Source organism: Erythrolamprus reginae, unplaced genomic scaffold (assembly GCF_031021105.1).
Source record: "Erythrolamprus reginae isolate rEryReg1 unplaced genomic scaffold, rEryReg1.hap1 H_31, whole genome shotgun sequence".
Classification (NCBI taxonomy): domain Eukaryota; kingdom Metazoa; phylum Chordata; class Lepidosauria; order Squamata; family Dipsadidae; genus Erythrolamprus; species Erythrolamprus reginae.
Window position 1 is genome coordinate 365,871 of NW_027248486.1, and position 72,089 is coordinate 437,959.

Consider the following 72,089-nt stretch of genomic DNA (forward strand, 5'->3'; position numbering starts at 1 on the left):
CATATTTCTTCTCTACTATATCCTCTATAACCTTCATTGTGTATTATTGTGTATTGGACAAAGTAAATAAATAAATAAAATAAAATGTCCTTTGTTATGATCATAAAATGAATTTGTCACTCATTCCACATTGGATTTTCCGTATTGAGGTTGGGGAAAATAATGTGATGACTAAACAGACTGTCCCAAATTATTAAACTTCTTTTTAAAAAGGAAACACAAGTTCCCAGCATTAAAAATTCCAGAGGTCATCACGCAAGTTATTCTTTGATTTCAGGAAATGACCACTCAGGACCATCACAAACAGAAGAGTATTTCAAATAAATACTATTTTGGGGCAGATATACAAGTACGCAACACAGTTAGTCTTTGATTTGCGACCACAATTGATCCTAAAATTTCCATTGTTAAGTGAGTTGCACCCCATTTTACACCTTTTTTTGGCCATACTTATTAAGTGAACCATGGGGTTGTTAAGCCAATTGGGCTCTCCCCATTGACTTTGCTAGTTAGATGCCCGCTGGGAAGTTTACTGATAGATTTAGTGTTGTGATTAGTTCTGGCCCAGCTCCTGCCCCATGGGGGAGACATCCACATGCTGCAGGCCTGTTTTGCTCCCGGTGGAATCTGATGATGAAGGCTCCTCTGACCAAGAAGACATGAGTGACAGGGAGGAGGAGAGTGTGGCAGACAGCTCAGAAGGAGATCAATTATCTAGCTCCTCCTTGGATTCAGAACAAGAGTTAATGATACAGCCACGCATGCGGAGAGCGATGCATAGGCAGCAACAACTGAGAGATTATTATCAAAGAAAATGAGGCCACCTGTGGTTGGGTGGGGCTGTGGTAATTAGTGAGGCTGCTATAAATAGCAGCCTGTGGGTTTGGCCATTGAGGAGGATTATCTGATCGTTGTGTTTCGTGACTGCTTTACTGACTTTGACCTTTTGTGTGCTGATTTTTCCCCGCTTTGAAACTAAACCAGAGCAAAGTGTGTTTCACTTTGTGAAAGAAGAAGGACTGTGAATGGCCTCACAGCTGCAAGCTAAGTATCACAGAACTGATAAGGGACTTGTACAAATTACCAGTTTGTTTGGAGACCAGTGCTCTTTGCTATACCAAAAGAGGGCTTGGTTTAAGTGAATTTTCATTATGTGTGTCTGAAATTTGTACCTGTGAATTTTTGGGAGGATTTATTTATTTATCATTAGATTTGTATGCCGCCCCTCTCCGTAGACTTCTACCAGAGAGCCCGACAGAACATTTAGGGAAACATATATCCAGAAAACAATTCAAAAAACAGTGTTAGGTGTGATAGTAATAGTAATGGACTGTTTGGACACAGAAACCAGTGCCAAATATATATTATATACAGCAACAAGGTAATCTATTTACATTTTTAATCACAATCTCAATATCCAATACAAACCAGTTAACTTCTGCATACAGCTCTAGACATAAAATACTGTAACTATCAGTATAAAACTCCCCCCAAACAGGAACTCTCTCTTATTGCCAACTATGATTCATCTCTGAAAGGTATATTATATAAACATACATTCATAGCTTGTAGGTATTGTAACCCAATATAATTGCATACCGGGTACTGACATTTACAAATGGTGATCATATTTATTTATTGGATTTGTATGCCGCCCCTCTCCGCAGACTCGGGGCGGCTAACAACAATGATAAAAAACAACATGTAACAATCAAATTTAATAAAACAACTAAAAACCCTTATAAAAAAAACCAAAAACCAAACATACACACAAACATACCATGCATAACTTGTAATGGCCTAGGGGAAGGAATATCTTAACTCCCCCATGCCTGGCGATAAAGGTGGGTCTTGATTAATTTGTGAAAGACAAGGAGGGTGGGGGTCATTCTAATCTCTGGGGGGAGTTGATTCCAGAGGGCCGGGGCCGCCACAGAGAAGGCTCTTCCCCTGGGGCCCACCAAACGACATTGTTTGGTCGACAGTACCCGGAGAAGGCCAACTTTTTGGGACCTTATCGGCCGCTGGGATTTGTGCGGTAGAAGGCGGTTCCGGATGTATTCTGGCCCAATGCCATGTAGGGCTTTAAAGGTCTTTACCAACACTTTGAATTGTGACCGGAAACCGATCGGCAGCCAATGCAGGCCACGGAGTGTTGCAGAAACGTGGGCGAATCTTGGGAGCCCCACAATGGCTCTCGCGGCCGCATTCTGCACGATCTGAAGTTTCCGAACACTTTTCAAAGGTAGCCCCATGTAGAGAGAGTTGCAGTAATCGAACCTCGAGGTGATGAGGGCATGAGTGACTGTGAGTAGTGAATCCCAGTCCAAATAGGGCCGCAACTGGTGCACCAGGCGAACCTGGGCAAACGCTCTCCTCGCCACAGCCAAAAGATGATGTTCCAATGACCCCAGGACAGTGCAATTGTCATAAATACATTTTTATTATATTTATTTTTTAATTTATTTTGTCAAGCATGTATTAGATAACAGATATAAGTATAAACATCATTATGAATACATGAAATGGATACCAATAAAAGGGAACATTAGGACAGGGACAGCAGGCACACTGGTGCGCTTATGCACGCCCCTTTACAGACCTCTTAGGAATGGGGTGAAGTCGACAATCTAAGATTAAAGTTCCAGGCATTGACCACTCTGTTGCTGAAGTCATATTTTCTGCAATCACGTTTGGCGCAGTTTACCATATGTTCGTGTCTATTGTGTGCTCATGTATTGTTGTGGTTGAAGTCTTTAACTCCCTTTCTACGGAGTCAGGCACATTATTTAAAATTGTTACTCTGTTTTGCTTTTGTTAGTCTTTGGTCTTCCCAAAATAACATGCAGAAATGACTGGGAACTGAGATGATTCACGTTCAAAAGAGTTCTCCGAAACAAGCTATTTAAAATTTTTGTTTACACTTCTCTGGCTGGCCACTAGACACTGTGTCCTCACTTCCACACTTAGTTTTGTTTCCTTGCTATGGAAAAGGTCATTTCCCCTTGAGTGCCTTTCTTCTTGAACTATTGTTTTACACCCTTTGTGCTGGAGAGCAGCCCCCTTGAAGGGAAATGTGAAGATCTACCTGTTAACGACTACTTCACCTTCAACCGCAACAACACACGAGCACGAACTCGATTTAAACTAAATGTCAACCGCTCCAAACTTGACTGCAAAAAAATACGACTTCAGCAACAGAGTAATCAACGCCTGGAATGCACTACCTAACTCTGTGGTTTCTACTCCTAACCCCAAAACCTTTAACCTTAGACTATCTACAATTGATCTCTCCCCCTTTCTAAGAGGTTGTGCATAAGCGCACCACTGTACCTACCGTCCCTGTCCTATTGTCTTCTTTTGTTACTTTTTATCATTACTTATCTAATGTTTTATTTGTACAATTTACCACCCTATAATTGTTTGACAAAATAAATAAATAAATAAATAAATAAAAATCTCAGAGGTCTCAAGCAATGGAACAGAAGTTGCCTCCAGAAGTTGTGGGACCTTCATAAAAACATAGAAGCATAGAAGACTGAGGGCAGAAAAAGACCTCATGGTCCATCTAGTCTGCCCTTATACTATTTCCTGTGTTTTATCTTAGGATGGATATATGTTTATCCCAGGCATGTTTAAATTCAGTTACTGTGGATTTACCAACCACGTCTGCTGGAAGTTTGTTCCAAGGATCTACTACTCTTTCAATCAAATAATATTTTCTCACGTTGCTTTTGATCTTTCCCCCAACTAACTTCAGATTGTGTCCCCTTGTTCTTGTGTCCACTTTCCTATTAAAAACACTTCCCTCCTGGACCTTATTTAACCCTTTAATATATTTAAATGTTTCGATCATGTCCCCCCTTTTCCTTCTGTCCTCCAGACTATACAGATTGAGTTCATGAAGTCTTTCATCACTTGAGATTTTCTATTAGTCTCCGGCCACAATTCAAGGTGTTGGTTATTACCTCTAAAACCCTACATAGCTTAGGGCCAAACTATTTACGGGACCGTCTCCTGCCGCATACCTCCCAGAGACCAATAAGATCTCACAGAGTTGGCCTCCTCTGGGTCCTGTCGACTAAATGTAGATTGGCTGGACCGTAGGGGGAGAGCCTTCTATGTGGCTGCCCCGGCTCTATGGAACCAACTGCCCCCCGATGTCCATACTGCTCCCACTCTATTGGCTTTCTGCAAGGCCACAAAGACCTGGCTTTGCTGGCAGGCAAATTTTTTAATGAATGGTGTGCGTGCATAGATTTGATTGGGTTTTTAGAGTTTATATTCGGCTTGTTTTTATTGCTGTATCTTTTTGTATTATTATTATGTTGTAAGTCCTTCGGGATTGGGCAGCATAGAAGTCGAAATAAATAAATAAATAAAATAAAATAATTAAGAGATTGGACTGCTATTAGTCAGAAATGGTGTACGGCAGTGATGACGAACCTATGGCAAAAATGCCCAAAATCAGCACAATCTCTTGCGCGCATGGGTCCTTGCACAAGATTTGGCTTCTGAGCATGCGCAGAATCTCACGCCAGTAATGGGGAGCCAAATTTTTTACTGCCAAACTGTTGCATGTATTTGAATATTAAGACATTTACTCGTACCTTGCATATTAATATTATATGACTAGATAGATAGATATAGATAGATAGATAGATAGATAGATAGATAGATAGATAGATAGATAGAAAGATAGATTAGATAGATAGATAGATAGATAGATAGATAGATAGATAGATAGATAGATAGATAGATAGATAGATAGATAGATAGATAGATATTTAAAGAAAAATAAAGAAACTGTAAGGACAGGGGATGGAAGACACACTGTTGCCCTTATGCATGCCCCTTACTGACCTCTTAGGAATTGGGTGAGGTCAACAGTGGACAGTCTAAGGATAAAGTTTGGGAGGTTAGGAGATGATGCTACAGAGTCTGATAATGAATTCCATTCATGAAGTACACGGTTACTGAAGTCGTATTTCCTGCAGTTGAGTTTGGAGCGTTTTACATTAAGTTTGTATCTGTTGTGTGCTGGTGTGTTGTTGCGGTTGAGGCTGAAGTAGTCGTTGACCGGAAGAACATTGAAGCATATGATATCTTTATTTATTTATTAGATTTGTATGCCGCCCATCTCCGTAGACTCGGGGCGGCTCACAGCATACAATAAGACAATTCATAACAAATCTAATAAATTTAAAAAACATTTTAAAAACCCCATTATTAAACCAGACATACACACAAATACACCATACAGAAATTATATAGGCCCGGGGGGAAGGAGGGGGAATGCCTCAATTTCCCCATGCCTGACGGCAGAGGTGAGTTTTAAGGAGTTTACGGAAGGCAAGGAGGGTGGGGGCAATTCTAATCTCTGGGGGGAGCTGGTTCCAGAGATTTGGGGCCATCACAGAGAAGGCTCTTCCCCTGGGACCCACCAGATGACATTGTTTAATTGTTATTTCTCTTGAGATAGATGGCAGCTTCCAAATTTGACAAATGAAAATTTCATATTTATAAAGCCTGCATGACAATCCCGTCAACCAAGGCAGAGGAGAGCCTGTTTTGTGACTCTGTGTGTTGTCGTTGTTGTTGTCTAAATATTTCTCACCGTTCTCGGATATTATTTTCAAAGCGGTGGCTGCCTGTTCCCCCTATGGGATCCGTGTTGTTCCATATGGGTGGGAACGCAAGGAAAAAACCATCCATTTCCATTTCTCTAAAAAAAGAAACAACATTCTATACGCTTGAAGATTAGCCACGAAAATAACCCCTGGCTTTTCTCTAGATTTCTCTTGTGGCTTCCTGCAATTTAAATCACCCCAGGAAAGAGAGTGGCCCAAACTTCCTCTTGGCTGGGTAGGCAGCCAAAATAGAGGATGTTCCAGCTTTTAACTCTGTTAGTGCCAAACCAAAGACTACCCCCATGAGATCAACTGGATCATGGCCCATAAAGACTTTCACTAACCTATATGAATAGATTTTTAAAGAAAAGTTTAAATATATAAGAATTTTTTTTTTCTATTCTCTGTATTGACGTTACAAATTTTAGTGTTTTCCTTTTCTGTTTTAGAAACATAGAGACATAGAAGACTGACGGCAGAAAAAGACCTCATGGTCCATCTAGTCTGCCCTTATACTATTTCCTGTATTTTATCTTTTTATCTTACAATGGATATATGTTTATTTTCTCACGTTGCTTTTGATCTTTCCCCCAACTAACTTCAGATTGTGTCCCCTTGTTCTTGTGTTCACTTTCCTACTAAAAACACTTCCCTCCTGAACCTTATTTAACCCTTTGACATATTTAAATGTTCCGATCATGTCCCCCCTTTTCCTTCTGTCCTCCAGACTCTACAGATTGAGTTCATTAAGTCTTTCCTGATACGTTTTATGCTTAAGACCTTCCATCATTCTTGTCGCCCGTCTTTGGACCCGTTAAATTTTGTCAATATCTTTTTGTAGGTGAGGTCTCCAGAACTGAACACAGTATTCCAAATGTGGTCTCACCAGCGCTCTATATAAGGGGATCATAATCTCCCTCTTCCTGCTTGTTATACCTCTAGCTATGCAGCCAAGCATCCTACATCCAGTCAACGAAGCGGTGGAAGTGATGTGCCGGTGCCTGAAGGCTGTTGGGGCCTGGATGGGTGTCAACAGACTCAAGCTCAACCCGGATAAGACGGAGTGGCTGTGGGTTTTGCCTCCCAAGGACAATTCCATCTGTCCGTCCATTACCCTGGGGGGGGAATTATTGACCCCCTCAGAGAGGGTCCGCAACTTGGGCGTCCTCCTCGATCCACAGCTCACATTAGAAAAACATCTCTCAGCTGTGGCGAGGGGGGCGTTTGCCCAGGTTCGCCTGGTGCACCAGTTGCGGCCCTATCTGGACCGGGACTCATTGCTCACAGTCACTCATGCCCTCATCACCTCGAGGTTCGACTACTGTAATGCTCTCTACATGGGGCTACCCTTGAAAAGTGTTCGGAAACTTCAGATCGTGCAGAATGCAGCTGCGAGAGCAGTCATGGGCCTACCTAGGTATGCCCATGTTTCACCATCACTCCGCAGTCTGCATTGGTTGCCGATCAGTTTCCGGTCACAATTCAAAGTGTTGGTTATGACCTTTAAAGCCCTTCATGGCATTGGACCAGAATATCTCCGAGACCGCCTTCTGCCGCACGAATCCCAGCGACCGATTAGGTCCCACAGAGTGGGCCTTCTCCGGGTCCCGTCAACTAAACAATGTCGGTTGGCGGGGCCCAGGGGAAGAGCCTTCTCTGTGGCGGCACCGGCCCTCTGGAACCAACTCCCCCCGGAGATTAGAACTGCCCCTACTCTCCCTGCCTTCCGTAAACTCCTTAAAACCCACCTTTGCCGTCAGGCATGGGGGAACTGAAACATCTCCCCCTGGGCATGTTTAATTTATATATGGTATGCTTGTGTGTATGTCTGTTAGTATATGGGGTCGTTTTAAATCTTTGAATTTTAAATTTGTTAGATTATTTATGATTTGTTTCCACGTGTTGTGAGCCGCCCCGAGTCTTCGGAGAGGGGCGGCATACAAATCTAAGTAATAAATAAATAAATAAATAAATAAATAAATAAATAAATAAATAAATAAATAAATAAATACTTGCTTTTCCTACTGCCCGACCACACTGCTCACCCATTTTGAGACTGTCAGAAATCAATACCCCTAAATCCTTCTCTTCTGAAGTATTTGCTAACACAGAACTGCCAATGCAATACTCAGATTGAGGATTCCTTTTCCCCCAAGTGCATTATTTTACATTTGGAAACATTAAACTGCAGTTTCCATTGCTTTGACCATTTATCTAGTAAAGCTAAATCATTTACCATATTACAGACCCCTCCAGGAATATCAACCCTATTGCACACTTTAGAAAGATTTCTATTTTGAGCGGGGCAATTGTAGCCCCTATAAATGTTAAATGTGTGTCTGTCTTGTTTGTCTTTTTTGAAAATTAATAAATTTTTAATTTAAAAAAGAAAGTCTTTCTCTAACCTGGTGCTTTCTCCAATTGCATTGGATTCCTATTCCTTTTTTCCCTGGTAGGATAAATGTAAATGCAGACTTCGCTACAAATGGCCAGTTTGGAGAAGGTTGTGTGTTGTGCCCAGTAACGGGCAGCCAAAATTTTTACTGCCACACTGTGGGTGTGGCTTATTTGGGGTGTGGCTTAATGATCATGTGACTAGGTAAGAGTGGCTTACTGGCCATGTGGCCAGGTGGGAGTGGCTTGAACGATCATTACCATTCAAGTGAACTGTTAAGTCCTCGACTTACAACCTTACCAGTGTCGCTCGCTGGGGTGACAATTTGTTTCGCATTTCCTGCGCTCTCCTTCCTGGGTTGCCCCCCCCCCGCCTCAGGCTGGGTAGCTAGGCGAACTGGGGCTGCCAGGAGCATAAATGCTGCCAGCGCGGCTTCCACCCACGCCTTCTGCTTGCACCTCGGGCGGGAGGTGGCCGCGTGAGGCTGGAGGGGAGCCGGGCAGGAGAGAGGGAAGCTCGTCCAAGGCCAGGAAGGAGGAAAGAGGAAAAAAGCAAGGAGCGCAGACGCAGCAGCAGGGGAAAAAAGGAGAGCTGAGCAGAGACCAGTAATCCAGGAAGTGACAGCCGTCAATCAGCTGGAGCTGTGCACGCATCTTCATTTCTGCCGGTGGAAGTGCATTCCACCCTGTCCTGCCTGCTGCCCACCCCTGGTTGTGCCCTAATATCAGTGATGGGCTCCTATGGGTACGGTCAAGTACGCAGAACTTGTAGAAAAATTTTGAATTCTTTTCTTTTTTTCCCTTCTAGGCTCTGAGTATGTTTTTCCTATCACAGTAAATGAGGTTGAATGTGTATAATTTTAGAAGAGCTGTGCGTCTGTGTGTACATACACATACAGTTTATATAGTAGACAATGTAGGGTATATTTCTGTGTGCCTTTGTGTAATATGTATGTACACATATGGCATATATACATATAATTTAAATCTTTGGGGTCTTTGGAGAAGAAGAGCAGCATACAAATCTAATAATAATAATAATAATAATAATAATAATAATAATAATAATTTAAAAAATAGTATATTTTGGATGTTCAGTAATAGTCAATAGATAGGGAAATTATCTCTCTTTGAGGCGAGGAGAGGCCAGGTACCCTAACCCAAACCCTAACCCTTAACGTGAGTGACGTCAGGTTGGCCACCTTTAAACCAGTCACATGACCTTTAAGCCACCCCCTAGTCACATGATCATCAAGCCACTCCCACCTGGTCACATGGCTGGCAAGCCACACCCACAAAATGACCCCGCACCCACAGTGTTATAGTAGTAATTATTTTTGCAGTCCTTCACCGCCTGATATGTGATTGTTTTTTTTAAGATGTCACAAGGATGTCTTAGTTCTGTTGCAATCAAAGGCACTTCCTTATGAAATCTTTGTGTCAGTTGTGAATCAGCTCAAGCATGTCTAATCTTACCTCACTACTGTCTGGTAGCAAAGTCAGTTTAGGATCTTGCTTAGCTGCTGCATATTTAAAGCAGTGGTGAAATCTACCTTCCTGAATCGTGGACAGTCTAAGGGAGAAATGTTGGGGGTTAGGGGTTGACACTACAGAGTCCGGTAATGAGTTCCACGCTTCGACAACTCGATTGCTAAAGTCATATTTTTTACAGTCAAGCTTGGAGCGATTAATATTAAGTTTGAATTCGTTGCGTGCTCTTGTGTTGTTGCGGTTGAAGCTGAAGTAGTCATTGACAGGCAGGATGTTGCAGCATATGATTTTGTGGGCAATACTTAGATCGTGTTTTAGGCGTTGTAGTTCTAAGCTTTCTAGACCTAGGATTGATAGTCTGCTTTCGTAGGGCATTCTGTTTCGAGTGGAGGAGTGAAGGGCTCTTCTGGTGAAGTATCTCTGGACATTTGCTTGAGTGTTTATGTTCAAAATGTGATGCGGGTTCCAGACAAATGAGCTGTATTCCAGGATTGGTCTGGTGAAAGTTTTGTGTGCTCTGGTTAGTGGTGTGAGATTACCGGAGCAGAAGCTACGTAGGATTAGGTTAACAACTCTTGCAACCTTTTTGGCGATGTTGTTGCAGTGGGCTTTGGCACTTTGGTCATTTGAGAGGTCTTTTACGGAGTGAGGGCTGTCTGGAAGGTCTTGTTTATTCAGTTTTATTTGTGTTCTGATTCTTTTTGCCCGTGGTTAAATGTTCTGTCGGGCCCTAGGTTGAATCCTCCCAAAAATTCACAGGTACAAATTTCAGACACACACACACACGTTTGAAAATTCAAAACAATGTTCTTTATAATGAAAATTTACTTAAACTAAGCCCTCTTTTGGTATAGCAAAGAGCACTCGTCTCCAAACAAACTGGTAATTTGTACAAGTCCCTTATCAGTTCTGTGATACTTAGCTTGCAGCTGTGAGGCAATTCACAGTCCTTCTTCTTTCACAAAGTGAAACACACTTTGCTCTGGTTTAGTTTCAAAGCGGGGAAAAATCAGCACACAAAAAGTCAAAGTCAGTAACGCAGGCACGAAACACAACGATCAGATAATCCTCCACAATGGCCAAACCCACAGGCTGCTATTTATAGCAGCCTCACTAATGACCACAGCCCCACCCAACCACAGGTGGCCTCATTTTCTTTGATAATAATCTCTCAGTTTTTGTTGCCTACGCATCGCTCTCCGCATGCGTGGCTGTATCATTAACTCTTGTTCTGAATCCAAGGAGGAGCTACATAACTGATCTCCTTCTGAGCTGTCTGCCACACTCTCCTCCTCCCTGTCGCTCATGTCTTCTTGGTCAGAGGAGCCTTCATCATCAGATTCCACCGGGGGCAAAACAGGCCTGCAGCATGTGGATGTCTCCCCCACATCCACAGTCCTTGGGGCAGGAGCTGGGCCAGAGCTAACCACAACAGTTAAACATATTATTTTGGCCTTTGAGACAGGAAAGAAACCAGGGCCTTTCTCCTTTACTGCCGGTAAAACTAGGAACTAACAAATGTAATATTTAACAACGCTGCTGGTCTTCCATGATTCTTAAAATCAATTGCCTGTGGTACAGTTATTGGCTTTCTTGTTAAAGACAGTGACCCATAACATGAAGTCCACATTGGTCAAGATTGGACTGTGACCTGCATCTAGTTCAATTCTGGGCAAAGTACCAAAAAGAAAAGGTTTTTTTTTTAAGCCAGTTTTCAGCATGAGAGGCTGGAACATCCTGAAGCATGGATTGTGTTGTTTATTTCTTTCCTAATGGGTTTGCACGCATTATTTGCTTTTACATTGATTCTTATAGGAAAAATTGCTTCTACTTACAAACTTTTCTACTTAAGAACCTGGTCACGGAACGAATTAAGTTCTTAAGTAGAGGTACCACTGTACATTACTTCCCTGCCTTTAAGGACAAAAAGGCAAGCCTTCTCTTTCCTTGCAAATTTGTAGATATCTGACGTGCCACTTGGCCTCCATTTCTGTAGCCACCATCTAGAATTAGCCTGCAAAGGAATGAATAGTTTTGACACCTTCGGAATATTTAAGGGGCGTGCATAAGTGCACCAGCGTGCTTTCCATCCCCTGTCCTAATGCTTCTCTCTGACTAGTATCACGTATATAAACATTGTTATATCTTTGTATACTACCAATTCATACTTGACTGAACAAACAAATGCCACTTATGTTAACGGGTCCAAAGACGGGCTACAAGAATGGTGGAAGGTTTTAAGCATAAAACGTAGCAGGAAAGACTTAATGAACTCAATCTGTATAGTCTGCAGGACAGAAGGAAAAGGGGAGACATGATCGAAACATTTAAATATGTTAAAGGGTTAAATAAGGTCCAGGAGGGAAGTGTTTTTAATAGGAAAGTGAACACAAGAACAAGGGGACACAATCTGAGGTTAGTTGGGGGAAAGATCAAAAGCAACATGAGAAAATATTATTTTACTGAAAGAGTAGTAGATGCTTGGAACAAATTTCCAGCAGACCTGGTTGGTAAATCCAGAGTCACTGAATTTAAACCTGCCTGGGATAAACATATATCCATCCTAAGATAAAATACAGAAAATAGTATAAGGGCAGACTAGATGGACCATGAGGTCTTTTTCTGCCGTCAGTCTTCTATGTTTCTATGTTTCTACAAATAAACAAACTTTTAATAACCAATATGCATACAGCTTTTTTTCTTTGTAAATTAAAGAGCCAAGGAAGGCTGCTCTTACGATTCCCATATTGCAAATTGGAAGACTGAGACCATGAAATAAATTCTTGGCTGTGCCGAGCTACTGGCCATTTTGCTCCACCAGGATTTAACCAAATTTTCTCAAAACTTGCACCTACATTATAGGTATGGGAAATACAAAACCAACACTCCACACACGCACAAACATGCTTCCCCTATAAAAGAAACTCATTTTAAGGTCTGCGTTGAGAGCACGAAGTGAATTCTTTGGCAAAAATGTATGAAAAGCATTGGGCGAAGGTGGGTGTAAAGCAGCCTGAAAGAACAACATGGTTCAGAAGGGGTTAAGACCGAGGAGGGTGTGGATTAGCGTTTTCCTGTCTTGACAGCCTGTATATACAGCAGGCAGACCAGCCACCGGCTGGCCGCACGGCGTTCCACTTCCCTTACTTGCCCCAAAAATCTTCTGGTGCTCGGATGTTATTGCAGAGGCTGCCATGCTTTTAAACGGGAGCAGAAGGTGAGTCCATCAACAGACCTGGTTGCCAGCATATCGGGTGACTGACAGATTATAAGACAGCTGTTCAGGAATGGCTTGGCTAAAGACCTTACTGGCTATGAATTCTTTATTTTTTAATTCTTTATTTATTTATTCATTCGTTCGTTTATTTATTTATTCATTCATTCATTTATTTATTTTGTCAAACAATTATAGGGTGGTAATTTGTACAAATAAAACATTAGATAAGTAATGAGAAAAAGTAACAAAAGAAGACAATAGGACAGGGACGGTAGGCACAGTGGTGCACTTATGCACGCCCCTTACAGACCTCTTAGAAAGGGGGAGAGGTCAATTGTAGATAGTGGGAGCAGTCCTGATCTCCGGGGCGAGTTGATTCCAGAGGGTCGGGTCCACCACAGAGAAGGCTCTTCCCCTGGATCCCACCAGACGACATTGTTTCGTCGACGGGACCTGGGGAAGGCCAACTCTACCCCACTGTGTCCCCACCCCACCCCTGAATCCAAGGCAGTTGTAAGAGGCAAGGTTGTGGATAGTTATGCAATGGATTTGATGGATCTGTTATGATAGACGTCTCCTGAAGGCTTATTTTGTGGGTGTGGCTTGCCGGCCATGTGACCAGTTGGGAGTGGCTTGATGATCATGTGACCGGGGGTGGCTTAAAGGTCATGTGACTGGCTTAAAGGTGGCCAATGTGATATCATTCACGTCAAGGGTTCGGGTTAGGGTGCCTGGCCTCTCCTCGACTCAAAGAGATACAATTTCCCTCTGTATTTACTATTACTGAACATCCAAACTATGCTATTTAATTCTATGTATATAGGCCACATGTGTACATACATATTACACACAGGCACACAAAAATATACATGATCTACTATATAAATTGTATGTACACACACACAAACACACACACACGCACAGCTCTTCTAAAATTATACACATTCAACGGCATTTACTGCGATAGGAAAAACATACCCAGAGCCCAGAAGGGAAAAAAAGGGGGGGGGTCAATTTTTTTTCTAGCGGTTCTGCGTACCTGACTGTACCTGTAGGAGCCCATCACTAGTTTAAGCATGTCTCAGGGTCATACCAAGGGGGAGGGCAGACGCTAATCCACATGTCCAAAAGCCATCGGTTTGGGGCAGGGATGGGTTAGAAACATAGAAGACTGACGGCAGAAAAAGACCTCCTGGTCCATCTAGTCTGCCCTTATACTATTTCCTGTATTTTATCTTACAATGGATCTATGTTTATCCCAGGCATGTTTAAATTCAGTGACTGTGGATTTACCAACCACGCCTGCACTCATGCCCTTATCACCTCGAGGTTCGATTACTGCAACGCTCTCTACATGGGGCTACCTTTGAAAAGTGTTCGGAAACTGCAGATCGTGCAGAACGCGGCCGCGAGAGCCATCGTGGGGCTTCCCAGATTCGCCCACGTATCTACAACACTCCGTGGCCTGCATTGGCTGCCGATCAGTTTCCGGTCACAATTCAAAGTGTTGGTCATGACCTTTAAAGCCCTACATGGCATTGGACCAGAGTACCTCCGGAACCGCCTGCTACCGCACGAATCCCAGCGGCCGATAAGGTCCCACAGAGTTGGCCTTCTCCGGGTCCCGTCGACTAAACAATGTCGTCTGGCGGGCCCCAGGGGAAGAGCCTTCTCTGTGGCGGCCCCGGCCCTCTGGAATCAACTCCCCCCGGAGATTAGAACTGCTCCCACCCTCCTTATCTTCCGTAAACTACTTAAGACCCACCTATACCGCCAGGCATGGGCGATTTGAGACACCTTTCCCCCAGGCTTATTATAATTTATGTTTGGTATGTATGTGTTGTTTGGTTTTTAATTATGATAGGGTTTTTAGGGTTTTTTAAATATTAGATTTGTGCCAGTATAATATTGTTTTTATCGTTGTTGTGAGCCGCCCCGAGTCTTCGGAGAGGGGCGGCATACAAATCTAATAAATTATTATTAATATTATTATCTACTACTCTTTCAGTGAAATTATATTTTTTTCATGTTGCTTTTGATCTTTCCCCCAACTAACTTCAGATTGTGTCCCCTTGTTCTTGTGTTCACTTTCCTATTAAAAACACTTCCCTCCTGGACCTTATTTAACCCTTTAACATATTTAAATGTTTCGATCTTGTCCCCACTTTTCCTTCTGTCCTCCAGACTCTACAGATGGAGTTCATGAAGTCTTTTCTGATACGTTTTATGCTTAAGACCTTTCACCGTTCTTGTAGCCCGTCTTTGGACCCGTTCAATTTTGTCAATATCTTTTTGTAGGTGAGGTCTCCAGAACGGAACACAGTATTCCAAATGGGGTCTCACCAGCGCTCTATATAAGAGGATCACAGTCTCCCTCTTCCTGCTTGTTATACCTCTAACTATGCAGCCAAGCATCCTACTTGCTTTTCTTGCCGCCCGGGTTCCACTTACCTTTGCCACCAGTTCGCATCACAACATTTTGTGTGCGTGCGCACGCTCCATTCGCTAACGCACGCACATGTTCTTTTGTGCAATTTGGCTTCTGTGCATGCTCAGTAGCTGGAATTGGCCCGAAACACAACTGATCAGCTGTCCTTCGGGAGAAGGAATAAAGGTCAGTTTAAACCCGGAGGTGGGCGGGAAGGCCCTTTTACAAGCAGCAGAACAGGAAAAACCTTCAAAATGGTAAAAAAAAATTCCCAAAAAAGAGATGGCGATGCCCACAGATTGGCACTGACCAAATTGGATTCGTGACGCCATTGTCACGTCACTAGTTATTATTATTTTATTATTATTATTTATTAGATTTGTATGCCGCCCCTCTCCGCAGACTCGGGGCAGCTCACAACAGTGATAAAAAACAATATATATTGACAAATCTAATCATTTAAAATCTGAAATAACAATTGTACAATTAAAAAATGTAAAAACAAGGAACCCCAATATAAAAAATGATGGGCTGCCAAAATTTTTACAGCCACACTGTAGGTGAGGCTTGTTTTGTGAGTGTGTCTTGATGGTGAGTGTGTCATGTGACCGGGTAGGAGTGGCTTGGGAATCATGTGACTGGGAGGTGGCTTAAAGGTCATATGACTGAGTGGGAGTGGCTTATTGACCAAGATAAGTTTTCAAATAGGTGCTCAGACTCTTTTTCAGTCGATTAAGTCACATTATTTGAATAGCCACAAAAAGGACAAATGTTAGACAACATTATTACGTTGAGGAGCCCAGGAACATTTTAAGCTTTTGTACTGAACTCACAAGGTTCAGTAGGATAACAGATTAGGCAAGTAGCTCAATTTTCTTTAATTGCTATAAAAGTTCAGTTCTAGATAATGGTTAAAACGATTAAAGTGTTTATGGGTAAAAGCATACTATTTTAAAAGTAATTAAGGATCATGCTAAGGTACTAGAGAAGGGAGGACAATAAAAAAAACTATTTTCAATAAATAGTGCATAAACTTACTACACCCACTGTGCCTCCATGGGGGCAGCAGCCCATTACTGCACATCATCAGCGGGTCGCTAAGGATTCGGGCAATCTGGACAAACAGGGAGGAACCCACCCTTGGTTGGGGTAGTCAGTGAAGCAGTGGAAGTGATGTGCCGGTGCCTGGAGGCTGTTGGGGTCTGGATGGGTGTCAACAGACTCAAACACAACCCTGATAAGACGGAGTGGCTGTGGGTTTTGCCTCCCAAGGACAATTCCATCTGTCCATCCACTATCCTGGGGGAGAGTTATTGACCCCCTCGGAGAGGGTCCGCAACTTGGGCGTCCTCCTCGATTTACAGCTCACATTAGAGAACCATTTTTCAGCTGTGGCGAGGGGGGCATTTGCCCAGGTTCGCCTGGTGCACCAGTTGCGGCCCTATATGGACCGGGAGTCACTGCCCACAGTCACTCATGCCCTCATCACCTCGAGGTTTGACTACTGTAACGCTCTCTACATGGGGCTACCTTTGAAAAGTGTTCGGAAACTTCAGATTGTGCAGAATGCAGCTGCGAGAGCAATCATGGTCTTCCCCAGGTATGCCCATGTTACACCAACACTCCGCAGTCTGCATTGATTGCCGATCAATTTCCGGTCACAATTCAAAGTGTTGGTTATGACCTATAAAGCCCTTCATGGCACCGGACCAGGGTATCTACGAGACTGCCTTCTGTCGCACGAATCCCAGTGACCAGTTAGGTCCCACAGAGTGGGCCTTCTCCGGGTCCCATCAACTAAACAATGTCGCTTGTCGGGACCCAGGGGCAGAGCCTTCTCTGTGGCGGCCCCAGCCCTCTGGAACCAACTCCCCCCCAGGGATTAAAATTGCCCTCACCCTCCTTGCCTTTCGTAAGCTGCTTAAAACCCACCTCTGCCGCCAGGCATGGGGGAATTGAGATACTCTTTCCCCCTAGGCCTTTACAATTTTATGCATAGTATATCTGTACGTATGTTTGGTTTTTATAATAATGGTTTTTTTTAAACTGTTTTTAGTATTGGATTATTATTATATGCTGTTTTATTACTGTTGTTAGCCGCCCCGAGTCTGCGGAGAGGGGCGGCATATAAATCAAATAAATAAATAAATAAATAGATAGATAGATAGATAGATAGATAGATAGATAAACAAACAAACAAACAAACAAACAAACAAATAACACATCATCAGTGGGTCGCTAAGGATTCGGGCAATCTGGACAAACAGGGAGGAACCCACCCTTGGTTGGGGTAGATAACCCCCAAAATGGCATAAGATCCTTGTCTGAGCCCCAACTCTTGAGACTGTGATGGCGTGTTTTCATCTGAGAAGCAAGTGGCAAACCCAAAATAAGCTTTTGGAGGAGTCTCCTGTGGCTGGTGTGGGGTTTGGCTTCTGGGCATATGTATCCCATTTGGTGAGGTCTGTATTTAAACCTCCAAATTTGGAGGGTGTGGCCCAGGGTGGAAGGAGACTGCTAGCACCAGACAGGCTTATTTATAGCTGTGAATTCTAAGAGGCAAAAGTTCAGTAGAAATTCGTTCAGTAAACTGTTTTTTTTGTAAATGCTCTTCCTCAGATTATTATTGTTCTTATTTATTAAATTTGTATGCTGCCCCTCTCCATAGACTCGGGGCGGCTCACAGCAGTAACAGACGGTACATACAATAGAATACAACTCTAATATTTAAAAAACTAAAAATCCATAATTTTAAAAAACATACACACAATATACCATATGTAAACTATATAGGCCTGGGGAAGATGTCTCAATTCCCCCATGCCTGACGGCAGAGGTGGGTTTTAAGAAGTTTACAAAAGGCAAGAAGGGTGGGGGCAATCCTAATCTCTGGGGGGAGCTGGTTCCAGAGGGTCGGGGCCGCCACAGAGAAGGCTCTTCCCCTGGGTCCCGCCAGACGGCATTGTTTAGTCGACGGGACCCGGAGAAGGCCAACTTTGTGGGGCATAACTGGTCACTGGGATTCGTGTGACAGAAGGCGGTCCCGGAGATATTCTGGTCCGGTGCCATGAAGGGCTTGATAGGTCATAACCAACACTTTGAATTGTGACCGGAAACTGATCAGCAACCAATGCAGACTGCGGAGTGTTGGTGAAACATGGACATACCTTGGTACACTTAGTAAATAGTTAGACAGTGTTGATGGAATTATTTGTTTAGCAGAGTGATGGCATTCGGGGGAAATGTTCTTGTGTCTAGTTGTCTTGGTGTGCAGTGCTCTATAGCGATGTTTTGAGAGTAGGAGTTGAAACAGTTTGTGTCCAGGATGCGAGGGGTCAGTAAATATTTTCCCCGGCCTCTTTTTGACTCGTGCAGTATACAGATCCTCAATGGAAGGCAGGTTGGCAGCAATTGTTTTTTCTGCAGTTCTGATTCTCCTCTGAAGTTTACTTCACAGAACCTTGCTCCCTACCTTAGATATCTCCTCCTCCTCTGCCCCCCCCCCCAAAGGGAAGGATAAAAAGCAATGGATGGAAGTTCATCAAAGAAAGATCTAATCTGGAACCAAGGTGAAGTCTCCTGTCAATGAGAACAATTGATCAATGAAACAGCCTGCCTTCCCGAGTTGTGGGTGCTCCATGACTGTAGGCTTTCAATAACAGTTTCAACAGCCATTTGTCCAGAATGGAGTATAAGGTCTCCTGCCATGGGCAGGGGGTTTGACTAGAAGACCTCCAAGATCCCTTACAGCATTAAGATTCTATGACTTCATCCCATACTGGTTTTGCCATTGATGAACTTTCCAATTTGTACAGGAAAAAACTATTCTTGTGTCTAGTTGTCTTGGTGTGCGGTGCCCTATAGCGACGTTTTGAGAGTAGGAGTTGAAACAGTTTATGCCCAGGATGCGAGGGGTCTGTAAATATTTCCAAGCCTTTTTACAAGCAGCAGAACAGGGAAAAAACTTCAAAACAGTAAAAAAAAAATTGGCAAAACCCCCCCTCCAAAAAAGATGATGGTGCCCATGGACCGGTTCCGACCAAACCAGATCTGGAATGCCATCATCACGATCAGGTCACTAACAGGCGATCTGGTCCAAACCAAATCTACTACTTCAGCTTCAACCACAACAACACAAGAGCCCACAACAGATACAAGCTTAATATTAACCGCTCCAAACTTGACTGTAAAAAATACCACTTTAGTAATCAAGTTGTCAAAGCGTGGAATTCACTACCGGACTCTGTAGTATCATCCCCTAACCCCCAACACTTTACCCTTAGACTATCCACGGTTGACCTCACCAAGTTTCTAAGAGGTCAGTAAGGGGCGTACATAAGTGCACCAGAGTGCCTACTGTCCCCTGTCCTATTGTCTCTCCTATATCTCATATATTTATCTATCTGTCTATCTGTCTGTCTGTCTGTCTGTCTCTCTCTCTCTCTCTCTCTCTCTCTCTCTCTCTCTATCTATCTATCTATCTATCTATCTATCTATCTATCTATTAATTAGATTTGTATGCCGCCCCACTCCGTAGACTCGGGGCGGCTCACAACATTGACTAAACAATATATAATAACAAATCTAATATAAAAGTCTAAAATAGCAACTTTATATTAAAAGCCTAGAATATAAAAATATATATCTTCTCTCCTATACACTATATCTTCTGCTCTTCTCTCATAGTTATATTTCACTCCTTTATTTTCCCCTCTATTCCCCCTTTCATACATTCTACCTGATTATATCCTCTATAACCCTCATTGTGTATTATTGTGTATTGGACAAAACAAACAAACAAATAAATAAATAAAAATAAAACCCACCCCTGCTAGAATTTGCTCTTTGGCTGAGAGAAGCATCTCCTGCAACAACTGTCGAGGCTGAAGAGGAAGGGAGAGAGAGAGCTTAAGAAAGTCGAGACAGACCACGCGGGAAATGGCTTCCTCTTTTTCCCCCCAGACAATGGGGGCAGTGAGTTCAGTACGTGACTTCTGCTTGAGTGGTTAGGAACGAGTGAAGAAACAGAGTTGTGCAATGACCGATACTTCACTTGGGCATCTCTAACAGTTGGCTAGGTGCTCGGCTCCTACAGGTACAGCCAGGTACACAGTACTGGTGGCAAAATTTTGATTTTTTTTCTGCCTTCCACCTGTGGCACACATGTAGAGTGCAGTACTGCAGGACACTGAAGCTGACTGTAGATCTGCAGGTCAGCAGTTCAAATCTCATCACCAGCTCAAGGTTGACTCAGCCTTCCATCCTTCCGAGGTGGGTCAAATGAGGACCCGGATTGTGGGGGCAATAGCCTAGCTCTGTTTAAAAAGTGCTATTGCTAACATGTTGTAAGCCGCCCTGAGTCTAAGGAGAAGGGCGGCATAAAAATCGAACAAATAAATAAATAGGTCGGCCATCCCGGATATAGGGCTTTTTGCCTAAACAAGGTTTTGGACCAGAAGACCTCCCCAATCCCTTCCAACTCTATTTTTCTGTTCTTTTTCCCAAAGCCAAATGGTTCTGGGTTAGTTACAAGACGCTAAATGTTGGGTGTGAAATCTGTTTAAGGATCTATTGGCTCCTGTCGAGTTAGACGGACTTTTCAACACAATTTGCTTCTCCCTCTGTATATAAATAACCACCTGCAATCTCAATGAAGGGCAGAAATGGGTATAGTATAAGGCAACGATGGCAAACTTATTTTCCTTCGGGTGCCAAAAGAGCGTGGACATGTACTATTGGGCATGCCCAAATGTCCACACCCATAATTCAATGCCTGGGGAGGGGAAAAACAGCTTCCCCTGGCCCCCAGAAGCCCTCTGGAGCAGTGTTTCCCAACCTTGGCAACTTGAAGATATCTGGACTTCAACTCCCAGAATTCCCCAGCCAGCATTTTATCCTAAGATAAAATACAGGAAATAGTATAAGGGCAGACAAGATGGACCATGAGGTCTTTTTCTGCCGTCTGTCTTCTATGTTTCTATGTTTCTATCCTGTTCTAAAGCATCACCAACATTTCTGGGCATTGTTTTATGAAGAGGAAGCAAGCACAGTGGTCCACCTCTGGCCTACCCTCCTTTTAGGAACTGAGATTGACTTCAAATTGCAAATTGCAGAAAACCCAGTCTGGCTCTCCTAACTTCACACTGTCTCCGTCTTCCTGCCTCCAAGTTAGAAACATAGAAACATAGAAGTCTGACGGCAGAAAAAGACCTCATCGTCCATCTAGTCTGCCCTTATACTATTTTCTGTATTTTATCTTAGGATGGATATATGTTTATCCTTTAATATATTTAAATGTTTCGATCATGTACCCCCTTTTCCTTCTGTCCTCCAGACTATACAGATTGAGTTCATGAAAGTCTTTCCTGATACGTTTTATGCTTAAGACCTTCCACCATTCTAAAATGTATCAGGAAAGACTTAATGAACTCAATCTGTATAATCTGGAGGACAGAAGGAAAAGGGGGGGACATGATCGAAACATTTAAATATATTAAAGGGTTAAATAAGGACCAGGAGGGAAGTATTTTTAATAGGCTAATTTCATGCAACTGGTTGCCCAGAGTTGTGTAGAAGAGCTTTTGTGTTCATTTTTTGCTTCTGGGGCTTGCTTTAGAAACATAGAAACATAGAAGACAGACGGCAGAAAAAGACCTCATGGTCCATCTAGTCTGCCCTTATACTACTTTCTGTATTTTATCTTACAATGGATATATGTTTATCCCAGGCATGTTTAAATTCAGTTACTGTGGATTTACCAACCACATCTGCTGGAAGTTTGTTCCAAGGATCTACTAATCTTTTAGTAAAATAATATTTTCTCATGTTGATTCTGATCTTTCCCCCAACTAACTTCAGATTGTGTCCCCTTGTTCTTGGGTTCACTTTCCTATTAAAAACACTTCCCTCCTGGATCTTATTTAACCCTTTGACATATTTAAATGTTTCGATCATGTCCCCCCCTTTCCCTTCTGTCCTCCAGACTCTACAGATTGAGTCCATGAAGTCTTTCCTTATACGTTTTATGCTTAAGACCTTCCACCATTCTTGTAGCCCCTCTTTGGACCCGTTCAATTTTATCCATATTGTTTTGTAGGTGAGGTCTCCAGAACTGAACACAGCATTCCAAATGTGGTCTCACCAGCGCTCTATATAGTGGGATCATAATCTCTCTCTTCCTGCTTGTTATACCTCTAGCTATGCAGCCAAGCATCCTCCTCGCTTTTCCTACCACCTGACCACACTGCTCGCCCATTTTGAGACTGTCAGAAATCACTATCCCTAAATCTGAAGTTTTTGCTAACACAGAACTGCCAATGTGTTCTTTGTGTTCTTTGTTCATGGAATGGCTGAGTCTATAAAGATAAGGCTCCTAGTTCCTCTATTTTTTCCTGCTTGGCTTCCTCTTGAAACCTCTATATGAAACTTTGGAACTTGCTTGATATCCTGCCTGGAAAACCTCTTCTTCTGAAATGATTCTTTCTGGAGCATCTTTTAGCACTCCAGAGCATTTTAAACATGCTGGAATAAACATTTAAAAAACTTGGTATTTTAATGTTGGAGCATAAAAATTAAATCTGTCATTTCTTATCCAGGGCCAAGACTTTGGTTGAATCTAAGTGGTCATCGGACTAAATGAAATATGCCAGGAATTGTTATGGAATAACCTAGTGGTTTAGTCACTGAAGGGAGCCACAATGATAACCTTGGAGAAAGGATTCGGAAATTGTTCCAACAGCAGGAGGTGTTAAAATATGCTTTGAGCCAAGGAAACTATAAGGAAGAGTCTTGGTATCCCCTCCTTTAATCCCTAGAGTATAAAACGGGAAAACGTGGTCAGGATTATAAATTACTGTTATATTACAACTTCTTATCTTAATAAAAGATACTTCCAATAATCTTGAGGACTCTGTTGATCTGGCCAACTTTGAATGGCTGACATTCGTAACAGTGGTAGATTTCCCTTTCCATTCTTGTAAACAATTGATTATATTTAGTGTAGCAGAAGGGGGGAAAATCATTCATTCAATCAATCAATCTTCAAGAGCCATGGTGGAACAGTGGTTTTTGGAAGTTATTTGCCTTTGCCTTCTTACTAGGACCAAGAAACAAGGGCTGGCACAAAGTCACCCAGCCAAGTTTGTGCCAAGGATGGGACTAGAATGAACAATTGCACCAAAACTAACTAAATAGTTGGTTATGACCTATAAAGACCTACATGGCATCAGAACAGAATACCTTTGGGACCACCTTCTGCCGCACGAATCCCAGCGACCGATTAGGTCTCACAGAGTCGGCCTTCTCCGGGTCCCGTCGACTAAACAATGCCGTCTGGTGGGACCCAGGGGAAGAGCCTTCTCTGTGGCGGCTTCGGTCCTCTGGAATCACCTCCCCCCAGAGATTAGGACTGCCCTCACCCTCTTTGCCTTTTGAAAGCTCCTGAAGACCCACCTATGTCACCAGGCATGGAGAAACTGATATACCCCTAGCTACTATGGTTTTATGTATGGTCTGTTAGGTTGTGTGATTGTTTTATTTTCATAATAAGGATTTTAAATGGTTTTTTAACATTAGATTTGTACATGTTGTATTGTTGTTGTGAGCTGCTCTGAGTCCTCTGAGAGGGGCGGCATACAAATCTAATAAATTATTATTGTTGTTGTTGTTGTTGTTGTTTGTTGTTGTTTTATTGCTGTTGTTGTTATAGAAACATAGAAACATAGAAGTCTGACGGCAGAAAAAGACCTCATGGTCCATCTAGTCTGCCCTTATACTATTTTCTGTATTTTATCTTAGGATGGATATATTTTTATCCCATGCATGTTTAAATTCAGTTACTGTGGATTTATCTACCACGTCTGCTGGAAGTTTGTTCCAAGGATCTACTACTCTTTCAGTAAAATAATATTTTCTCACGTTGCTTTTGATCTTTCCTCCAACTAACTTCAGATTGTGTCCCCTTGTTCTTGTGTTCACTTTCCTATTAAAAACACTTCCCTCCTGGACCTTATTTAACCCCTTAATATATTTAAATGTTTTGATCATGTCCCCCCTTTTCCTTCTGTCCTCCAGACTATACAGATTGAGTTCATGAAGTCTTTCCTGATATGTTTTATGCTTAAGATCTTCCACCATTCTTGTAGCCCGTCTTTGGATTATTATTATTTTTGGGATTATAATAATTATTATTATTAAATGGATGTCATCCAATGTAAATGATGTTAAATGATGTTTTTGGAATAGGTTTCTCCCATATGCTAAGGCACTGCTTGAAAAACCCTGCCTTGCTGACACAGGAAACTCACATACAGAATTTAATACACAGTCACCCAGTCTTTGCTTAAAAATATCTGATGAAAGGAAATGCTGTTTTCTAAGACAGTCTCTGTCCACTACTCAATCTTGAAGATTATCAAGAGTTCTATCTCATCTTTAGCTGAAATCCCCTTATCGACTATTCATGCTGGTCAAGAATTATGGAAATTAACAAATCCAATTCATCACAAGAATTATAATTAAAGAAGATTATCCTAAATAGGAAAATTCAGAAAACCATAGGACAGAGGCCTTCAAACTTGGGAGTTGAAGTAATAATAATAATAATAATAATAATAATAAATAATAATAATTTATTGGATTTGTATGCCGCCCCTCTCCGTAGACTCGGGGCGGCTAACAACAATGATAAAAACAGCATGTGACAATCCAATACTAAAACAACTAAAAACCCTTATTATAAAACCAAACATACACACAGACATACCATGCGTAACTTGTAATGGCCTAGGGGGAAGGAATATCTCAACTCCCCCATGCCACAAGTCTTTAAAAGTTGCCCAGTTCGGAGACCCCCGCCATAGAACAAGGTCAGAATTATTTTGTAGTAAGACTTTTTACAACTTGGCATTCTTGCAGCTGATCCATTTTGAGCCAGAACACTGGAACTTCCCAAAGAGTAGGGCAGAGCTTGAACAAACATTCACTTCATTTTTTAAAAAAAATCAAAATATTAATCACGGCTGATTAATTGTGTCTGTATTTCCCGACAATTCTCATCTTTCAAGAATCAAGACGTGATAGGAAATACCATTCTGTAATCTGCATTATATCGTTATCTCATTGCCAGTCGGAATGCAATTCAAGATGTTGGTTATCACCATTAAAGCCCTAAATGGCTCAGGGCCAGGCTATTTACCGGACCGCCTCCTCCCTCATACCTCACTTTGGCCAGTAAGGGCCCACAGAGTCGGCCTTCTCCAAGTCCCATCCGCCAAGCAATGTCAGTTGGCGGGACCCCGGGGAAGAGCATTCTCTGTGGCGGCTCCGACCTTTTGGAACCAACTGCCTCCAGAGATCCGCATTATCTGCACCCTACCGGTCTTCCAGAAAGCTGTTAAGACCTGGCTTTTCTGGCAGGCTTAAAATTAGGCGGATTGCAACTATGTATGTTTTTTATATTAGTTATTACTGACTTTTATTATTAGATTTTAACTGTTTTTAATGTTGTGTTTATTCCGATTGTTAGCTGCTCAGAGTCCATTTGGAGTGAATGACATATAAATATGCAACATATTCAGAAGAGAAGGATTTAAGGGTAGTGATTTCTGACAGTCTCAAAATGGGTGAGCAGTGTGATCGGGTGGTAGGAAAAGCAAGTAGGATGCTTGGCTGCATAGCTAGAGGTATAACAAGCAGGAAGAGGGAGATTGTGATCCCGCTATATAGAGCAATGGTGAGACCACATTTGGAAGACTGTGTTCAGTTCTGGAGACCTCACCTATAAAAAGATATGGATAAAATTGAACGGGTCCAAAGATGAGCTACAAGAATGGTGGAAGGTCTTAAGCATAAAACGTATCAGGAAAGACTTAATGAACTCCATCTGTATAGTCTGGAGGACAGAAGGAAAAGGGGGAACATGATCAAAACATTTAAATATGTTAAAGGGTTAAATAAGGTTCAGGAGGGAAGTGTTTTTAATAGGAAAGTGAACAGAAGAACAAGGGGACACAATCTGAAGTTAGTTGGGGGAAAGACAAGAAGCAACATGAGAAAATATTATTTTACTGAAAGAGTAGTAGATGCTTGGAACAAACTTCCAGCAGATGTGGTTGGTAAATCCACAGTCATTGAATTTAAACATGCCTGGGATAAACATATATCCACCCTAAGATAAAATACAGGAAATAGTATAAGGGCAGACTAGATGGACCATGAGGTCTTTTTCTGCCATCAGTCTTCTATGTTTCTATATGCGAGATATGCAATCAATCAATCAATGAATCTTCTTCTCTTTCTGTAGGACCATTGTGGAATGGTGAGGATTTCACTCTTCATTGGCAGCGCTGCTAAATCCCAATAAACCGAAAACAAATAAGCGAGTAAACTGGTTTCCAGCCCGGCAGAAGAGATTGTTGGAAGAGTAGCTAAAGCTTCACGTGAGACATCCCTATACCTTTTCGCCTAGGTGTGGCGTTTGGACCAAATTCTGCTCCTTCTTTTTAACCCGTTAGCCACAATCCGTTTAGGCAATTATTGCGGACCAAAAACATCCTGGTTTTGGAAATTGGCCCAATATCTGAAACGGTGGCTATAGAATGAGGCCTCTTTCTCCAGGAGATGGACTGTCCCCTCCAGGTCTGCTCACCCGAGGGCCTGACTACTTGCGTAAGCAGCTGGAGGTGAGCGGAGGTGGCCGGACGCCGAGTGCCGTGGAGAGGCTGGAAGCTGACAAAGCCAAATATGTCAAATCTCGGCAAGTGATCAACAGCCGTCAAGAGCCCGTTCTGCTCAGCCACACTCCCCAGTCTTCTCCATGCTGCAGGAGACCCCTGACCCTCCACCAGCAGAGTGAATTTCCTCAGGGCTTGACCGCAGACCAAGATGGCCTCAGGCCCAAGAAGCAGTCCGCCTCTCCTCAGTCCCCCATAGCGCGGCGAGGGGGCAGCAGGCGCCTTCTGAGGCCTGACTCGCTAGTCATCTACCGGCAAAAACGTGACTGTCCTTTGGTCAACAAGGAGAACAGCAAAGGCTACAGCCTAATGAAGTGGCTATTTCAGGGCCCGCTGAGGGACGGGCCTCATAATTGTTCTCCTTCAAGGAGTCTCTTAAGAGATGGACATCTGGAAGTGACTCAAGAAGAGAGCCCCATGGTTTGGGTACCTGTAGAAAAGGAGGAGACCAGGACTGCAAATTCAGTGGACATGTTAGGTGGATTTGTGGGTTGTGAGTCTGGGCCTTGTCCGAAACCCCAGCCCGACTCTCTGCTCAAAGTGGACCTGCCCTTTCCTTCCTCGGGCCATTACCCAACAGAAGCCAAGAAAGAGCTGACATTGAGTTATTCTCTTCCTCTTTCCGAGAAAGAACGATTCTTTAATTACTGCGGCTTGGAATTGAATTTGGTCGAGGGGCTGGGAATCGAACGCTTCAAGCCAGGCAGCTGGGAAGCTGGCTCCTTCTGCATTGGGTCAGCTAGTTCGGAACACGATGGCCTTTCCCATCACGGGGAGCCCTTGTCTGCTGACGACCCGAATGACAAGCTGTCTGCGTCGGTCTCCGTCGTGGAGCGAAATGCCCGTGTCATTAAATGGCTCTACAGTTGTCAGCAAGCGCAAACGAGGTCCAAAGAATCTACAGTGTGAACTTATAGAGGTCCTCCAAGGGACGGGAGCGGGAGGGAGGGGAAATGGCAAGGTTCACCATGGGAAACAGAGCAGGGGGTTTGGCCAGAGCTGCCTTTCTCAAAGGGATTCTGTGAAAAACCAGTGGGTCTTGAACTTTTTGCTGAATTTTTTTCCCAGCCATGGCTACGTAATAATGATCACTTACCACAATGTTTCCCAACCTTGGCAACTTGAAAATATCTGGACTTCAACTCCCAGAATTCCCCAGCCAGCATTCGCTGGCTGGGGAATTCTGGGAGTTGAAGTCCAAATATCTTCAAGTGGCCAAGGTTGGGAAATATTGACTTACCATACAGAGAATTCTGAGAATTGAAACCTAAGAGCCTCAAATAGAAAAATATTCCCTAAAGCAGAGGTTCTCAACCTTTCTAATGTCGTGACCTCTTAATACAGCTCCTCATGTGGTGGTGACCTCGCCAACCGTAAGTCCAGCGCCAATTCTCCCAACAGAGCTTGAAGCTGATTGGCAGGAAGATCAGTAGGACATCCGCACTGTAAACGCCTGTTTGGTCAGATTATAAAAATAGGTTCCAAGGCTCCAGAATAGTTCCTAACCCCATGGGAAATTTGTCTTTTCCCTTGGTCTTAGGCAACCTCTGTGTAATGGTCATTTGACCTGACCCCCAGGTTGATAACCACCTTTACGGCCTAAAGGTATCCTTGGCAATATGGATACAGTTCCCAGGCTAATTTAAGGACTAAAATTTCTTTAGATCCTTTCCTTCCTCATTGACTGAGAGCCATTGTGAACATAATTCACCTACCAGTTCGACCAGCACCAAAAATATGAGCGTGTGGCCTTCCGTGCTTGCACTTTGCTCATACGTGCGGCTTGCACGGATGCGTGTGGCTTAGAAAATAGGACGCCATGGTACTGGGGTGGGTGAGCAGGGCCACCTGCAGGTCGCTACTACCAGTTCTCCCAAACTGGTCTGAACTGGTTGAATACCACCTCAGAATCCAAGATGGTACCCAACCGGTTCGGATCGGTTTGGAAGAACTGGTAGTAGAGAATACAGGAAGTAGAAGAACACAGATTCAGGCGAACTGGTAGCAGAGAACACATGGAGAATTGGTTAAATCTCTACTCGCCTATGAAGAGTCTTAAAATGGAAGATTAGGTTTACCTGGCACCTTTTCTACAGCAAAGTTGTTGCAAAGATATATCCTGATATCCCACTAACAAACAACCTCTGTGTAAACTGACCTGTTGGGTTATTAATCACTGCTTATTTAGACCTGAGACAAAATGCTGAGCTCTAAGGAATTTCCACTCCCGTTGGCAGAACTATCTGAATGTAGCTCTATATTGAATCATCCGAGGTTTCTTTTTTCCTGATAATTTGGTTCAAGTCCACTGTGCTTGGTTTTTCCTTTATGTCAAAACCTGTATGACTGCCTTCACTGTGCTGCAAGATGATTGTGCTTGCCAGTGTTTTTAATTTTAAAAAAAGTTGTTGATAAACTTGCCCGCCTTTGCTCAATGCCAACCAACTTTTATAAAATGGCATCTTGACAGGGTTCAGCTAATGTAAGGCTGGATGATTTTTACATTGGTTTTTTTTAATGTGAGTCGGATAGTTTTACAAATTTGATTAATAGATAAATACATATCCCAGCAGCCGATTAGGTCCCACAGAGTTGGCCTTCTCCAGGTCCCGTCGACCAAACAATGTTGTCCGGCAGGACCTAGGGGAAGAGCCTTCTCTGTTGTGGCCCTGGCCCTCTGGAATCAACTCCTCTGGAGATTTGAACTGCTCCCACCCTCCTCACCTTTCTCAAGAGCCTGAAGACCTATCTATGTCGCCAGGCATGGGGCAACGAATGTATCCCCTTTTCTGACCATTAAAGTTATGAGTGGGTATGATTGTGTAGTATTGATAGTTTTTAAGATAATGGGTTTTAGTTACAGTTTTAATTATTAGATTTCTGTATTGTTTTATTGTTGTTGTGAGCTGCCCTGAGTTTTCGGAGAGGGGCGGCATACAAATCTAATAAATTATTATTATTATTATTATTATTATTATTATTATTATTATTATTATTATGTCAGTACAACACAGCAAACTATGCTGGATTTCATATTTCATCACCAGTTGGGTGCTTCCCAAGCACCTAGGACTGCGTGATGTAGCGGCGAATTATGTTTGCTAATCCCAGTAAAGCGGCCTTTTGCAATTGACAGATGGAGATTTTGTCAATTCCGAAGGTTTTCAAATGTCCGCTGAGATCCTTTGGCACTGCGCCCAGCATGCCAAGTACCACTGGGACCACTTTCACGGGCTTATGCCAGAGTCGTTGCAGCTCGATTTTTAGATCTTCATATTTCACTAATTTCTCTAGCTGCTTCTCCTCAATTCTGCTGTCCTCTGGAATTGCAATGTCGATGATCCATACTTTCTTTTTCTCCACGATCACAATGTCTGGTGTGTTATGCTTCAGAATTCGGTCAGTCTGAAGTCGGAAGTCCCATAGTAGTTTTGCTTGCTCATTTTTGACCACTTTTTTGGGCTTATGATCCCACCAGTTCTTTGCCACTGGTAAATGGTAGTTCCGGCACAAGTTCCAGTTGTTTATTATTATTATTATTATTATTATTATTATGATTATTATTATTATTATTATTAATTTTCTGGTCTGGGAGAAGCACGAGGCAGCCACAGATCACAACCTTTGACTTCTGTTAAAGTCGGGGGGAAAAATACATGTACTTCTGGAAAACCGGAATTATTTCAATGAGAGGTCTGAGGAGTTTATTCGGCTGTGTTTCCTTCCCTTCGGGACTCTTCGGGACTTTGATGATGGGAAGAATCGAAAAGGGCTCTCTAAGGATCCTTCCCTACCTCCTCTGCTTCTAATCTTCAATCACACTTTGAAATGTAGCCTATTGCATTTCTTGCAGCTGTGAGAATAAGGAACAAAAATATATAGCACACGCAGCAACAAAATTCTCCCTTCCACTCCCTAAAACAGGGAAGGGGATAAATATATCAACACAAAGAAACATAGAAGATTGACGGCATAAAAAGACTTCATGGTCCATCTAGTCTGCCCTTGTACTATTTCCTGTATTTTATCTTAGGATGGATATATGTTTATCCCAGGCATGTTTAAATTCAGTTCCTGTCGATTTACCTACCACGTCTGCTGGCAGTTTGTTCCAAGCATCTACTACTCTTTCAGTAAAATAATATTTTCTCATGTTGCTTCTTGTCTTTCCCCCAACTAACCTCAGATTGTGCCTTGTTCTTGGGTTCACTTTCCTATTAAAAACACTTCCCTCCTGAACCATATTTCAACCCTTTAACATATTTAAATGTATCGATCATGTCCCCCCTTTCCCTTCTGTCCTCTAGAAGAAGTAGGAATATAATTACAACTCTTGTCAATTTCATCCCTGTTTCATTGGGGAGCTGGGGCAGGATACAAAGCTGTAAAAACCACCATTACCCTTTCTGGCCCTGTTAGAGTAGTGGAAGTACCGATAGCAATAGCATTTAGGCTTATAGACCACCCCATAGTGCTTTACAGGGCTCTTACATTTTACAATGTAAGCATAATTTGCATATTTGTCCCCAACAATCTGGATTCTCAATCTGGAAGGCTGAAAACTTGAGCCCCACCAGAATCAAACTGTGGGCAGAGTTTGCTTGTAATACTGCACTTTAAGCATTGCAATACAGGTACTTCAAGCCCTACATGGCTTGGTTACTTACTGTTCTGCCTGGCCTCGAGCCACCCAGGAACAAAGTAATTAATCAAACATACACAAACAGATTTGTAAAAATCAAACAAGGGTTGTTCTTTATATTCAGAAAACAGCAAACCACGAAGTTTCCGAGCAATGTTAGTTTAAGAAGTCAATAGGTCAGAGTTAATTACTCCAGTCAGTGCAGGAGCCTTTCAGGCTTACGTCAGCCAGAAATAGCTCACAATTTGAATGTCAGAATGTCCAGAAATCCACAGCAAACACCAAACCACAATTCATCACACTTTCTTCAAATGCTGAATGATAGACTCCCACACAAATCACTCCAACCCTTCCCTTTTTCATGATTGCAGCAGCGTCATTAGTTCTTATCACCTGTGACCTATAATTTGTTTCTGCGTTTGTGCAGCTGCTCTTGTCTTTCCAGCATTCTCCGGACCCGAGCATTCAGAATAGGGTTGTTCATTAACTCTTCCCCTTCTGATTCAGTTGAATCTCTGGCTGGAGATCTGACTGACTCCCTTCCCCTCTCTGTCTCTCCAGTCCTTTCCTGCTCCATTTCTCTCCCTGTCTCTGCTTCTGGTTCACTGTCTGATTCGTCCTCTAGCCAAACTGGTCTTCTGTAAACTGATGACTCCCATCCTCTGTGTCAAAATCAGCATCCACAGAAGCTGGCCTGAAGCCAACCACAACACTTATGGGACCGTCTCTTGCCTCATGTATCCCAGTGTCTGGTCAGGGCCCATAGAATTGGCTTTCTCCAGGTCTGGTCATCCAAGCAATGTCAGCTGGTGGGCCCTAGGGGAAGAGCCTTCTCTGTGGCAGCCCCGGCCCTTTGGAATCAAGATATCCGTACTGCGTAGAACTGCCATGAGTTGCATCTGCGAAAGTTGGGCAGCTGTTTACATTTCTTAAATCAAATCAATAAATGGTAACACTTGCTCTCTAATAATGCGGATGCTCCAAATCTCCAACATTATCAATGCACCAACTTGTAAAAGGTTGACTTTGTAACTGAAGGCTCATTTCAGAAACAGTGTGCTTGCACAGATCTTACATGCCTTCTAAGGCAATTGCTACTTTCCATCCAATGCCCATGAAATATTGCAGCCAGGGAGTGATGATGAACGCTGCATAGCAAACTCTGGATTATTGCTGTACAGAAAAGTTTTAAATTCTGACGACAATCTATCCGTTACCACCTTGTGGTAGCTAGATACATCATAATCCTTTTATACAAAATTTACTCTGACTAGGCAACATATTGCAACATAGGTAGCACTGCAAAAGTATGCAAAGTACTTACTTCCTTTGAAAAATTACTTATGTATACCAGTATCTACTCGGCGGCCCATAAATCTTATAAATAGATAAATAAATTGAGGAGATTACTGGAAAACAGAATTTCCAGGCTCTAACCGCTCTGCATACACCAGCACCAAGCACCTCTACAATCTCCTTGGCTAGCTTGGAATGCCTTTATGGGTTGTTGGAAACTGCCTCCACGCACAGATTTAACGTCGCCAACATTTGCATCGTACTTTTTCTTCGCGGGAAGAATTTGGAATGTCCACGCCTGGAGCTCTCCCATTTTATCCTCATAGGTCAGTGGAATCTCTTGCACAGGCTTCATCATGACTGATCAGGGATCTGTGTATTCCAGATCTCCTCCATCCAAATTGCAGAAAGTTATCACAGATTAGACCAATTGGATGAATCGTTCTGTGACAGCTGCTTTCTTAGAAAGCCAAGGTTGGTTCCAATCCAAATAGGTGAATGTGGAAAGAGAGACCAGGAAATGCTCATTATTATTATTTCGACAGGAAGCAGTCTCTGGCAAGGGAGATTTTCCTAAACGTCCATTAATATAATTACAGGGTGCGTTCCAAAAATAATGCAATTATTTTTAGAAAGTAATATATTGAACAGATTTGTGCAAACACTTGAAATTCTTCAAAGTACTGCCCTTGGGCCTCTACACTTTTTTTCCAGAGACTCTGCCATGACCGGTACGTGCCCTGGAAGGCGTCTTCGGGGACCTCTCGCAAGGTCTTCGTTACGGCTGATTGGATCTCTTCTATGGACAAAAAACGTGCCTTGCCACAACGCGCTACGAGTCTGCGAGTTCCTGGCCAAACACCAGGTGCCAATGCTGCCCCACCCACCCTCTATAGTCCTGACGTCGCCCCAGCAGACTTCTTTTTGTTCCCGGCCCTGAAAGGGACCCGTTTTTCATCCATAGAAGAGATCCAATCAGCCGTGACGAAGACCTTGCGAGAGGTCCCCTAAGACAGTGTTTCCCAACCTTGGCAACTTGAAGATATTTGGACTTCAACTTCCAGAATTCCTCAGCCAGCAAATGCTGGCTGGGGAATTCTGGGAATTGAAGTCCATATGTCTTCAAGTTGCCAAGGTTGGGAAACATTGCCCTAAGACAGTGATTTTCAATCTTTTTTGAGCTGCGGCACATTTTTTACATTTACAAAATCCTGGGGCACACCACCAACCAAAATGACACTCTAAGACAGTACATATTAAACATATTGCCCCCCCCCCTTGTGTGTGTGTGTGTGTATACACACTCTTGAACCATTTCCAAAAATAGGTGAGGGCTGGGGGGGTTTCTCTCTTATTCTTTGGGTGCTTTTTATCATATGCCAAGAGTCACTTCTCTCTTTTGTTTCTCTCTCTTTCCTCTCATTCTCTGCCTCAATTATTTTCTCTCTCTTTTTCTCCCCTTTTTTCTCACATTTCTCTCTCTCCTTCTCTCTCTTTCTTTCTCTCTCCCTCTCTCTCTTGCTTTCTTTCTCTCTTGCTTTCTTTCTCTCTCTTTCTCTCCCCCCGCTCTCTCTTGCTTTCTCTCTCTCTCTCTTGCTTTCTTTTTCTCTCTCTCTTGCTTTCTTTATCTCTCTCTCTTTTTTCACTTTTTTGTTTCTTTCTCTCTCTCTTGCTTTCTTTCTCTTTCTCTCTCTCTTTCTCTCTCCCCTCTTGCGGCACACCTGACCATGTTCCACAGCACACTAGTGTGCCGCGGCACACTGGTTGAAAAACACTGCCCTAAGACGCCTTCCAGGGCACGTACCGGTCATGGCAGAGTCACTGGAAAAAATGTGTAGAGGCCCAAGGACAGAACTTTGAAGAATTTTAAGTGTTTGTGCAAATCTGTCCAATAAATTACTTTTTAAAAAATTGCATTACTTTTGGAATGTACCCTGTATTCTAAGAGCAGAAAGAAAAGGAAAGAAATGGAATGAAGACAACCAAGACACACACTCTGGGAAGGGTTCATAAAGTTATCATCACTCGTATCTGGAACTGAATATTTCACATTAAGCCCAGCACTTCCCCCACCCACCCACAAAGCTGTTGGAAAATCATAAAATATATTGCTACCACTGAGAAAGGCTCGCTCGCTCAAAGTCCTCCATTTCTGGGTCTGTCCTAGTTACTTTTGGGAATGTTCTTGTTCTTCAACTCAGCCAGTTTGTTAGTTACGAAGCTCCACTTGAAGGCCACGCCTTCAGCCTCTCGGAGATCGTTCTCACAGCCAAGGTCACTGACTTCCTCAGCTGGACTCACCCCGGAACCCCCACTGCCCTCAACCCTTTCTTCGCTGGGATCCACCTTGGCTGTCATTTTTTCCAGAGGCGAAGTTTGCTGCCACTTGTTAGCAAAGACATCCCAAAAACCAGCCGTCTTCTTCTCAGCTGTTTCTTCTGCTGGTTTGGCAGCTAGAGGACTGAAAGGAGAAAAGGGATTTAGGAACGGAGAGGCATTAAAACTACATTGGATGGTGTGTTAATATTGGTTCTCCCAAGTCTTCGGAGAGGGGTGGCATACAAATCTAATAAATCATTATTTATTTTTATTTTATTTATTTATTAAATTTGTATGCCGCCCCTCTCCGCAGACTCGGGGCAGCTCACAACAGCAACAGAAAACAATATGTAAAACAAATTCAATAATTAGAAAGCTAAAAACCCATAATTTAAAAAACATGCACACAACATCCCATACATAAACAGTACAGGCCTGGGGAAGATATTTCAGTTCCCCCATGCCTGATGGCAGAGGTGGGTTTTAAGGAGTTTGCGGAAGGCAAGGAGGGTGGGAGCAGTTCTAATCTCAGGGGGGAGCTGGTTCCAGAGGGTCGGGGCCACCACAGAGAAGGCTCTTCCCCTGGTACCCACCACACAACATTGTTTAGTTGATGGGACTCGGAGAAGGCCAACTCTGTGGGACTTAACCGGCCGCTGGGATTTGTGCGGCAGAAGGTGGTCCCTGAGATATTCTGGTCCGATGCCATGAAGGGCTTTATAGGTCATAACCAACACTTTGAATTGTGACCGGAAATTGATTGGCAACCAATGCAGACTGCGGAGTGTTGGTGTAACATGGGCATACCTTGGGAAGCCCATGATTGCTCTCGCAGCTGCATTCTGCACGATATGAACTTTTCGAACACTTTTCAAAGGTAGCCCCATGTAGAGAGCATTACAGTAGTCGAATCTCGAGGTGATGAGGGCATGAGTGACTGTGAGCAGTGACTCCCGGTTCAGATAGTGCCGCAACTGGTGCACCAGGCGAACCTGGGCAAACGTCACCCTCACCACAGCTAAAAGATGGTTCTCTAATGTGAGCTATGGATCGAGGAGGACACCCAAGTTGCGGACCCTTTCTGAGGGGGTCAATAATTTCCCCCCCAGGGTTATGGATGGACAGATGGAATTGTTCTTGGGAGGCAAAACCCACAGCCACTCCGTCTTATCCGGGTTGAGTTTGAGTCTGTTGACACCCATCCAGACCCCAACAGCCTCCAGGCACCGGCACATCACTTCCACTGCTTCGTTGACTTATTATTATTATTATTATTATTATTATTATTATTATTATTATTATATCCTAAGTGATGGTATTTAAGGCCCTGTGCTCAAACACACCAAATTACTTGGCGACCTATTTATCTCGGTATACACCAGTGATGGCGAACCTATGGCACGGGTGCCACAGGTGGCACGCGGAGCCATATCTGCTGGCATGCGAGCCTTTGCCCTGGCTCAAGAAATAGTGCATAAAATTATTACCCCCATTGCGCCCCCCCCCCCCATGGGCGCAGCAGCCCGTTACTGAATGAATGAATGAATGAATGAATGAATGAATGAATGAATGAATGAATGAATGAATGGCTCCTGGAGGCTGAAGACTCCATTCAACTAAGTTGTGTCACATTTTATCTGCCCGCTAGAGGGCAGAAGGCCAAAAGAAACAGCTGACTGATTCTAGATAATCAGAGAGAATATTTGCAATTAGTTCGCAGGGACCTTGTTAGCAGGGGTATTAGCAGGGGTGGGCTACTGCCCGGATGCAGGGGGGGGGTGCCTGGGGGCCATAAATTCACAGCTTGATGGCCAACTGTAAGAATAGTGTGTATGTATATGAGTGTGTTTTTTCTTTTTTTATGTAATAACTTTTTAATGGGTTTTTACTTTGTTATGTTTTAACCTCAGGTAACTATTCGACTTCTTTTACTGTTCTGTATTTATTCTTATATTTGTACTGTTGTTGTAAGCCGCCCTCAGTCCTTCAGGATTGGGCGGCATAGAAGTTGGATAGATAGGTAGGTAGGTAGGTAGGTAGGTAGGTAGGTAGACAGATAGACAGACAGACAGACAAGATTGATAAGTAGGTAGGTAGGTAGGCAGGCAGGCAGGCAGATAAGGTAGGTAGGTGGGTAAATAGATAGATAGATAGACAGACAGACAGACAGACAGACAGACAGACAAGATTGACAGATAGATAGATGGATAGATAGATAGGTAGGTAGGTAGGTAGGTAGGCAGGCAGGCAGGCAGGCAAGCAGACAGACAGATAAGGTAGGTAGGTGGGTAAATTGATAGATAGATTAGATAGATAGATAGATAGATAGATAGATAGATAGATAGATAGATAGATTAGATAGATAGATAGATAGATAGATTAGATAGATAGATAGATAGATAGATAGATAGATAGATAGATTAGATAGATAGATAGATTAGATAGATTAGATAGATAGATAGATTAGATAGATAGATAGATAGATAGATAGATTAGATAGATAGATAGATAGATAGATAGATAGATTAGATAGATAGATAGATAGATAGATTAGATAGATAGATAGATTAGATAGATAGATAGATAGATAGATAGATTAGATAGATAGATAGATAGATAGATAGATAGATAGATTAGATAGATAGATAGATTAGATAGATAGATAGATAGATAGATAGATTAGATAGATAGATAGATAGATAGATAGATAGATAGATAGATAGATAGACAGACTGTTTGTCTATCTATCTATCTATCTATCTATCTACCTACTTACCTACCTACCTACCTACCTACCCACCTACCTACCTTATAAATAAATAAATGTGCGCACGTGTTTCAGTGAGGCTTTTTGCTTCTGCATATCCTTCCATGCAAAAAACCTCACCGAAACATATGCACATGCTCAGAAGCTGAATCTCACACCAATGTGTGTGTGTGTGCATGCATGTGTCCGGGGCACGGAGATGCGTGTGCATCTCCATTTTTCATACCGGGATGGCATACCGGACTGTCCATGCTGCAGCCCCACTACTTGGATGAACCAGTGTGAACTGGGAGGAATCCATTTCTGGTCTCAACATCATTTTTATATCATTACTCACCAGAGCTTACAAAACCTTTGCCAGACCCATCCTTGAATACAGCTCATCCGTTTGAAACCCATATCGCATCTCAGACATTAACACCCTTGAAAATGTCCAAAGATACTTCACTAGACGATACTTCACCTCCACTCGAAATAGAATACCCTACGAGACTAGACTTACAATCCTGGGCCTAGAAAGTTTAGAACTAAGACGCCTTAAACAAGATCTAAGTATCGCCCACAAGCTCATATGCTGCAACGTCCTGCCTGTCGGCGACTACTTCAGCTTCAACCACAACAACACAAGAGCTCACAACAGATTTAAACTTAATATTAACCGCTCCAAACTTGACTGTAAAAAGTACGACTTCAGTAACCGAGTTGTTGAAGCGTGGAACTCATTGCCGGACTCTGTAGTGTCATCCCCAAACCCCCAACACTTTACCCTTAGACTATCCATGGTTGACCTCTCCAGATTCCTAAGAGGTCAGTAAGGGGCGTACATAAGTGCACCAGCGTGCCTTCCATCCCCTGTCTTATTGCTTTCCTATATATCCTATACCATTCTTCTATTCCTATATTTATTCTATTCTTTCACTGATATATATTATTCCTATTTCTTCTCTTCTATTCTTTCTTAGGTATACTTTACTATGAGTATATCCTCTATAACCTTCATTATATATTTACTATATGTATACCCAATATAACTCTCATTGTGCAATGGACAAAATCAATCAATCAATCAATAAAAATATTTGTACGTGTTGTGGTTAGCTCTGGCCCAGCTCCTGCCCCAAGGACTGTGGATGTGGGGGAGACATCCACATGCTGCAGGGCTGTTTTGCCCCCGGTGGAATCTGCTGATGAAGGCTCCTCTGACTAAGAAGACATTAGTGACAGGGAGGAGGAGAGTGTGGCAGACAGCTCAGAAGGAGATCAGTTATGTAGCTCCTCCTTGGATTCAGAATAAGAGTTAATGATACAGCCACGCATGCGGAGAGCGATGCATAGGCAGCAACAACTGAGAGATTACTATGAAAGAAAATGAGGCCACCTGTGGTTGGATGGGGCTGTGGTCATTAGTGAGGCTGCTATAAATAGCAGCCTGTGGGTTTGGCCATTGTGGAGGATTATCTGATCGTTGTGTTTCATGACTGCTTTACTGACTTTGACCTTTTGTGTGCTGATTTTTCCCCGCTTGGAAACTAAACCAGAGCAAAGTGTGTTTCACTTTGTGAAAGAAGAAGGACTGTGAATTGCCTCACAGCTGCAAGCTAAGTATCACAGGACTGATAAGGGACTTGTACCAATTACCAGGTTGTTTGGAGACCAGTGCTCTTTGCTATCCCAAAAGAGGGCTTAGTTTAAGTGAATTTTCATTATAAAGAACATTGTTTTGAATTTTCAAACGTGTGTGTGTCTGAAGTTGTACCTGTGAATTTTTGGGAGAAGTCTACCAGAGAGCCCGACAGAACAGTACATAATTACAAGAGGGTGCAAAACCATCGACCACAATGGGAGAAAACCCAAGCTCCTTAACATTAATCTGGTTTTGCAAGGTGGGCGTGACTAGAAAACAAAACACTAACACTTATTTCTAGACAAATATAAGGAAGCTGAAGGCGTAGGGCATTTCCTTCCTAATTCTTCGGGCAACAATAGCTTTCTCTGCCAATAGTAGCCAAGAACAGCTCATATCAGAAAAACATAAGGAAATGAAAGATTCAGGGTGGTTGTGACTTTGAATAAGGGGCCGAGAATGTGAATTGATTGATGGCAATATTTCTCGGGGTTGTTTGTTTTTGAGTTTTGTTTTGTTTTTTTGCAGAATCTGGGGCACTCCAAGTTTGGAGGGAGGCGTTCTCCTACATAAATGCTTGCTATAACTATAAAAATGGACAGGCATTCTGTGTAAAGGGATGTACGTGCTATTTCATTAAAGCAGTGTTTCCCAACCTTGACAACTTTAAGATATTTATTTTATTTATTATTATTTATTATTTGTGATGTCAAGCATATATTAGATCAGTGTTTCCCAACCGTGGCAACTTGAAGATATTTTGGACTTCAACTCCCAGAATTCCCCAGCCAGCGAATGCTGGCTTGGGAATTCTGGGAGTTGAAGTCCAGATATCTTCAAGTTGCCACGGTTGGGAAACACTGTATTAGATAACAGATATAGGTATAAACATGGTTATTAATACATGAAATGATGTACCTCCCTCAACAACATGCATTCTTGCCTCCTGCCTCTTGATTGACATCATCGGTGCGCTTACGTGCGCCCTTACACACCTCTTAGGAATGGGGTGAGGTCCACAGTAGACAGTTTAAGGTTGAAGCTATGGGGGGTGTTCGATGAAGTAACTACGGAATCAGGTAATATATTCCAGGTATTGAACACTCTGTTGCTGGTCACACTTCCTGCAATCGAGTTTGTTGTGGTTTAAATTAAGTTTGCATCTATTTGTGTGCTTGGGTATTGTTGTGGTTGAAGGCAGTAATGGGCAGCCAAAATTTTTACTGCCAGTGTGGGTGTGGCTTGATGGTCACGTGATTGGGTAGGAGTGGCTTGCCGGCCATGAGACCAGGTGGGAGTGGCTTGAACGATGATCATCGTTCAAGTGAACTGTTAAGTCCTAGACTTACAACCTCACCAGTGTCCCTCTCTGGGGTGACAAACAGGTGCCAATCAGCAGTTGAGAAAGTGGAGGGAGGAAATGGCCCCCCTGCAACTCCTGCCAGTGCTGGTCTCCCTGCCACTTTCCAAGGAGGAGGAGGAGGATGGGTGGGTTGGATGGTCAACTGGAGCTGGGCACACAGCTACATTTATGTTGTGAGCCGCCCAGAGTCCTCGGAGAGGAGCGGCATACAAATCCCATAAATAAATTTCCACTGGTGGAACTGTGTTCCACCCCATCCTGCCTGCTTCCCACCCCTGGTTGAAGGTGAAGTAATCATTGACAGGTAGGACATTGTAGTAGATAATTTTACATACTATGCTTAGGTATTCTGTTGTTAGCAGAGAAGTGGAGGAATCTTCTCGTGAAATGTCTCTGGACTCTCTCAATTGTATTTATGTCAGATATGCAGACAGATGAACTGTATTTGAGAATTGGTCCAACAAATGTTTTGAATGCTCTAGTGAGCAGTACAATATTACCAGAGAAGACTAAGTTAACAACTCTTAATGCTTTTTTTGCAATGTTATTACAGTGGGCTCTGGTACTTAGACCATTAGAGATGAGTACTCCAAGTCTTTGACAAAGTGAGGGTCATCTACAAGGTCATTGTCCATCCAGTTTCTATTTTATGTTCTGATTTTCTTTTTGCAAATATACTGCTCAAAAAAATAAAGGGAACACTTAAACCACACAATATAACTCCAAGTAAATCAAACTTCTGTGAAATCAAACTGTCCACTTAGGAAGCAACAATGATTGACAATCAACTTCACCTGCTGTTGTGCACATTCAACTTTGTACAGAACAAAGTATTCAATGAGAATATTTCATTCCTTCAGATCTAGGATGACTGTTTGACTGTTCCCTTTATTTTTTTGAGCAGTGTATGCAAGGCAGAGCATTTGTTGGTTGAGATTTGTAGTTGCCATTTGTTTGACCATTCTGACACATGGCCAAGGTCTTTTTGAAGGGTAGCAGTATTGTCGGTGGTGTTAAATATTTTTACATCATCAGCAAAGAGAACACAGTTGCTTTTAATATGATCACAAAGATCATTTATGTAAAGCTAATAGGGGGACTTCAACTCTCTTATATTTGTCTGGCTGGCTGGAGACTTGTGGGAGTTGAAGTCCACATATCTTAAAGTTCTCAAGGTTGAAAATCATTGCCAAGAGGGTAAAATGTGATTGAATGAAGGTGTATAATTGGGCACATTTTTAGAATTGTAATTAGATAGATATCTCTTACTGGTCAGCAGATGGTTCAGGAACCAGCAACTGATCTTCATCCTCCCGATTAAACAAAGATGACATGGTCCTCCAGCCTTTGACTCCAGCTCCCTGGACCTACATGCCAAAATCAGAAATTTGGGTTGTGGACAGACATCATGGAACAGGGGTCTCCAAACCTAGCAACTTTAAGACTTGTGGACTTCAACTCCCAGAATTCCTCAGCCAGTAATTCTGGGAGTTGAAGTCCACAAGTCTTAAATTTTCTGTATTGCAACAATAACTTCAGAAATCTAAAAGAGGCTTCAGCTCTTTGGACAAGGACAGCGACTGTTCTTACCCGCTGAGCCAACTGAGCAACGGAGTTCAGTCCCTCCTCTGACAGCATTATGGAGTCTGTAGTTTCCACGAGTTGAGGGTTCTCGCTCTGAAATAAGAAATCGTCTTTTGAGAATTGTTGGTGCAAGAATAGGCAACAGTGGCCTTTTGTTTGTTTGTTTGTTTGTTTGTTTGTTTGTTCGTTCGTTCGTTCGTTCGTTCGTTCGTTCGTTCGTTCATTCATTCATTTATTAGATTTGTATGCCGCCCCTCTCCGTAGACTCGGGGCGGCTCACAACACAATAAAACAGTTCATGACAAATCTAATAATTTACAATTTACAATTTAAAATATTTTTTAAAACCCATTATTAAGCAGACATACCTACAAACATACCATACATAAATTATATAGGCCCGGGGGAAATATCTCAGTTCCCCCATGCCTGACGACAAAGGTGGGTTTTAAGGAGTTTACGAAGGTGGGTTTTAAGGAGTTTCCTTCTACAGGGATCTGTGACTCCATTCAGTAGAGCAGAGGCATCAAACTCACCAGGATTGTGTTTGACCTGTGGGGTAGGTGTACGGTGGGCCAGGCCAGCTCGACATCACTTGTGTGGGGGGCACCTGTGGTGACCCAGGTACTCTGCGAGCAAAACGGGCTCCCGAGCTCTATTTTCACCTGCAACAGTCACCTGCAACCTTCTGCCAGCAAAAGCAGAGCCTGGGAGTGCTTCCCGTGGCCCTCATAAGCTGTTTTCGGCTGCAATGGCCTCCTTCAACTCTCTGCCAGTGAAAATGGAGCTCCGTTTTCACTGACAGAGGCACGCGGGCCAGGCCCTTGCGGTTTCCAGGGCAGCACAACGGGGTCAGATATAGATTAGATTTACAGTATTGGATTTATATGCCGCCCCTCTCCGCAGACTCGGGGCGGCTCACAACAATAATAAAACAAAAACAGTACATAGTGACAAATCCAATGCCCACCAATCCAATTACAATTTTAAGTTAAGAAATTCATAAAACAATCCCAATATATATAAAAAACAAGCACACAATCAATCAAACGGCAAAACAACATGGGCAAGGGGGAGATGTTTTAGTTCCCCCATGCCTGACGGCAGAGGTGGGCTTTAAGGAGTTTACAAAAGGCAGGGAGGGTTGGGGCAATCCTAATCTCAGGGGGGAGCTGGTTCCAGAGGGGTGGGGCCACCACAGAGAAGGCTCTTCCCCTGAGTCCCGCCAGACGACATTGTTTAGTCGACGGGACCCGAAGAAGGCCAACTCTGTGGGACCTAACCAGTTGCTGGGATTCGTGCGTCAGAAGGCGGTCCCGAAGATATTCTGGTCCGGTGCCATGAAGAGCTTTATAGGTCATAACCAACACTTTGAATTGTGACCGGAAACTGATCAGCAACCAATGCAGACTGCGGAGTGTTGGAGTAACATGGGCATATTTGGGAAGCCCATAATTTCTCTCGCAGCTGCATTCTGCACGATCTGAAGTTTCCGAACACTTTTCAAAGGTAGCCCCATGTAGAGAGCGTTACAGTAGTCGAACCTCGAGGTGATGAGGGCATGAGTGACTGTGAGTAATGACTCCCGGTCCAAATAGGGCTGCAACTGGTGCACCAGGCGAATCTGGGCAAACGCACACTGGATCCAGCCCTGGGGCCTTGAGTTTGACACCCCTGCATTAAAGAGAGCAGAATAAGAACAGCTGAGTTGCTTTACTCCATTTTGAACTGAAATGTTGCAAATCATCTCTCAATATCTCTCCTCCCCATCCGAAAGATTATTGAATAATAATACAGTGGTACCTCTACTTAAGAACTTAATTCATTCCGTGACCAGGTACTTAAGTAGAAAAGTTTGTAAGTAGAAGCAATTTTTCCCATAGGAATCTATGTAAAAGCAAATAATGCGTGCAAACCCATTAGGAAAAAAATAAAAGCTCGGAATTTGGGTGGGAGGAGGAGGAGGAAGAAGAGGAGGAGGACAGTCGCTACCCATCTTACATGGGGAAAGTTCCATTCCATTCTATTCCATTATTATTCCATTCTATTCCGTTCCATTATTATTCCTTTCCATTATTATTCCATTCCATTCCACTCCATTCCATTATTATTCCATTCCATTATTATTCCATTCCATTATTATTCCATTCCATTCCATTATAATCCCATTCCATTATTATTCCATTCCATTATTATCCCATTCCATTCCATTATTATTCCATTCCATTATTATTCCATTCCATTATTATTCCATTCCATTATTATTCCATTCCATTATTATTCCATTCCACTCCATTCCATTATTATTCCATCATTATTCCATTCCATTATTATTCCATTCCATTCACTTATGATCTGGGGTCTCCCCCACCACCTTCCAGATATGTGTGGCCTTCAACCTCCAGAATTTTTGCCAATGGCTTTGCCGTCTAAAAAACACTAGGAGTCCATCCATCTGGGACGGGTGGGAAAGCTAACACAGCCCATGTCCAACGACCAAGGAAAAAGAAGAGGTTTGATCATGGGTTTCTCTACCTCATCTTGGAGATCCTCTTCCTGGAGCTCTCCACCAAGAGCTTGCATTACTTTTGTCTTGTAGACTCTCCAGAATCCCTGCGTCATCGTTGCAACTGCCAGATCAGCTTCTATGATCTCAGTTTCTTCAGATGTGAGAGAAGCTCCAAGCTTTACACTCCCCTTTTTCTATGTTTCTGCGCTGAGAAAAACTAAGCAAGTTTAAGTCCCAGCGGCCATGGTGTCGTGGCTTTCAGCTGCTTTGGAGGCTCTGCGGGATATTAGTAGCTCAGCTAGAAGCTAGTTTGTCCTGCGACTTCACACCTGTTTCTAGCGGCCTCCTCCTTAGATCTGGTGTCTTCATTAAACATTCAGAAGCATACAGCATTCATCTCAAAGAACAAAGTAGAATCGGATACATGGCTGAAACAGAATAATAATGAATGACAGCTCTTGGGGGGCGGGGGAACAGGCAAACCACCCCCCAGATAAGTTCTGCAAAAAATATGATTGCCTTCTTGTTGTGGTTAGCTCTGGCCCAGCTCCTGCCCCAAGGACTGTGGATGTGGGGGAGACATCCACATGCTGCAGGCCTGTTTTGCCCCTGGTTGGAATCTGCTGATGAAGGCTCCTCTGACCAAGAAGACATGAGTGACAGGGAGGAGGAGAGTGGGGCAGACAGCTCAGAAGGAGATCAATTCTCTAGCTCCTCCTTGGATTCAGAACAAGAGTTAATGATACAGCCACGCATGCGGAGAGCGATGCATAGGCAGCAACAACTGAGAGATTATTATCAAAGAAAATGAGGCCACCTGTGGTTGGGTGGGGCTGTGGTGATTAGTGAGGCTGCTATAAAGAGCAGCCTGTGGGTTTGGCCATTGTGGAGGATTATCTGATCGTTGTGTTTCATGACTGCTTTACTGACTTTGACCTTTTGTGTGCTGATTTTCCCCCGCTTTGAAACCAAACCAGAGCAAAGTGTGTTTCACTTTGTGAAAGAAGAAGGACTGTGAATTGCCTCACAGCTGCAAGCTAAGTATCACAGAACTGATAAGGGACTTGTACAAATTACCAGTTTGTTTGGAGACCAGTGCTCTTGGCTATACCAAAAGAGGGCTTGGTTTAAGTGAATTTTCATTATAAAGAACATTGTTTTGAATTTTCAAACGTGTGTGTGTCTGAAATTTGTACCTGTGAATTTTTGAGAGGATTCTACCAGAGAGCCCGACAGAACACTTCTTCAGCCCACACATGGAAAACTACCGTATTTTTCAGAGTATAAGACGCACACTTTTCCTCTCCAAAAGAGGCTGGAAATTCAGGTGCATCTTATACTCTGAATGTAGCTTTTGGGAATCTTTCCCCCCCCCAGCCCTAACTAGGTGCTAACGATCTTCCCAGCTCTTACCTTGCAAGCTCTTTCATTGTTACTCTTTGCGAAGAATGTTTTCCAAGCCCTAAGTCTTTGTAGAGCTTGCTCCGAATGTTTCTCTCCAGCCCTAACCAGGTGCTAACAGTGTTCCCAGGTCTTACCGGCTTGCAAGCTTTTTCATTGTTACTCTCTGCGAAGAATGTTTTCCAAGCCCTAAGTCTTTGCAGGGTTTTTTCTTCATTGCTCTACTTGCTCCGAATGTTTCTTTCCAGGCGCTAATGATTTTCCCAGATCTTACTGGCTTGCAAGCTCTTTCATTGTTACTCTCTCTGAATAAGATTTTTTTAAAGCCCTAATCAGGGGATAAAATAATGTGCTGAAACTGACCAGACTATGGATGCTACCAGATGAATATCTGCTAAGTATATTCTTTTCCCTATTTTCTTCCTCAAAAACTAAGGTGCGGTTTATACTCTGAAAAATACAGTAATCCTTCTTGACTATCCTTTGTCCATTAATCTTTTTTTTATGGGCAATCACCCATTTTTTATGTAGAAAACCCCCTCTTCTTCGAAAAGTGCCACTTGACTTCAGAAGTTCCCTAATCCCAAGAAGACTGTTTCTCCCACTTTGGAAGAAAACCTTCCTGAGTTGCTGCTTTACACCCTATTGTCTGCACTCTGTAACTGATCTCCTGCAAGAACAGGCTATGGAATGTAGGAGCTAGGCAGCCGGCTTAAAATAGATGCCGATGGATAAATTATTTTGTAGGGCTGATAGCCACGCAGACCGGCGTCTTCTCGTTCCTGCCTGGATTTAGTTTCTGCTTCAGGCAGAGTGCCAAACGTCCAAATGGTGTCTTAAAACCTGCAAGGAAACTGGATTGTACTCTAATTCCAGATTGTGCTCTAATTCAGTAATGGTGAACTTTTTTTATCTTATTCCACCATACTTGAAATACTGGGATTAGACGATTTACAAAGTCGCCTCTGATCTGATCTAAATGTAGTTCATAAAATCATATACCAAAATGTCCTTCCTGTTAATGACTACTTCATCTTCAACCGCAGCAATACAAGAACACATAATAGATTTAATGTAAACCGCTCTAAACTCGACTGCAGAAAATACAACTTCAGCAATAGAGTGATCAGTGCCTGGAATTTATTTATTTATTTATTAGATTTAAATTTATTTATTCATTTATTCATTTATTTATTTATTAGATTTGTATGCCGCCCCTTTCCGTACACTCGGGGCGGCTCGCAACACAACAAAACAGTTCATGACAAATTTAATAATTTACAATTTAAAATATTAAAAACCCCATTATTAAGCAAACATGCATACAAGCATACCATACATAAATTGAATTGGATAGGCCCAGGGGAGATATCTCAGTTCCCCCATGCCTGACGACAAAGGTGGGTTTTAAGGAGTTTACGAAAGGCAAGGAGGGTAGGGGCAGTTCGAATCTCTGGGGGGAGCTGGTTCCAGAGAGTCGTGGCCGCCACAGAGAAGGCTCTTCCCCTGGGGCCCGCCAACTGACATTGTTTAGTTGACGGGACCCAGAGAAGGCCCACTCTGTGGGACCTAATCGGTCGCTGGGATTCGTGCAGCCCCTCTCCGAAGACTCTACCTGACTCTGTGGTTTCTTCCCCAAACCCCCAAAATTTTTAACCTTTGGTTTGTAAGGGGCGTGCATAAGCGCACCACTGTGCCTACCGTCCCTGTCCTACTGTCCTCTTTTATCGTTACTTTTTACTTGTGCTATATTTATACAAACTACTATCCTATGCATATTTGACAAACAAACAAGTAAGTCATGTTGCTTGTTTGTTAAATCAACCATACCTGCTTTTCCCTGATATTGGTCAAATTGCAAACTTTTGTATCTTTGTAAATGAACCTTTGAATGGAATTGCACCATTATTTGATGTTAGGATAATTCAGTGTTTTTCAAATTCAGCAACTTTTAAGATATGTACACTTCAACTCCCCAAATGGGAGTTAAAAGTCCACACATCTTAAAAGTTGCCAAATTTTGCAAACACTTGGTTATTTTATTTTATTCTTTTCGAGCTATTACATTCAGATGAATGTGAGTTGTTATATGACAAGTAGAATTTGTGATCTAGCCATAAAGAATAAATTAGAATCACTCTTTGATATGTAAATAGAATGCAGATTCCAGAATATTAAAGATGTTAGTACAGACCCTCTAATTGGTGGTGGGGTATATATGTATGTTGTCAGGTGATGGGTGCACCTTCACAGGACACTATTTTTATGTTGCATGTATGTAGTTTGTATGTTTTAACATTTAAAACTAATAAAATTATTTTTTTTAAAAAAAAGGGTAATTCAGTATTTTTCAAATTCAGCAACTTTTAAGATGTGTGCACTTCAACTCCCAAAATGGGAGTTAAAAGTCCACACATCTTAAAAGCTGCCAAATTTTGCAAACACTTGGTTAATTTATTTTATTCTTTTCGAGCTATTACTTTCAGATGAATAGTGGACACTTGGAGATACATGTTAAATATTTATATTTATATCCATATATATATATATATATATGAATACGCATTCATAGAAATTATTTATTTATTTATTTATTTGTCAAACATGTATACGATAGTAGTAGTTTGTATAAACATAAGTAAAAAGTACGGTAACTATAAAAGAGGACAATAGGACAGGGACGTTAGGAACAATGGTGTGCTTATGCACTTCCTTGGCGCTCCCATTGTTTATTTTATTCATAGCCCTGATTGGTTACGGAACTTCATCTCATTCATATTCAAATCCGCTTGGAAACGCTATGGGGATGGCGCCGTGAGATGACGTCAAAGCGCGCCTATCGGAAGCGGAAGTAAAGCTTTCTTTCTCTCTCTCTCCGGCGAGGTTCGGAATTGGAATATGGCTCCCAAGAGCTCCCGTCGAACGGGTTCGCATAAGACCCACTCCTTGGCCCGCCAGTGGAAAACGAAGCGGCGGCGACGAGATCTGGATGAGATCCACCGCGACATGTTGCCTGAGAACGCAACGAAGCTGCTGCGCCAAGAACTGGATCCCGACCTGCCCGGCAATGCCCAGCACTACTGCCTGCACTGCGCGTGCGTCAAGAGAGAAAGGCTGGGGGGGGGGGGGGCGGGCGGGCGGAAGGAGTTTGTCTCAGTGGAATACACCTTGCATATAGAGATAAGAATTAGATCTGACCAACCTTCTTGGTTGTGGATTACATTGCTTGACAATGTGTGGACTTCAACTCCCCAAATTCCCTAGCTAGCATTGTTGTTTGGGGCAGGGATAGGCAAAGTTGGCTCTTCCATGATATGTGGACTTCAACTCCCAGAATTCCTGAGCTAGCCAACTTTGCCTACCCCTGGTTTGAGGAATTATTGGGAGTTAAGCTCTCCGCCATTTTGAAAAAAATTCCATTTAGACATAAATGAGAAGTTGCCTATCAAAATGTAAGATTTTAGCTGCAGAATGAATGCAGGAAAACTGAAAAAAAATTGCTTCCCCTCCCCTTTTACAAAGACGTCCTATTTTATGGGGTCAAAATGTTAAACTAATTACTGCAGGATTCAAACAAACAAATACCACAGATGATAGGTGGCAACAAAGCCAGAGATTTCTGCATTATTTTGCCATCCCAACCAGATTTTTGCAATCCAAACCCAGAGCCCTAATTGTAGACCAGTGGTTCTCAGCCTGGGGGTTGGAACCCCTTTGGCGGTCGAACTACCATTTCACGGATGCCTAAGACTATGGGAAAAGACAAATTTCCCGTGATGTTATGAACTAAAGGTTCTATTCTGGCGCCTTGGAACCCTACTTTTACAATCGGACCAATCAGGTGTTTATAGTGGGAGTGTGCCTCTGACCTGCCTGCCAATCAGCTTAAAGCTCTGTTGGGAGAATTGGCACTAGACTTATGGTTGGGGGTCACCACAACATGAAGAACTGTATTAAGGGGTCACGGCATTAGAAAGGTTGGGAATCACTGTTGTAGACAAAGGGAGCAAAGTTGAAACTTTACATTTCCCTTTGGTTTTTTGGGGGGAGGGGTTGGGGGGGTGAGAACAGATAAGCGAAGTCGGTTCTTAAACTGCAGCCCACATCTGGTCACTCTTTTTATCACTTTATTTGATAATGCTGTACATTCATTATTCACATTTTTAGAGGAGGGCATGTAATTGAGAGCAGCCCTGTAGCACAGTTCTCTTTTATGATTCAACAGGCAAGTCTGCAAATTAATTCAAGTTTTTTTGCTACTCAGCAAATTCAATGAGCCTAAATTTGAGAAAGCGGCCAGAGGCAAATCACCCATCATCTTTCACTGCTTTTAAAGCTCTTTCCAATCTCAGAGGAAATTTTATTCCCATTCATTCTTTTAAATTTTTATCCTTTAATTTTTATAAATAGCTCAATAACACATACCTACTACTATTGCCCACCCCTAATTTGCAGATTTCTTTGTGTGCCCACAGCTCTGACCAGATTTGAACAGTTTACTGGCACAAATCTTAACTTCATTTATTGCCTTCTGGGTCCCCTTCTAACCTAGGTTTGTTAGTTTAGATCGGAAACCCAAGATTTAAACATCAGTGGTGAAAATGGGTTAGTGTTAGATATTATTAAAACATTTGCTGATGCAGTTTTGATGTTAGGTTTTGATGTTAGTGGTAAGGAGTGGAAAGAACTACAGTGGAACCCCGACATAAGAGCTGCTCGAGATAAGAGCTACTCGAGATAAGAGCTGGGAGAGGAGAGACATTTTTGTTCGTCTCCCGAGCTCAAATCCGCGATACGAGCCGAGAAGAGCCGGGCTGGCTTACTTTCCTTCCTTCCCGCGCTGATGCAGAGCCACTCGAACAAAGCGTCGCGCCCCTCTGACGCTTTCGGCGGCTTCCGAAGCGACGCTGGGCTCTTTTGCTGCCAAAAGCGTCAGGGGGGTGTGACGCTTTGTTCGAGTGGCTCTGCATCAGCGAGGAAAGGAAGGAAAGTAAGCCAGCCCGGCTCTTCTCAGCTCGTATCCCGGCACTTGGTGAGTGGAGAGGCGGTCGCCTCCCCTGCCGCCCCACTCTGGGGGTCCTTGGCTTCTGCTGGGGGTGGGGGGATCCCAACGCTGTTTTGAATTTCACATTCCAAGTGGGCTAGCAGGGAGATAGGGAGCGCGCGCAACCGCCCGTGCACCCCCGACATTGAATATCACCTTCGCCAGCCTCCGCTGAGAGAACACTGCCACGTCTCTCATGCAACCCCCTTGCTGAGAGCCCAGGACGCGGAAGTTCGCCTTTAGCGTTTGGCTTCAGGAGTTAGCTCGCAAACGGCGCGGCTGTTTTAAAAGGTCGCTGCCGGCCTGGGGGGCTTTCCAGAATCCCCCCAACCCCCAACCCCTTCCTTCCCACCCTCCGTCCATTCATTCACCCATTCCTCTCTTGATCGCTTAAAGCCGGTCCCTGGTGCAAAAAGGGTTGGGGACCTCTGTCCTACAGGATTGGGTGGCAGAGAAGTTGAACATATGTAAATTTAAAAGTTTAAGAAAGTTTACAAGTTAAGTGAAAGAAACTTCATTATTCATTTATATGTACATGTACATTTCTTCATTAAAAACATGTCTTTCTGCATAATTTAGACTAACTTTGTGAGTTTTTTGAGGGCTGGAACCAATTAAAATTATTTACATTAATTCCTATGGGGAAAAGTCGTTCGAGATAAGAGCTGCTCGACTTAAGAGCCCAGGTCCGGAACGAATTAAACTCGTATCTCGAGGTACCACTGTATTCCAAGTAGAATGCGGTTTTTCCTGATTTATCTGTAAATAAGAGTCAGTCCTCGAGAAGATGAGAACATTTTAGAAAGTGAAATTATATTTCAGGAGTGGTCTGTAGTTATTTTTGGCCTAACAGACTACTAACTGCATTGGAGCAAAATATACTGCTCAAAAAAATAAAGGGAACACTCAAAGAATACATCTTAGATCTGAATAACCCAATATTTGGCTATTTTTTGCTTCTGCGCACGCTTGGAAGCAAAAAATTTGCCGAAATCTCATGCGCCCATGCGTTTTCTCACAATATTTGCTTCCTGCACATGCGCAGAAATCAAATCTCGCTCGGGGCCATGCACCCACTGGTCACCCAGAACTGTGCACCAGCACTAGTAGCAGCAGTAAGTTGGAATCCCCGCCTGCCTGTGGCTTCCTGTCACTCAAAATATGTGTCACAACTGCCAGTGCGCGACACCAGCCAGCAGCAATTTATTGAGCTTTTTCGACCCATCTTTTTTTCCAGTTCAAAATGTTTTTGTTGCATGCGAAAAATTGTTTTCTCTGTAGCAGTTCATTGATTTTACACATGCAGCACACTATAGTTTTTTTATACCTTAGCATAAAGGTGAAAAAAAACCCCGATATATGCAGTTTATCTTCCTTTTAGATGTCAAAATGGTTTTGTGGTTCCCGGTGTTTTCTTTTCTGTGGGAAATGGGTCAAGAACGGCTCTTTGAGTTTTTAAGGTTGCCGACCTTTGTTCTAATGGTTTGGCTTGTCGGTGTTGGTGGGAGTGGTAGAGGTTTTTTGATTGGGCTGTTTACTGTTAGTTTGTGTGGCAGTTCCTTAATTGGGGTATTGTTTGCTCCAGGGGTCTCCAACCTTGGTGACTTTTAAGCCTGGTGGACTTCAACTCCCAGAATTCCCCAGCTGGCTTTGCTGGCTGGGGAATTCTGGGAGTTGAAGTCCACCAGGCTTAAAGTCGCCATGGTTGGAGACCCCTGGTTTACTCCCTAAGATTAGAATTCAGCTTTTCCTGCCCATAGTCCACTATTAATCACTATGCCTAACTGACTTTTCATCAGCTTACAGCGTGCTTGTTTCTTCTTTCTTCTTAGGCGATATTTCATTGACTTAAAAAGTATGAAGGATCATTTCAGATCAAAAGTGCACAAAAGGAGGTAATGTTAACTTCATTTAATCGGTGGCGGGGGGAGGGCGTACCTTGGTGGTGCAGTGGTTAGACTGCAGTACTGCAGGCTGCTTCTGCTGACTGCTGGCTGACTGCAATTTGGCAGTTCGAATCCCACCAGGCTCAAGGTTGACTCAGCCTTCATTCCTTCCAAGGTGGGCAAAATGAGGACTGAAAAGAGGTCTGAGAGGGCTGTAAAGCACTGTGAAGCACTATATTAGTCAGTGCTGTAAAGCACTGTGAAGCACTATATTAGTCAGTGCTGTAAAGCACTGTGAAGCACTATATTAGTCAGTGCTATTGCTATTAGTCAGAAGAGAAGGATTTAGGGGTAGTGATTTCTGACAGTCTCAAAATGGGTGAACAGTGCAGTCAGGCAGAGGGAGATTATGATCCCGCTATATAGAGTGCTGGTGAGACCACATTTGGAATAATACTGTGTTCAGTTCTGGAGACCTCACCTACAAAAAGATATGGATCAAATTGAACGGGTCCAAAGACGGGCTACAAGAATGGTGGGAGGTCTTAAGCATCAAACAGATCAGGAAAGACTTCATGAACTCAATCTGTATAGTCTGGAGAACAGAAGGAAAAGGGGGGACATGATCGAAACATTTAAATATGTGAAAGGGTTAAATAAGGTCCAGGAGGGAAGTGTTTTTAATAGGAAAGTGAACACAAGAACAAGGGGGCACAATCTGAAGTTAGGTGGGGGAAAGATCAAAAGCAACATGATAAAATATTATTTTACTGAAAGAGGAGTAGATCCTTGGAACAAACTTCCAGCAGACGTGGTAGATAAATCCACAGTAACTGAATTTAAACATGCCTGGGATAAACATATATCCATCCTAAGATAAAATACAGGAAATAGTATAAGGGCAGACTAGATGGACCATGAGGTCTTTTTCTGCCGTCAGTCTTCTATGTTTCTATTATCAATCCATTTTCTTGAAGCTGAACTATCTCTTTTGAATGGCCTGTCTATCATATTTATCTAGCAAATATAGAATCAAAATGTATGCCAATGGCGAAGGACATGCCTTTCGTAAGCTCCTTAAAACCCAGCTCTGTCGTCAGGCATGGGGGAATTGACATGTTCCCTCCCCCTAGGTTTATAAAATTTATGCATGGTACGCTAGTATGTATGATTGGTTTTAATTTGTGGTGTTTTTTAAATTAACTTAAATATTAGATTTGTTTTACATTGTATTGTTATTGCTGTGAGCCGCCCCGAGTCTGCGGAGAGGGGCAGCATACAAATCTGATTAAACTAAACTAAACATGGGACTCCATTCAGATTTTGTGTCCTTCGTCAACTGGCATATCAGCATTTGCAAAACTTTTCGATTTGTTTCTGTTTTGTTTTTTTCTCCAAAGACTGAAGCAACTGAGTGAGGAGCCCTACACCCAGGAGGAAGCTGAGAGGGCTGCGGGGATGGGATCTTACATTCCTCCCAAGAAGATTGAAGTCCACACACAGCCTCTTGATGAGATGGATGAGTCCAGCTAAGGCACAAGGACATTTTTTCCCCTGTGTGAAAAATCTGGAGATAACTAAGATACGAAAGCATCGGTATAACTAGATGGTTATATCTTTTAAGTTGTACTATTTATTGCAGTATGTTTGCAGTATTTGCAGTATTTTTTGGAGTATGAAACACACCTTTCCTCCCCCCTAAAAGGAGGTGAAAATCTGGGTGTGTCTTGTACTCCGAATGTAGCCCCTCACAGCCTCTCAAACACAGGCTGGGGAAAAAAACCCTGAAACAGGTTCAGAAAAAAAGTCTCTAAAATGGAGGTTGCAGAGGCAGGGGGGAAAAGCAAGGTGCAGAGCTCACAACCAATGAACCTGTTGCTAAAATTCCCCACCGGGAACAGCTGATTTGGGATATTCCGGTGGCCGATCCACCTGCCGATTAGCCTTTTTTTTACTTTCTTCCCCCAAAACTAAGATGCATCTGATATACTCCTGTGCGTCTTATAGTCCAAAAAATACATTTTACCCCCTTGTTTGGTATGAATTAGAATTCAGCAAAGTCAGTCACAGGGGCCATGGTTCTCAAATGAACTTGGTTTTGATCCTCTTGCAATGGTTTTCAATGTTACTATAGACCAGTGTTTCCCATCCTCGGCATCTTGAATATATTTGGACTTCAACTCCCAGAATTCCCCAGCCAGGGGAATTCTGGGAGTTGAAGTCCACATATATTCAAGTTGCCAAGGTTGGGAAACACTGCTATAGACTTCCAACTTTCCACTCTTCATGTTCTACTCTTCCATTGGGCCCACTTAATAAATGAGCTAACCCTTACCTATTTTGCCTTGGGGGTTTGCTTTCAAGGTGTTGTAAGATGTTTTTCTGTAACTTGTAAGAGGAGGAGCAACTGATGCTATTTTGACTTTGGGGGGTGGGGACCCGGATTGTGGGGGCCATAGGCTGGCTCTGTTAAAAAGTGCTATTGCTAACGTTGTAAGTCGCCCTGAGTCTAAGGAGAAGGGTGGCATAAAAAATTGAATAAATGAAATAAGTAAGTAAGTAAATAAGTAAATAAATAAGCAAGCGAATGAATTAATGAATTAATGAATTAATGAATGATGCACACACACACACACACACACACACACACACACAAAAGAGGGTGGAAATGTCAATGCCTCTCCAAAGCCCTGCCCCATTTCCCATTTTTGAGGAAAATGGGCCTGTACTTTGCAAAAATAGGGTCCACAGAGGGTTTGGGAGACCTACAAAGTGCTCTTAGGGGCTGTGGTGAGGCAAAAACATCCCCGTTTTTGCACAAAAAACCCCCCCAACCCTGGACCGTTTTTTGAAAAACCAGGGTCATTTTTGCCTTCCCCCAACCCCTGGGAGCACTCTACAGGTTACCCAAGCCCTCTGCGCACTCAGTTTCTCAGAAAAACACGGGTGTTTTTGCCTTCCCCCAGCCCCCAGGAGCATTCTGCAAGCTTCCCAAACCTGCAAAAATTAGGGTGCACAGAGGGTTTGGGAGGCCTGCGGAGTACTTCTGGGGCTGTGGTCGTTTTTGCCTTCCCCCAACCCCCAGGAGCACTCTGCAAGCTTCCTAGATCTTCTGCATGCCCCGTTTTTCACCAAAACGGGTGATAAACAAAGTCTATTTTTGCAAAAAATAGGGTGCATGGAGGTTTTGGAAAGCCTGCAGAGTGCTTCTGGAGGATGGGGGAAGGCAAAAATGCCCCCTTTTTTGCGAAAAACAGGTTTGGGAGGCTTGTAGAGTGCTCCTGGGAGTCGGGAGGACAAAACCTTTTTTTTTTCTTACTTACCTCTTTGAAATCTTGGTGCGTCTTATACGCCGGTGCGTCTTATAGTTAACTCAGCCCTCAGCAAGCAATTTGATCCTAATTGGCTCAGGGTTCAATCAGCTTTCTGTCCTTTCAAGGTTGATAAAATGAGGTACTAGATTATTGGGGGCATTATGCTGACTTTGTAAACTGCTTAGAGAGTGCTGTAAAGCAGGGGGTCCCCAAACCTTTGGACTTCAGGGACTGCCAAACACATAGTTTTAAATCCCACGGACCCCCAAATTCATAATTTAAAGTCCCGCAGACCACAAATATGATTTTTAAAAAGATAAATACATTTGTAAAATAATGATCAGAGAACTTCCATTTTATTAATATGAAATGCACCTATTGTACATAGCAAAATTATAAATACTTACGGTATTTGTTTCTAACAAAATCATAAATGCTTATTTAATCTTTAAAGGATGCTTAATTGTAACAAAATTAATTAAAGGTAGTGTAATTATTACAAAATAATTGGCGCTTATTTGATGGTGGCTTGCTGATGTTGGGAAAGTCAGTCCCATATTCCAGAGCTATAGCTGTAGTCCCATCCCTCCTTTGCTGCCCTGCCCTGCCCTTTTTGGCCTGAATTAATTACTCTCGGCCATATCTGGCCCAGGGGCCAAGATTTCTCCACAGACCACCAAAACTTTCTTGCAGACCACCAATAGTCCACAGACCACAGGTTGGTGACCTGTGCTTTAAAGCACTATAAGTCTTAGTGCTAGTGCAATTCTTGGAATTGAAATCTCCAAGTTGCCAAGTTTGGGGACTCCTGCTATAGGATAAAAACAGGCTGAGTTGGAAAGTGGGGTCAAACATGTTATAAGTTTGGAATCATTGCATTGCCACAAGATTCTGATATAGAGATAGTGGTAATAAACTCTTCTGTGCTTTGAATTCAGCAAATGCTCTGATTAGCTCAAAGAACTAATAATAATAAATTTATTGTCATTGTCAAAACAACAAATTGTCATTGGCAACGAAAGTCATGTGACACCCGGAGACCAGTCCCACCATACATAAAATTAGAATAGGTAAATTTAAAAATAGAATAAAAAAATAGAATAAAATGTCCCACCCACTACAAATTCCCCACCCTAAAATACTCAACCATCTACATGACAAACCGAGTAATATTGTCCAACAGTTCACTGATGGTGACCCTTTAGTTCGTTGTTAAGTGTGAGTATAACTCTGGGATAAAAACTATTCAGGAAACGTGTGGCCTGAGTTCTAGTTGTTCTGTATCTTCTGCCAGAAGGCAACAGTTCAAAAAGATTGTAAGCAGGATGAGAAGAGTATGCACCACGAGTCTGCGGAAAGGGGCGGCATATAAATCCAATAAATCTAAATCTAATCCTAGAACAGTGAGCTGTGAAGATGTCATCCAGGGCGGGTAGCTGGAGCCCAGTGATGTTCTGGGCAGTTTTAATAATTTTCTGTAGAGCTTTTTTGTTCGCTACAGAGCTGCTCCCATACCAAGCTAGTATGCCGTATGTCAAGACACTCTCAATGGTGCTGCGATAGTAGGACAACAGTAGATGCTGAGATAAATTTATCTTCCTGAGCATTCTCAGGAAGTACAGCCTCTTTTGTGCTTTCTTCACAAGCATATTAACATTCATAGTCCATGAGAGGTCCTCTGAGATATAAGTGCCCAGAAATTTGAAACTACCAACCCTCTCCACCTCCTCGCCATTTATGTGCAATGGTGGATATTTATTTATTTATTTATTTATTATTTATTATTTAGATTTGTATGCTGCCCCTCTCCGCAGACATACATCTTTCTTCCTCCTAAAGTCAATTATTGGTTCTTTAGTTTTTTTGGTGTTAAGTGTAAGTGTAACAGCATCCAAGAAAAATATAAAAACCCAAGATTAAATGTATCCCCCTTCCCTATGACATTTTTTCTATTCATTCACATTCTAAGCCATATGGAAATATCCTAGCTTTTTTAATATACCGTAATTCTTGTACTGGTTGTATAATAAGCGCATTGACATTTTCTGCTGTGGTACGTTGAGCATTCTGAGATAGTTTTCAAATAACACAAAGCCAGAGGAATGGATTTGCATAAGCCAAAAACAAACCAAATTATAGTTTAGATGAGTGAACTGGATCACATCTCAGGTTCCCATTGAATGGAGGATTTGTTCCATTAAAATATTTAGATGATCTAAACCCCACACTGGGAGCAGAATTAATCCTTTGCTACATTAGTCAAACATTATCCCAGGATGCACATTTAGCTGTTGACATCTGCTGAAGCAGCATATTGTGAGTTCTGAATCAGCAAAGCTAACAGCTTTCTTCTTTGGAAGAAGAAAAAAAAAACGTTTTTCATCATTACTACACTCTTCTTTTCCCGTCTAGTGGAGACAAAATGCTAAATTGAATTTTGCTTATTAATTGTGATTAATTCTGTTATCTCCCTCTACACTCCAAGGTTCTACATTTTTAAAAATTTTCAAGTCCTCATGGTTAGGAGGATATTATTTCAGAGATGAAAGTATTGATAATGGAAACAACCAAACATATCACAAGGAGTATTAGGATGGTTTTAAAGATTAACAACGTGGTGCCCTAGGAAAGCATTTTTTTTGGCCTGTCGTTGCCACCTACAACTCCTTTAAATTGAGCGACTGGATAATAAAACTCAAAATGCACTTCTCTTGCAAAAATACAGTGCTTTTGGGTAAATACACCAACTTTTTGCCTGAGATTCTAATCCTGCCCTAGACATGAAAATTGACTTGGTGACGTTGGGAAATTTTGTAGCCCTAAATATGGGTTCAAAGAGCATAATTATTTTCACATTACATGCTATGCTCAAAAGATTTATGGCTTTCCTAGATAACAACATGCTAAGGCAAATCTATATAGATTTCATAATTTATTCTGGCATTGCATTAATTATGAGTACAGCTTTTCTCTTCAAGGGCTGATTGTTAGCACCTCAATAGGGCTAGGGAAAAAAGCTTTGAAAAAGTTACATTTGGAGTATAAGATGCACCCAAATTTTCAGCTTCTTTTAGGGGGAAAAAGGTGTGTCTTATACTTGGAAAAATACCGTAATTATTTTATAGCCCACCTTTATTATTTTTATAATAATATAACTCAAAATGGCAAACACATTTAACGCCTTTTCCTCCTCCTGTTTTCCCCACAACAACCTTGTGAGGTTGGGCTGAAAGAGACTGATTAGCCCAAGGTCACCCAGCGAATTTTAATGTCTTGGGCAGATTTAGAATTCACACTCTCCAGGTTTCTAACCTGGTGCCTTCAAATATGATTATGAAATTATCAAGAACCCCGTTTGGCTCAAAAGATTCTTTTTCTTTTGCCAGTAGGATGTGGTTTTAAAATTATAGATTGACCAGTTATATACTGCTCAAAATAAATAAATAAAAGGAACACTCAACACATCCTAGATCTGAATGAATGAAATGTTCTCATTGAATATTTCATTTGCACAACTATTCCATTTGTACAACTGCATGTGAAATTGATTGTCAATCAGTGTTGCTTCCTAAGTGGACAGTTCGATTTCACAAAAGTTTGATTTACTTGAAGTTATATTCTGTTTTTTAAGTGTTCCCTTTATTTTTTTTTGAGCAGTGTATATAAATGCTGAAACACAAGATGACCAGGGAAAGGTCAGCCTTAGGTTCCTTAGCACCTACAAAAGATCTAATTTCAACCCACTTTGAAATTCCATTGACCAATTTGCTTTGAGTGTTAGCAGTTCACATTCTTGCAGGAAAAGTAAGATTTAGACAATCAATCATTATATTTATTATTTATTGATTGATTGATTGATTGATTGATTGATTGATTGGATTTGTATGCCGCCCCTCCCCAGAGACTCGGGGCGGCTAACAGCAACAATAAAGCAGTGTACAATAGTAGTCTGATGTTAGAAACAATTAGAAACCCATTAATATAAAAAACCAAACATACAAACATACATACCATGCTTAGAAAAGGCCTAGGGGGAAGTTACACCAACACTCCGCAGTCTGCATTGGTTGCCGATCAATTTCCGGGCACAATTCAAAGTGTTGGTTATGACCTATAAAGCCCTTCATGGCATCGGACCAGAATATCTCCGGGACCGCCTTCTGCCGCACGAATCCCAGTGACCAATTAGATCCCACAGAGTCGGCCTTCTCCTGGTCCCATCAACTAAACAACGTCGGTTGGCGGGCCCCAGGGGAAGAGCCTTCTCTGTGGTGGCCCCGACTCTGGAACCAGCTCCCCCCAGAGATTAGAACTGCCCCTACCCTCCTGGACTTTCGTAAACTCCTCAAGACCCACCTTTGTCGTCAGGCATGGGGGAATTGAGATATCTCCCCCGGGCCTATATAATTTATGTATGGTATGTTTGTAGGTATGTTTGATTAAAAATGGTTTTTTTTAACTATTTTAAATTTTAAATTGTATATTATTAGATTTGTTATGAATTGTCTTATTGTGTTGTGAGCCGCCCTGAGTCCACGGAAAGGGGCGGCATACAAATCTAATAAATAAATAAATAAAATAAATAAATCTCAATTCCCCCATGCCTGACGGCAGAGGTGGATTTTAAGCAGCTTACGAAAGGCAAGGAGGGTGGGGGCAATTCTAATCTTTGGGGGGAGTTGTTTCCAGAGGTCCGGGGCCGCCACAGAGAAGGCTCTTCCCCTGGGTCCCACCAAATATTCCTTTGAACAGCCTGGACTTCTGATTCTCCTGCACTTGACAGCTGGGTATGATCTATGCAAATTTCACTGGGCATGTTCCCCTTTGAGGCCCAGACAGGCAATTACAGCATGCTCTAAAATGTTGGTTGTTTACCCTGCAGCACCAGATTAATGCAAAACTGAGCTCTTGGAATGTAATCTTCAAAACTTTGTTCGCTCTTGATTTTTTTGTTTTTGTTTGGTGCAAACTCAGAAAAACAAGGGTGTTCCAGTTTTCCACTCCACATAGCTTTTGCTCCGAGTGAAATATTTAGCAGTACAACAGAAGAACCCAGCAGCTTGTATAAAGCACGCGAAATTACATAACCATTCTTCCCACGTGTCCTATTAGATGTGATTTCTTTTGTGCGTGAGAGAGTGAGTCAATGAACTGAGACAAGACAGAATCCTTGGGGCTAGCCTGTGCTTTGAAAATATTTTATTCGGCATTTCAAACATTACTTTGTACTCACATAAGCTAGAAAAATATATTTGTTCTGTCGGGCTCTCTGGTAGAATCCTCCCAAAAATTCACAGATACAATTTCAGACGCACACATGTTTGAAAATTCAAAACAATGTTCTTTATAATGAACATTCACTTAAACTCTTTTGGTATAGCAAAGAGCACTCGTCTCCAAATAAACTGGTAATTTGTACAAGTCCCTTATCAGTTCTGTGATACTTAGCTTGCAGCTGTGAGGCAATTCACAGTCCTTCTTCTTTCACAAAGTGAAACACACTTTGCTCTGGTTTAGTTTCAAAGCGGGGAAAAATCAGCACACAAAGATCGAAGTCAGTAAAGCAGGCGCGAAACACAACGATCAGATAATCCTCCACAATGGCCAAACCCACAGGCTGCTCTTTATAGCAGCCTCACTAATGACCACAGCCCCACCCAACCACAGGTGGCCTCATTTTCTTTGATAATAATCTCTCAGTTGTTGTTGCCTATGCATTGCTCTCCGCATGCGTGGCTGTATCATTTAACTTTTGTTCTGAATCCAAGGAGGAGCGAGATAATTGATCTTCTGAGCTGTCTGCCCCACTCTCCTCCTCCCTGTCACTCATGTCTTCTTGGTCAGAGGAGCCTTCATCAGCAGATTCCACTGGGGGCAAAACAGGCCTGCAGCATGTGGATGTCTCCCCCACATCCACAGTCCTTGGGGCAGGAGCTGGGCCAGAGCTAACCACAACAATATTAAAAATAGGTTTTAGCAACCGCAATTCTTAGGGACACAGATCAAGATTTGTTGATCGTGGTCAACAATCATGCAACGAAGGCAGGATTAGCTTTTGAGAGGTCCCCAAATGACACAGAATATTTATTTTTGTAAAATACAGGGGTAGAGTAGAGACCTCTTACTATAAGCAAAGGGCTCCCTCCATCTCAGATTACTGATTTCGGGTGCAAAAGCAAAAAGTTGAAGAGTTGAGGCTGTAGGGTCTTTACAATTTTGGCGTGAATGATAGGAGCCTGAGATGGAAAGATAACAACAGGAGATCCTGCATGAAAGTGTCTTTAGGAAGCGATTGTAACTACGATGAGAAGGCGATTGCTTTCTTTGCCTTGCCCTGGAGATAGACTCGGTTCCCAGCAGTTACCTATTGAAAGGTGAGCCCATTGCTGCCGATAAAAACAACGTCTGTATACTATTTGCAAAGATCCCTGCCATAGCTGGACCGATTTGATCATAGCTGACCTTGGATGTGATTGTCCTGATATGGGAGGGTTTTATTTAAAAATAAATCACGGGAGGAAAATATACAGCCACCCAACCTTCTGTTCATTCCCCTCCTCCCTCTCGCCCTGTTGATGCATTATTCTAATGGAAAAAAGAATGTTCTCAATCCCCCAGCCTCCATTCCAATCACCAGTTTAATGTTATTTAGGTCACAGATGTCTGGACACATGTTCTCTTATGCAACGCTGGCAGGCTGCACTTTCCCATAAAGCAGTTTTTCTGCCTAAAGGCACAGGGACATTACGCAATCACTTTGCTCTGCTGTTCTAACTCTCTTCCCCCCCCTCCCAATTTTTCCCATCAATATAGATTAAGAAGGAAACATAGAAACATAGAAGACTGACGGCAGAAAAAGACCTCATGGTCCATCTAGTCTGCCCTTATACTATTTCCTGTATTTTATCTTACAATGGATCTATGTTTATCCCAGGGAAGTTTAAATTCAGTTACTGTGGATTTATCAACCATGCCTGCTGGAAGTTTGTTCCAAGGATCTACTACTCTTTCAGTAAAATAATATTTTCTCATGTTGCTTTTGATCTTTCCCCCAACTAACTTCAGATTGTGTCCCCTTGTTCTTGTGTTCACTTTCCTATTAAAAACACTTCCCTCCTGGACCTTATTTAACCCTTTAATATATTTAAATGTTTCGATCATGTCCCCCCTTTTCCTTCTGTCCTCCAGACTATACAGATGGAGTTCATTAAGTCTTTCTTGATACGTTTTATGCTTAAGACCTTTCACCATTCTTGTAGCCCGTCTTTGGACCCGTTCAATTTTGTCAATATCTTTTTGTAGGTGAGGTCTCCAGAACTGAACACAGTATTCCAAATGTGGTCTCACCAGCGCTCTATATAAGGGGATCACAATCTCCCTCTTCCTGCTTGTTATACCTGTAGTTATGCAGCCAAGCATCCTACTTGCTTTTCCTACTGCCCGACCACACTGCTCACCCAATCTCAAGGGAAGCCCGGAAGCACAATTTTGGCCGTGTTGCCATTCACTGGGTGGAGAGGCAGTTCCAGTAATGGGCTTTTTAGTCCTTCCTTCTCTATTACCTTAATAAGATCCTTAATTACTTTTAAAATAGAAAATAATTAAAGACTATGTTTTTACCCATAAATGCTTTAATAATTTTAATCATTCTCTAGAACTATTCTACTAGTTTTTCTCATCATTCCTATCACTCATTTCCTCCCAGGTTGACTGTATGACTGTAACTTGTTGCGTATATCCTAAGATTTTTATTAATATTGCTTCTTCATTGCTTATTTGACCCCTATGACAATCATTAAGTGTCGTACCACATGATTCTTGACAAATGTATATTTTATTTTATGTACGCTGAGAGCATATGCACCAAGACAAATTCCTTGTGTGTCCAATCACACTTGGCCAATAAAAATTCTAGTCTATTCTATTCATAAAAACTGACCTTTTATAGCAATGAAAGAAAATTGAGCTACTTGCCTAATCTGTTATCCTACTGAACCTTGTGGGTTCAGGACAAAACTTTAAAATGTTACTGTGCTCCTCAACCAATAAGGCTGTCTACCATTTGTCCTGTTTGTGGCTATTCAAATAATGTGACTTAATCAACTGAAAAAGAGTCCAAGCATCTATAATTTTTATTGTACTGTGATTGGAGAGAAAAAAATAAAAAAAATTATTTGCCAAGTTGGCCACCTTTAAGTCAGTCACATGACCTTTAAGCCACCCTGGTCACATGATCGTCAAGCCATTCCCACCTGGTCACATAGTTGGCAAGCCACACCCACAAAATAAGCTACACCCACAGTGTGATAGTAAATGCTTTTGCAGCCCTTCACTGCTAGTAGGCCTCTTGGGAGCCAAAATGGGGTACAGGGCCAGCTAGCAATTTAACTGCTAAGCCTAAATCCCACCTGATTACCTGAAAGGTGATACAGCCAGATAAAAAAGCTCTCTATGAACCAGGAAAGCAGGGTGAGATCCAGGGAGAGATTTGTGAACCAAGCAGATCTTCATCTTAACACAGTTATACGAAACCCTGCAACATTTGTAAGGTAGCCTCATTGAAGGGAAATGATGTAAGTTTTGTTAGTACAAGGTACATGGTTGTTAAGGTTTGCCATTGTAAACTACCTATTGTAGTCTCTTGTACTATCACTTTAAATATTTTGGGCTGGTTCGCCATAAGAGGGCGCCAGTACTCCTTCCTTCAATGATGCTTTAACGCTCATTCGTTTTTGCTTTGCCTTGAGGGGGGAGTGTGTTTGCTTAGTGCTTATTATATTGTATGGCTTAGTGCTTGTTATGGATTGTTTCTGTTTTGTATACAGTGGTACCTCATGATACGAACTTAATTGGTTCCCAGAGGAGGTTCGTAAGGTGAAAAGTTCGTAAGACGAAACAATGTTTCCCATAGGAATCAATGTAAAAGCAAATAATGCGTGCAAATCCTTCAGGAAAATCGCAAACTTTAGAAGGGAGGCGAACAGAGGGCAGGGAGGAGCAGATAAAGGGGGCTGGTGGAAGAAGCAAGGCTAGGCTAAAGGGTGTGTGGGAAGGAAGAAAGGCAAGGGGGGCGCCCCTCCCTTTTCTTTCTTCAAAAGACACTGTTTCAGTGCCTGTGCAAGCACGCTGTTCTCTGCAAAGTCTTTCCTCCTCCAAGCCTCCCCTCCCTTTTCTTTCTTCAAAAGACACCCTTTCAGTGCCTGTGCAAGCACGCTGTTCTCTGCAAAGTCTTTCCTCCTCCAAAGCCGCCCCTCCCTTTTCTTTCTTCAAAAGACACCCTTTCAGTGCCTGCAAGCAGGCTGTTTTACTTTTGTTAATGCAAAGTCTTTCCCCCTCCAAGCCGCCCCTCCCTTTTCTTTCTTCAAAAAAAGGGGGGGGGAAGAAACCCTTTCATCCCAGCAGCAGCGGCTTGGGTTCGTAAGGTGAAAATAGTTCGGAAGAAGAGGCAAAAAAATCTTAAACACCGACCGGGTTCGTATCTTGAAAAGTTCGTTAGAAGAGGCGTTCGTAAGATGAGGTACCACTGTATATGTAAATCGTACTTATTAAGCATAACTAAGTCTGTGTCTTTATTCTTTGGCTTTACCACACATCCACACTCTTGTTAAAATTCTCTGCTCGGTGTATGTCAAAGGTCTCATAGCCTAGCTATACCGAGACATACCAACAGGTTTGACAACATTGGAGTCCACCTGTCCTTTTGGGTGAGAATCCAGAGAAGCAAAGCAAGCATAGATGAAAGGAGAATCGAGAACTACCCTTCCCTTGTAGGAGGAGAACATTTTTTTAAAAAAAATGCTGATTGTAATGGGCAGGACTAAATGCTGCATACAAACTCCACCAGAAATATGTCCACGAGTCCACAGATTGAATACACTACCGGAGCTGCTGCCATCTGCTTTGGTCTGGGTGGGTCACTCTTGTTTGGTAGCTGGGCCTAAGGTTTCTGGAGGAGACTTGATCTCTTCCGACAGCTGCCGGACACTGTAGTAGGAAAGGCTCAGTCCCATCATTGCTAAGATCAGGGCCAAGTGATTCACCAGCCGATCCTCAGGCTCCGATTCGGACCCACTGGCCAGCTGCATCTGTGGGGAAAGACGTTTTAGGGAAAGTACATTAAACATTTTAAATGGAGGGATGCAACCAGTGAATGGATGCAAAAAATTTTACTACCACGCTTAAGGGCTGAATTATTGCTGAACTTCCAAAATATACAATTTATTCTAGGTATATATGCCATATGTATACATACATATTACACACAGGCACACAAAAATATACATTATCTACTATTTAAAACAGAAACATAGAACACTGACGGCAGAAAAAGACCTCATGGTCCATCTAGTCTGCCCTTATACTATTTCCTGTATTTTATCTTACAATGGATCTATGTTTATCCCAGGCACGTTTAAATTCAGTTACTGTGGATTTACCAACCACGTCTGCTGGAAGTTTGTTCCAAGGATCTACTACTCTTTCAGTGAAATAATATTTTCTCATGTTGCTTTTGATCTTTCCCCCAACTAACTTCAGATTGTGTCCCCTTGTTCTTGTGTTCACTTTCCTATTAAAAACACTTCCCTCCTGAACCTTATTTAACCCTTTAACATATTTAAATGTTAAAAATGTATGTACACACTCGCGCACACAGCTCTTCTAAACTTGTACGTCTCTCCAACACTCCGTGGCTTGCATTGGCTGTCGATCAGTTTCCGGTCACAATTCAAAGTGTTGGTAATGACCTTTAAAGCCCTACATGTCATCGGACCAGAATACCTCCGGGACCGTCTTCTGCCACACGAATCCCAGCGGCCGATTAGGTCGCACAGAGTTGGCCTTCTCTGGGTCCCATCGACTAAACAATGTCATCTGGTGGGCCCCAGGGGAAGAGCCTTCTCTGTGGCGGCCCCGGCCCTCTGGAATCAACTCCCCCCAGAGATCAGAAATGCTGACACCCTCCTTGTCTTTCGTAAATTACTTAAGACCCGCCTATATCGCCAGGCAAGGGGGAATTGAGACATCACCCCCAGGCTTTTTATAGTTTTATGTATGGAATGTGTGTGTTGCATGGTTTTTAAAATGATGGATTTTTAGATCCTTTTTTAATATTAGATTTGTTTACATTGTCACACTGTTTTATTATTGTTGTGAGCCGCCCCGAGTCTTCAGAGAGGGACGGCATACAAATCTAATAAATTATTATTATTATTATTATTATTATTATTATTATTATTCACATTCAACTTCATTTACTGTGATAGGAAAAACATACCCAGACCCCCCGGTCAAATGATCATCAAGCACCTCCCACCTGGTCACATGGCTGGCAAATCACACCCACAAAATAAGCCACGCCCACAGCGGCAATAAATTTTTTTGCAGCCCTTCACTGGATAGGTCTTATATAAAAACTGAGTGTAAACTATGGATATCTAGCACCATAAGATAAACCTAGACAAAAAGGATGAGCTGTCAAGACAGCTTGTCTTATTCGTGTTTTTCTCTTTTATATTTTCTTTTTTGTCTTTTCGTTTAAATGGGTTAGGTGTTATTACATTTATGATCTATAATTATTGATTGCAGGATGTTTCTTTTAAATGTATATCAATTTAATTAAAAAAAAATTTTTTTTTAAAAAAGAACTCAGTCTCCTAGGTTCTAACTGGCACCTTAAACCATTACGCCAATAATAATAATAATAATAATTGGAATAATTGCCTTTCAAATTGCCTAAAGCTTTAACAATTATGATTACAGTGCCTTTGCATTAAAATACAAACCAGTTTAGCCTCCTCCCTGTTAGGAAAGAGGTTTTACTGTACTCAGGGGAACTTGCTCGGAAGAAAACCCACTTGGGTTTGCATTGAACAAGAACTTTCTTCTGCAAGGATTAGTGGGATGCCCATACCTTTTCTCCCATTAATATACCTTTATGGAACATTCTCTTTTAAAAAAAATTAATACAAAACAGACATAGGCCCATGTAGGTCATGGACTTGATGATCTATATGGTCCCTTTCAACTCTTAAAAATAGATAGATAGATAGATAGATAGATAGATAGATAGATAGATAAATAGATAAATAGATAAATAGATAAATAGATAAATGAAATAAATAAATAAATGAAAAGCACACAAACATAAAAGAAAAAATGCACAAATAGCGGATGGTTTACACGGTCCCTTTCAACTCTTATCAATCAATCAATCAATCAATCAATAAATAAATAAATAAATAAATAATATCAAAGCACACAAACATAAAAGAAAAATACACAAATCCGGGATGATTTACATCCCGATTTTCGTCAGAATCACATATGGAGTTTCTATATGTTTTTACATCAAATTGAAAACATTTTAGACTATCTTCACTGTAAATACTGTACATTTTATGAAAGAAAAAAAAGAAAAGAAACATTTTAGAGAAGAAAGTGAATGAGAATAGAAAAAAAAAGACTTCAAAAAAGTGAGAAAATATAGTTTCCAATTTTGAAAAAAAGAGATAAACATATTGATTATTAATCTTTTAAACCTTGCTTTCTATTTGATTGCTTCTTTGTTTAAAAACAATTGTAGAATTTATCCCAAACTCTATAATAATCCGTTTCTTCTTTCCCATCTAATTTTTTGGTTAGCATATCCATTTCAGCACATTCCAAAAATGGCTTCTACTTACAAACTTTTCTACTTAAGAACTTGGTCATGGAATGAATTATGTTCTTAAGTAGAGGTACCACTCTAGTTGGAAGAATCGATAAATACTGACCTTGTCCCCATCCATTCTCTGCCTCCTGAGTCTCAACTGATCGGGAGAAAATGGGGATTTTGCAGTATCCTTCCCCTGCCATACTCACCAAGCCACGCTCGCCAAGCCTGCCACGCCATGCCCACACAACCACTAGTAAAAAATTTTAGAATCCACCACTGTCGTTAAGACGAACCATACAAAATGAATCAATGGAATGGAAAGTGCAAACATGCAAGTAGCCCTTGATTTACAATCAGAGTGTCATAATGGTGATATTCCTGGAGGGGTCTGTAATATGGTAAATGATTTAGCTTTACTAGATAAATGGTCACAGCAATGGAAACTGCAGTTTAATGTTTCCAAATGTAAAATAATGCACTTGGGGGAAAGGACACCTCAATCTGAGTATTGCATTGGCAGTTCTGTGTTAGCAAAAACTTCAGAAGAGAAGGATTATGGGTAGTGATTTCTGACAGTCTCAAAATGGGTGAGCAGTGTGGTCGGGCGGTAGGAAAAGCAAGTAGGATGCTTGGCTACATAGCTAGAGGTATAACAAGCAGGAAGAGGGAGATTGTGATCCCCTTATATAGAGCGCTGGTGAGACCCCATTTGGAAGACTGTGTTCAGTTCTGGAGACCTCACCTACAAAAAGATATTGACAAAATTGAACGGCTCCAAAGACGGGCTACAAGAATGTATCAGGAAAGACTTCATGAACTCAATCTGTATAGACTGGAGGACAGGAGGGAAAGGGGGGACATGATGGAAACATTTAAATATGTCAAAGGGTTAAATAAGGTCCAGGAGGGAAGTGTTTTTAATAGGAAAGTGAGCACAAGAACAAGGGGACACAATCTGAAGTGAGTTGGGGGAAAGATCAAAAGCAACGTGAGAGAATATTATTTCACTGAAAGAGTAGTAGATGCTTGGAACAAACTTCCAGCAGACGTGGTTGGTCAATCCACAGTCACTGAATTTAAACATGCCTGGGATAAACATATATCCATTGTAAGATAGAATACAGGAAATAGCATAAGGGCAGACTAGATGGACCATGAGGTCTTTTTCTGCCGTCTATGTTTCTATGTTTCTATAACAGGGGACAGCAGTTATTTGATCCTCCATGTGACTGACCCAACCCTCACAGCCTGAATATGAGAAAAAGCCTTCCCCCATGGCTTACAGAATTTATACATGGCATGCTTGTATGTATGATTGGTTCTTTAAATTAGGGTTTTTTAGATTATTTTTAATATTAGATTTGTTTACATTGTCTTTATTATTGTTGTTAGCCGCCCTGAGTCTTTGGAGAGGGGCGGCATAGAAATCTAATAAATACAAGTGGGACTCCTGCTATTCCCCCCCCCCCCCCCTTTTATTGTCTTTTCCTGGATTATTAAGATTCCCTCAGATCTGCAGCCTGTAATAACTGAATCCCAGGACTTTCCAGCCCGGCTATTCCTGTCCTTCCATCACTCGATCTCTAATACAGGGGAGAAAAAATTCTGCTTACCTGCAACAGTCGGAAATATCCGGGAGTCAGACGTCGGAGTCGGAAGACCATAGCAGAAAGAGAGACCCTCGTCTTGTGGGTGTTTGGAGTTATTTAGGCAGGAGGAAGCTGTAGAAGGAAGGGAGAAGCTTAGGACACAACAGGAGGACGGGAACCTCGGCAAACATTCTTTGATATCTGGCAGCGAAACCGTCTGCAGGACTTCACCGTAGACCACTGTTCTTGGTGACCCCAAAGTTCTGGCAAAAAACGATGCGGCGCTAATTGCTAATTGTTGCTCTTTGAGTTCCTCATTAATTTAATGAGCATCTCAGCCTCATCCTTCCTTGTCTACAACAGGGGCAACTCCCTGAAATCCACGGTATGTGAAACGCCGCCATCACTTTCTGGGATGGGACACCGCTCCCTGATTTTCTAACATCTTCAACCAACTTCGGCATCCTCCAACCTGCTGTATCTCCTCTCCTTTTCATGTCTTCCTCCGATGCTTAAGAGAATGGATATGAACATACGTACCGCTTAGCGGGTTGACGATCCTGCCCCTTGCGTATCATCTCCGAGCAAACAGTGCCGGATGAATTTGTGCAAGAGAGATTTAAAAAAATAATTTTTTTTTTGCCCTCCTCCCTTCCTGCCCAATGATGAGCCTGCCACTGCTTGCCTTAGCAAGCAGCTGTCACAAGGAATCAGCACTCCCTGCTCCGCTGACCGCACGCGATCCACGCACGAAGAGGGTTTTTTTTTCTGGGCATTTCATTGGGGAAGCCAAATTTGGGAGCAATGTACATCATGGGGATCTATAACAACCAGCCTACAACACTTTTGCCAGACCCATCCTTGAATACATCTCACCTGTCTGGAACCCATACCACATCTCGGACATCAACACCCTTGAAAACGTCCAAAGATATTTCACTAGAAGAGCCCTTCAGTCCTCCTCTCGAAACAGAACACCCTACGAAAATAGACTAACAATCCTGGGCCTAGAAAGCTTAGAACTACGGCGCCTAAAACCACAATTTAAGTGTTGCCCACAAGATCATATGCTGTAACATCCTACCGGTCAATGACTACTTCAGCTTCAACCGCAACAACACAAGAGCACGCAACAGATTCAAACTTAATATTAACCGCTCCAAACTTGACTGTAAAAAATATGACTTTAACAATCGAGTTGTCG

The 72,089-nt window shown here is 42.3% G+C and overlaps 3 protein-coding genes and 1 long non-coding RNA gene across 4 annotated transcripts in view; 2 read left to right on the plus strand and 2 right to left on the minus strand.

Moving 5' to 3' along the window:
- The first annotated feature begins 12,709 nt into the window (after positions 1–12,709).
- LOC139155592 (protein FAM110D-like) lies at positions 12,710–27,801 on the plus strand. The gene is made up of 2 exons (XM_070730794.1): positions 12,710–12,732; positions 26,463–27,801. The coding sequence occupies exon 2, from the start codon at positions 26,758–26,760 to the stop codon at positions 27,799–27,801; it is 1,044 nt and encodes a 347-aa protein (XP_070586895.1). The 5' UTR covers positions 12,710–12,732; positions 26,463–26,757.
- Positions 27,802–34,993: 7,192 nt separating this feature from the next.
- LOC139155597 (uncharacterized protein C1orf232-like) lies at positions 34,994–45,109 on the minus strand. The gene is made up of 4 exons (XM_070730797.1): positions 45,023–45,109; positions 42,494–42,580; positions 42,173–42,270; positions 34,994–35,291 (listed from the first exon to the last, which is right to left on the minus strand). Exons 1-4 carry the CDS (start codon positions 45,107–45,109, stop codon positions 34,994–34,996), a joined length of 570 nt encoding a protein of 189 aa, XP_070586898.1.
- A 4,141-nt stretch (positions 45,110–49,250) lies between these two features.
- LOC139155594 (zinc finger protein 593-like) lies at positions 49,251–55,919 on the plus strand. Its single transcript, XM_070730795.1, has 3 exons — positions 49,251–49,492; positions 53,274–53,336; positions 54,728–55,919. Exons 1-3 carry the CDS (start codon positions 49,296–49,298, stop codon positions 54,858–54,860), a joined length of 393 nt encoding a protein of 130 aa, XP_070586896.1. The 5' UTR covers positions 49,251–49,295; the 3' UTR covers positions 54,861–55,919.
- An 8,576-nt stretch (positions 55,920–64,495) lies between these two features.
- The window catches only part of LOC139155590 (uncharacterized), an 8,238-nt gene continuing 644 nt past the window's right edge, over positions 64,496–72,089 (minus strand). Inside the window, exons 2-3 of the long non-coding RNA XR_011557094.1 lie at positions 70,910–71,017; positions 64,496–66,726 (exon numbers count right to left, since the gene is read on the minus strand). This is a non-coding gene — a long non-coding RNA (uncharacterized lncRNA). The remainder of the gene's footprint in view (positions 66,727–70,909; positions 71,018–72,089) is intronic.

Bases quoted from the DNA above. Each gene is read 5' to 3' on its own strand.
- LOC139155592 (XM_070730794.1), top strand. From the start codon at position 26,758: ATGAGGCCTCTTTCTCCAGGAGATGGACTGTCCCCTCCAGGTCTGCTC.
- LOC139155597 (XM_070730797.1), bottom strand. From the start codon at position 45,109: ATGACGCAGGGATTCTGGAGAGTCTACAAGACAAAAGTAATGCAAGCT. The intron at 42,581-45,022 runs GTAGAGAAACCC...TTCTTATTTCAG, and splicing joins AAGAGGATCTCCAAGATGAG to AGCGAGAACCCTCAACTCGT. The intron at 42,271-42,493 runs GTAAGAACAGTC...TTTGGCATGTAG, and splicing joins TTGCTCAGTTGGCTCAGCGG to GTCCAGGGAGCTGGAGTCAA.
- LOC139155594 (XM_070730795.1), top strand. From the start codon at position 49,296: ATGGCTCCCAAGAGCTCCCGTCGAACGGGTTCGCATAAGACCCACTCC. The intron at 49,493-53,273 runs GTGCGTCAAGAG...CTTTCTTCTTAG, and splicing joins CACTACTGCCTGCACTGCGC to GCGATATTTCATTGACTTAA. The intron at 53,337-54,727 runs GTAATGTTAACT...TTTTCTCCAAAG, and splicing joins TCAAAAGTGCACAAAAGGAG to ACTGAAGCAACTGAGTGAGG.